At 41.4% G+C, this 72,089-nt stretch overlaps 1 protein-coding gene across 5 annotated transcripts; it reads left to right on the top strand.

Annotated features, from left to right (window-relative positions):
* The first annotated feature begins 25,433 nt into the window (after window positions 1-25,433).
* Window positions 25,434-62,492, top strand: LOC118800548 (NACHT, LRR and PYD domains-containing protein 3-like). 5 transcript variants are annotated; one of them, XM_036560809.1, is made up of 9 exons: window positions 25,434-25,540; window positions 27,529-27,612; window positions 30,269-30,382; window positions 36,299-38,419; window positions 39,709-39,882; window positions 43,417-43,590; window positions 46,354-46,527; window positions 59,489-59,535; window positions 59,639-62,492. In XM_036560809.1, the coding sequence occupies exons 2-9, from the start codon at window positions 27,563-27,565 to the stop codon at window positions 60,163-60,165; spliced, it is 3,381 nt and encodes a 1,126-aa protein (XP_036416702.1). In that variant the 5' UTR covers window positions 25,434-25,540; window positions 27,529-27,562; the 3' UTR covers window positions 60,166-62,492. The 5 variants fall into 5 exon arrangements, with proteins under 5 accessions (XP_036416702.1, XP_036416703.1, XP_036416704.1 ...); XM_036560810.1 differs by lacking the exon at window positions 30,269-30,382; XM_036560811.1 differs by lacking the exon at window positions 39,709-39,882.
* Window positions 62,493-72,089: the final 9,597 nt, after the last annotated feature.

The following is a 72,089-nucleotide window of genomic DNA, read 5'->3' as shown; positions in this document are numbered from 1 at the left end:
TGTCTGAGATAGAACAGTTTGCTCTCTCTCCTCCCTCTCTCTCTCTCTCGCTCTCTCTCTCTCTCCCTCTCTCTCTCTCTCTCTCTCTCTCTCTCTCTCTCTCTGTCTCTCAGTCTCGTGACCTGTGTGACATATGGAGAAATTTACATGGTAACCAAAGACAGTACACATGGACACACTGTAGGGATAATGCCCTCTCATTGGCCAGACTTGATCGGTTTTACAGTTTTAGACATCATTTGTCTGTTTTTACGCAGTGTTTTATTTCTCCTGTTGGTTTCTCTGATCATTGTTTGGTTCAGTGTACTGTTAAAAAACGTAACGTTAAGCCTCAGAGTGCATACTGGCATTTTAATACTGCACTTTTAGATGATGTTAATTTTAAGGAGTCTTTTACTTTTTTTGGGATGTTTTTAAGTCACAGAAAACATCTTTTAATTCATTACAACAGTGGTGGGACGTAGCAAAGGTACAAATTAAAGTGTTTTGCCAACAGTACACTTTCCATGTCAGTAGGGGCATAATCAGATCTCTAAAAGCGCTGGAGATTGAAATAGTGGCACTCCAGTGTTTGGGGGAGGCCACAGGAGATCAAGAGCATATTAGAGCTCTTAAAAGAAAAAAAGCTGCGTTAGCTGACCTGCTGGGCATTACAGCACAGGGGGCGCTGGTCCGTTAACGTTTCCAGAATGTGACGGAAATGGATGCTCCTTCAAAGTTCTTCTTCGGTCTAGAGCGCAAAAACTGTCCTCTGAGGAACGTGCACTGATGAAGGACTATGGTGCAGGAGTGCTCAGCTTAGATGAGGATGACCCCTTCCCCAAGGTTACCATCACGTTTGACCTGCAGGACTGTCAGGGCCCCATCCTGGACCGTAAAGAGGAGCTGAGCATGGACCTGAGTTCAGTCTCTGGCAAGCTGCTTTACGCAGCTTGTGTGAAGGTTTTTAACAGAAAGAGACTGGAGAACAGAGCTGATACGCCGTGGCGAAATGCTCTGGGTCTTGCTGACGAGGTAAAGCCACAATGGAGAGCACTGTATAAACCACCGTTAACCAAAAAAGTGGCAGATCTACAGCGGAGGATTTTACATGGCATTGTTTCTGTTAACTCTTTTATTTCTGTTTTAAATCCAGAGGTCACTCCGGAGTGTCCTTTTTGTTTTAAGAGGGAAACAGTGTTTCACGCTTATATGCACTGTTTTAGGCTACGTCCCCTTTTTGACATTTTAAAGACTGTGTTTATGTCTTTAAATGTGATTTTTACAGCTCATACTTTTATCCTTGGTTTATATATGTCCAGAGAGAGAGGTTCAAGTGCCAGTTGATTAATTTTATTCTTGGTCAGGCCAAACTGGCAGTGTACATGAGTCGGAAAAACCGTGTGTGACCGACGTAGTGAGAACCTTCTCTAGACTGGTCAAATCAAGGGTTCTAATTGATTTTAACTATTATAAGTGCATGTCTGACCTGGAGACTTTGAAAGTGGTGTGGTGCTGTGGGGAGGCGGTGTGCTCGGTTTTAGACAACGAACTTTGCTTTGCACCTGATTTTAATTACTGACAACTTAAGTTTGCTTTTATGTATTTATTTCTTTATTTATTTATTAAGCAAGCTGTTTGTTTTTATGTGCTGGTTTGAGGTTGATCTCTCTCTCTGTCTCTCTGTCTCTCTCTGTCTCTTTCTCTCTCTGCGCATGCGTGGTTGTGAGCGGTAGAGTGAGCGGAGCGCGGTGAGCGTGGTTGGCGTTTTGCCAAACTTCTTTTCTCTGTTGTTGCGTCGTTGTCCGTCTGTATCTGTAGTTTGTTTGAGTGAGTTTGTGTGTGAGTGAGGTGTGGTAGGGTGTGTGCGGGGCGTCTGTTACCGGCGTTTTGCTGGGAGCATGGCGTCCCAAAGCCCCAGGCTGTATGAAAGCCTGTCTCGCCGGCATGGTGTTAAGGTGGAGTGCCGCGCGAGTGTGGAGGAGTGCTGTTTGGCGGCGGGGAGCGTCGTCGGGTACAATAATGTTGTGTCTGCTTCGCGTATGAACAGTGCTGTGGTGATGTTCATGTCCACTGTGGACAAAGCCAACGAGTTGGTGCAGAGTGGACTCGTGATTAGTGATCAGTTCGTGTCTATTCTGCCCCTCAGTACTCCCTCCAAAAAGATCATTCTGTCCAACGTCCCCCCGTTTATCTCTGACGAGCTGATCGCTCAGGAGCTGTCCCGGTTTGGGAAACTTGTCTCCCCCATTAAAAAGATCCCCCTCGGCTGTAAATCGCCCCTGGTGAAGCACCTGGTGTCGTTCAGGAGGTTGGTTTTCATGGTGCTGAGAGATGGTGAGGACGAGCTGGACCTGGTGCTGAAGTTCAGAGTGGAGGGGTTCGAGTACACGGTGTTTGTGTCGTCTGACACCAACATGAAGTGTTTCAGGTGCGGCCAGACCGGACATCTCGTCCGAGCCTGCCCTGAAAAACACGGTGCTAACGCGAATGATGCCGGGAGCGCGGAGCGGCCGGGGCCTGCCGCGGCTGAGCCCGCGGTGGCCGTCCCCCCTGCGGCTGCTGCTCGGCCGGCTGCGCGGGACCCGGCGGCTGCGGCGCCTGCGGGGGAAGAGCCGGCTGCGGCCGTGCCAGCGTCGGAAATGTCTGCTGGGGTTGCGCCGACCGCGGACGAGCCTTTCCCGGCGGCGCTAACCGCGGAGGAGCCCGCTGTGGTGAGGAGCAGGAGCGGGGGATTCCTGACCCGGGGGAGCAAGATAACCAGGTAAGGGACAGCGGTACTGAGATCAGTCTAGCTGGTACAGCAGTGGAGGCTACAGTGGAGGTGGAAATGGAAGTGGAGACTGTTTTTAAAGTCCTAATAAAAGAAAGAAGCGGAACCGAGGGAAGGGCACTAAACAGGCCAAAACAGACAGCAGTGTGGTGAATGAGGTGGAGTCTGAGAGCGAAGGCTCTCTGTCTGACTCGGGCTGGTCGGTGTGCTCGCAGGAAGAGAACATGGCTGTGCTCTATAAAGTTGACGATATAAGAAAGTTCTTGCGGGTCACTAAAGGCCAAAAGGGAGTCCGTGTTGAGGAGCATTTCCCAAACAGTTCACAGTTCATTCATGATGTCAGGCATTTTAGGAGGGAAGGGTCCTTCACCGCTTTAGAAGTCTACAGGCTGAAGAAGATCCTGACCAGACTTAATAAAGTGAGCACTGAGGATGAGATCTGACACTTCCTGCCCTCCCTGGTTCAGAATGGCCTCTGTTTTTAGTGTTTTTTATCTATTTTATTTTTTAATGGGTGATGTCAGAGTGGCGAGTCTGAACATTAATGGGGCGAGAGACTGTGGTAAAAGGGCAAAGCTATATGAGTTGGTGAAACAGAAGAGACTTGATGTTATATTTGTACAGGAAACGCATAGTGACGTCAGTAACACTGCAGACTGGGCTAAAGAGTGGGAGGGGCTTGCCTTTTTAAGTCATAACTCTTCTTCCAGTGGTGGGGTGGCTGTTCTTTTATCACAGAGTTTTACTCCTTATTCTTATTCAGTGGATGAAGTTTTAAATGGCAGACTTTTAAAAGTGACAGCGTGTTTTGAGAACACTGTTTTTGTTTTTATTTGTGTTTATGCCCCAACTGGGGGGTTGGACAGGATGTCCTTTTTGGATACTCTGGACACTGTAATTGCAGGTTGTGGTCCTGATGAGTTTTTAATACTGGGAGGGGATTTTAACTGTACAGCAGACAGCATGGACAGGAACCACATGGAACCGCATGCTGCGTCCCGTAAGAGATTGTGTGGGATGCTGGAGGCCCATGACTTGTGTGATGTCTGGAGGAACTTCCATGGAGGGCAGAGACAGTATACCTGGGCACATTCAAGAGATAACACACTCTCATTGGCAAGGCTGGATCGATTTTATGGTTTTAGGTATCAACTTTCTGCTTTTACACGCTGTCTTATCTCCCCAGTTGGTTTTTCAGACCATTGTATGGTCCAGTGCACAGTAAGGAAACGTAACGTTAAGCCACAGAGTGCATACTGGCATTTTAACACTGCGCTTTTAGAGGATGCCAATTTTAGAGAGTCTTTTACTTTTTTTTGGGATGTTTTTAGCTCAATGAAAACATCTTTTAGCTCCCTGCAGCAGTGGTGGGACATAGCTAAAATACAAATTAAAGTATTCTGTCAGCAGTACACTCTCAATGTCACAAGGGACATAGCCAGATCTCTCAAAGCTCTGGAGACTGAAATAGTGGCGCTCCAGGGTTTAGCAGAGGCCACAGGAAATCGGGGGCATATTGAAGCTCTGAAAACTAAAAAGACTGCATTGGCTGACCTTTTAGGCATAACAGCACAGGGGGCGCTGGTCCGCTCACGTTTCCAGTGCGTGTCGGAAATGGATGCTCCTTCAAAGTTCTTCTTCGGTCTCGAGCGCAGGAATGGACAGAAAAGGTTTATGCATGCTGTGCGTACAGAATCAGGGGATCTCTTATCTGAGCCTTCTGAAATTCGCCAGCAGACAATCAGCTTTTTCTCAAAGCTGTACGAGAGCGAGTGGGCAGAGGCACGAGAGGTGGAAGAGGGATTCTTCCGTGACCTCAGCCAGCTCACGCGAGAGTCTGCTGCAGTGCTGGATGCTGATATCTCTCTGGGAGAGCTGTATGAGGCTCTCCAGGGCATGGAGAATGGTCGGGCGCCAGGTATTGATGGTCTCCCTGTTGAATTTTATAAAGCGTTTTGGTCAGTGTTGGGGCAGGATGTGCTGGATGTCCTCCAGAACAGCATAAGGGAAGGGAAGCTTCCGCTGAGCTGTCGGAGGGCTGTGTTAACCCTGCTACCCAAGAAGGGGGACCTAGCTGAACTAAAGAACTGGCGCCCCGTCTCTCTGTTGTGCACTGACTGCAAGCTGCTCTCAAAAACGTTAGCCTCGAGATTGGGGAAGGTGATGGAGCAGGTGGTTCACCTTGACCAGACGTACTGTGTGCCTGGAAGGTCAATTTTTGACAATGTATATCTAATTCGTGATGTTTTGGAAGTCTCCAGACTATTGGGCTTAAAGACTGGTCTCATTTTTTTGGATCAGGAAAAGGCATTTGACCGGGTTGAACATGGCTATCTGTGGAAAGTTCTGGAGAACTTTGGTTTCAACCCAGGTTTTATAGCCATGATCAAGGTTTTGTACAGTGACATTGAGAGTGTACTCAAAGTTAATGGTGGTTTATGTGCTCCTTTTAAAGTGCACAGAGGTATTAGGCAGGGCTGTGCTCTGTCTGGCATGCTGTACTCTCTAGCTATTGAACCTCTGTTGTGCAAACTGAGAGACTGCATCTCCGGTTTGTTTATACCTGGCTGTTCTACTCCACTGTGTGTCTCAGCATATGCAGACGACCTTGTTGTGATAGCAAGTACCCAGACTGATGTGGATGTTTTAGCTGGAATTTTAAATTATTTTAGGGTTTTATCATCTGCAAAAGTAAACTGGGCCAAAAGTGAAGCAGTTTTAGTTGGTGATTGGGATGGTGGGGAACCCGCGCTTCCAGATGGGTTGATGTGGAGAAGGGGTGGTTTTAAATATCTGGGGGTGTATCTGGGGGACAGTATCTGTAGTGCACAGAACTGGGATGGCATGGTTGAAAAGATTAAAGGACGCCTCAGTAAGTGGAAATGGTTAGTCCCCCAGATGTCCTATCGGGGAAGGGTGCTTGTTATCAACAACCTCGCTGCATCATTGCTCTGGCATAAACTGGCCTGCGTGGACCCCCCACCGAATCTGCTGGCAAACCTGCAAGCCGTGCTACTGGACTTCTTCTGGGATCGACTGCACTGGATTCCGCAGGGACTTCTACATCTGCCAAAAGAGGAAGGGGGGCAAGGACTCGTTCACTTGGCTAGCAGGGCCGCTGCCTTCCGAATCCAGTTCATCCAGAGACTTCTTGCTAGTCCCAGTGAGCTGGTTTGGAGGGCGGTATCATGCACGATATTACGCACAGTAGGTGGTCTGGGGTTGGACAGAGCATTGTTTTTAATGAGCACAAAAACACTGGACATTGCTGGGTTGCCTGTTTTTTATCGAGGACTTTTTAAAATCTGGGACTTTTTTAATGTAAACAAACAGGCTGGCTCCGCTTTGCACTGGCTGTTGGAGGAGCCTCTTTTCAACGGCACATGACTGGACTTGGCGGGCACGATCACCCCTGCACTGACTAGAGTCTTGTTGTCATCGGGAGTCACAACCCTCCGCCAGCTGGTGGACGTCGCCGGACCAGAGCTCACTCGGGTGGAGGACGTGGCTGCGAGGCTGGGGATGAGATCTCTGTGAGTTGTGGCTCAGCTGCTCGAGGGATGGAGGACAGCTCTCTCTCCTGAGGAACGCGAGCAAGTGAGGGACTACAGTGCAGGGGTGGTCAGTCCCACGGAGCATGACCCAATCCCGGACATCACTATCATGCCAGACCTACAGGACTGTGAAGGCCCCCTTCTGGAGTGTGATGGGGAGTCCAGAATGAACTTGGGGACAGTGTCTGGTAAGCTGCTGTACAGAGCCTGTGTGAAGGTACTGAATAAGAAAAGACTGCACAGTAGAACCGACATACCATGGCGTGATGTTTTTAATCTGAGTGATGATGTGAAGCCGGAGTGGAGAGCACTGTATAAACCACCATTGACTAAAAAAGTAGCTGACCTGCAGCGGAGGATTTTACATGGTATTGTCTCAGTCAACGCTTTTATTTCTGTTTTAAATCCTGAGATTTTACCACAGTGTCCTTTTTGTCCCCAGAGAGAAACTGTGTTTCATGCTTTTATGCACTGTTTTAGGCTTTGCTCTTTGTTTGAAGTTTTAAAGAATGTTTTTAGGTCTCTTAATGTGACTTTTACACTCCAGACTTTTATCCTTGGTTTTAAGTACGTCAGAAGAGAGAAATCCAAATGCCAACTGATCAACTTCATTCTTGGGACGGCGAAAATGGCGATATATATCAGTCGTAAAAACAAGGTGGCGCATGGTACTGACTGCGAGGCCACAAGGATTCTCTCTAGGCTGGTCAGATCAAGGATTTTAATTGATTTTAATTATTATAAGAGCATGTGTGATGTGGAGGCCTTTGAGGCGATGTGGTGCTGTGGTGGGGCCGTGTGCTCGGTGTGCGAGGGTGAGCTCTGCTTCGCTCCTGAGCTCAGATGAGCCGGACTGGGTTTTATTTGTTTTCTTGTTTTTATCTATTTATACAGTGTTTGTCTTATTTTTATTTAATCAATTAATTTATTTCAATATAGCCTAAGATGACACATTGTGACGGATGACTGTTTTAAAAAAATGCTGGTTCAATAAAGGACCATCAAAAAAGTCTCTCTCTCTGTCTGTCTGTCTCTCTCTCTCTCTCTCTGTCTCTCTCTCAAGTTCAAGTTCAAATTTGCTTTATTGACATGACAAATGTACATTCATATTGTCAAAGCACAACAAAAATGATCTATATGTTAAAAGTTAAGAAAAAATAAATAAATATGATAATGATAATAAAACAAAATATAAACCAAGATTAATATATGATAATGTAATAATTAAGAACAGAAAGTGTTAATCATAAATTAATAGTATAAAAGTACATGTAATAATAAAACAAAACCTATTGAATATGTATGTAGTTTATATTAGAGAAGAGAAAAGAAAATGTTAATAATCAAATGTAGATATATATATATATATATATATATATATATATATATATATATATATATATATATATATATATATATATATATAAGGACATCTACATTACATATGTACATATATAACTGTGAGTAAAGGCTGTGGTGTGGTGGTCACTCACTGTCCTGAAGTTCTTTATCTGTTTTTCACATTGGTTAAAGTATTTATTTCTAATAGAATCATATTTTGGGCAGTTCAGTAGGAAGTGCACCTCTGTTTCTACCTCACCTGTCCTGCAGTGACCACACACTCTCTCCTCTCTCGCTACCCAGGACTTTTAAACCTGCTTCTCTCGATGGCCAGGCTGTGGTCACTGGGTCTGTATTTGGTGAGGATCCGTCTCTGCTTCATATCTTGGACAGTAACAAGATATTCAGCCAGTTTATATTCCTGTTTTAGGGCCAGAAAGCAGTTCAGTCTGTTTTGTGAGTGAATTTGGTGTTTCCAATGTTCCAGGTAGGTACTTTTGCATTGTTTAATAATTTGGTTTACTCTGATTGGTGTTTGGGAAGCAGTGCTGGTCAGAGAGTTTGGGTTGTTGGGGGGTCAGTGAAGTGGTCAATCTCTGTACCAGCTGACACAAGGGACTCTTTTCAGGGTTCAGCTGAAACTGAGTGTCTGAAACTGTAGTGTTGTTTTGGGACTCGATTTAAGGTGCAACCAAAATTTAAGTGTTCTTTTTTCAATGTTCATGATTAGAGGGAATCGGCCTCATTCAGCCCTGCATGCATTCGTTGGTATTTTTCTTTGGACGTTTAAAATCATTCTGCAAAATTCTGCATGCAGGACTTCAGTGGGATGCTTGTCCCATCTAGTGTAGTCACGATGACTGAGTGGACCCCAGACTTCACTACCATACAGCGCAATGGGCAGGACTTCACTGTCAAAGATCTTTGTCCAGATTCTGATTGGGATGTTAATCTTGTGGAATTGTTTCTTGATTGAGTAGAGGGCCCTGCAGGCCTTTTCTTTCAGTGCATTCACTGCCAGACCGAAGCCTCCCGAGGCACTAATCTTTAGTCCCAGGTAGTCGTAGGAAAGCGTTTGATCCAGGACGGCGTCTCCTAGATTGAACACATATCTGCTTTGCTGAGATCTGGCTTTCTTTTGGAAGATCATGACTTTTGTTTGGGTTGACTGTCAGGGCCCAGTTCTGACAGTACTGCTCTAGCAGATCCAAGTGCTGCTGTAGCCCCTTTTCAGTGGGCGACAGCAGCACAAGGTCATCTGCGTATTTAACTTCCGAGAACTGCGAGAAATTTAACTTCCGTTTGGTTGAGTGTCAGGCCAGGTGTTGCAGATTGCTCCAGTTACACCGCTAAATCATTAATGTACATGTTAAATAGAGTAGGGGACAAGTTGCAACCCTGTCTGACACCACACCCTTGAGTGAAGAGATCTGTCATTTTATTGCCAATTTTTATTCCACATTTATTATTGACATACATTGATTTAATGATGTCATAGACTTTACCCCCTACACCGTTTTGGAGAATTTTGTAATATAAACCTTTTTGCCAAATAGAATCAAATGCTTTTTTAAAATCTATAAAACGTGCAAAGACTTTTCTCTTATTTTGTTGGTGAATATGTTGGTTGATTAGGGTGTGTAGGGTATAAATATGGTCGGTAGTGCGATGATTTGGTAGAAAGCCAATTTGTCCTTTTTTCAAGACGCTGTGTTCGGTAAGGAATAATACAGCAGAAAACTTTCCCCAGGTTGCTGCTCACACAGACGCCTCGGTAGTTATTAGGGTCCAGTTTGTCTCCACTCTTGTAGATTGGGGAAATAAGCCCCCAGCACCAGATCTCAGGAAAGCAGCCAGACTGGAGAACGATGTTGAACAACCTGAGCAGAGCAGTTTGGGGCTGCTGCTCTTCAGCATCTCTGTCCTGATGCTGTCAGGGCCGCATGCTTTTCTAGGTTTAAGCTTTTTGATTTGATGATTTAATTCTTCTAAAGAGATTTGGTATTCAAGTGGGTCTTGATAGTTTTTGATACTTAATTCTAGTGTTTTTAATTTGTCTTTAATGTTCTGTTGTTCTAAGTTGAGGCTATCCTGTGGTAATTGGTCATATAATTTCTTAAAGTGATTTTTCCAGATATTTGGATTTTCTATGGCCAGGTTTTGTGGAGTTTTGTTGCTCAGGCTGTTCCCAGAATTGATATCGCTCAGTAGAATTTTCTATTTTCATTAGATATTGAATGAAAATAGATACATAATGGCTGTGTTTTTTTGAGTCTTAAGATCTTGTTATATTCTCTTAGCGTTTCGGCATAGTTTGAGCGGATTTGAATATTGATTTCTGGGGAGATCATAGCGGTTTTAAATTTCAGTTCACTGTCATGATTCCATCTGAATGTGTTGTTTAATTGGATTGTATTACAGGACTCATAATTCACTGTTTTTTGCTGACTGATTCTTTTTAGATAAACATTGATCTGACAGTGATCTGAGAGTGGCAGCTGTGGTCTGACAGTGAATGCACTAATAGTGGAAGGGTCCATGTCAGTGAGTGCGTAGTCGACTACACTAGATCCAAGAGCTGAACAGTATGTGAATCTCCCTAAAGAGTCCCCTCTGATCCTACCATTAAGAATATACAGACCTGAGGATCGACAGAGGTGCACTAGCTCTCTGCCGTTTCTGTTCAGGACATGATCAGGACCATTTCTTTGAGTAGTGACGGTGTTTGTGTGAATGGGGGTTTGTTTGAATATGTATTTGTTGCCAGTAGAATCGATAACGTCTCACTCTGTTCCTGTTCTGGCGTTTAGATCTCCGATCAGCATGACATTGCCCTGGGCCTGGAAATGTCTGATCTCATGATGAAGATCCTCAAAGAAATTGTCCTCATAGGATGGAGATTCTATAGGGGGGTATACGCTGCACATATGTATAACTTGTTTTCACAGTCAATAATGTGTTTATTTAATTTTAGCCAAATGTGTGTGGATGCTCTTTTGATTTCTGTTAGATAGGCAGACAAATCATCCTTATACCATATAATAACCCCCCCAGAGTCTCTACCATGTTTAATATTTTTCTGTTTTAGAGAGGGCAGTAAAATTTCTCTATAGTGTGTGGGACAGTGAGTGTCAGTGTCATTTTTACACCATGTGTCTAACAGTATAATGATGTCTACATCAGACATATTCGTTAAGAAGTCTATGTTTGTGCCTTTAAAACCAAATGTTGAGGAGTATAGTCCTTGGATGTTCCAAGAGCTAATAATAAGGGATCTCATTTTAATTAAACTGGTATTCATTGACTATTAGTAGATATGTACATCAGAAAGCAAGTTACAGTATGAATAGTATAAAAAGATCATAACAATAATAATTACAAAAGTAGTAACTTTTAGAGTTCCATTTAGTTTATCCAACGATTCTGCAGATAAGGTGGAGTAGTTGTCTCATCTCTTCACAGGCTGGATGGTCTGTTTGTTTCCCATTGGATACCACCTGAGCATAGGAGGGCTGTTGGCAGGGTTGTAGAGATGCCTGTGTTGTGCAGTGTGTAGCGTCACTTGGCGGGTGTCTGCTGTAAGGGTTGATCAGGTTTCTGCTGGGTGCAGTGATGTTGGCCGTGGTTCTGTTGGGTGCAGTGATGTTGACCGTGGTTCTGTTGGGTGCATTGTTGCTGGCCGTGGTTCTGCTAGTTGTAGTGGTGCTGTGCCGGGCTCTTCTGTTTGTAAAGTCGTGCTGTGAGGTTCTGCTGGGTGTTGCAGTGTTTGGTGGGGCTCTCCTCCATCTGTCTCTCTTAAGTTGCACTTTGTTCTTTAGATGGTAGCCTGTGTGATTGATTATTTGCGAGTGCTGCTGGTATTCTGGTTATTAAGGTGCTAGGAACCAGGGGTTAGGCATACCTGCTCTTAGGTCATATGCTAACATCCAAGCATTGTTTTTATCTACATGAACATGGTCATATAGGTGTTCAGCTGTTAGCGTTGGATGATGGGCAATTGTAATTCCAGTCATCTTAGCACATTCTGTACTGATAGTGTCATTAATTTCTTTGATCATTTCGTAGGGAACGTCTCTTCGTGGCAGTAAGGTGGAGATGGTGATGTTAGTGTTTGGAAACTCCTGTTGAGCTTTCAGAGCTGTCTGTATTACTGCGGTTGCGAGACTTTTCCCACGTGAACGCAGCTCATTTGTTCCTGTGTGTATGATAATGTTATCTGGCATACCCATGTAACAGGTTTTGCAATTTTTAATGTTACTATTGCTAGAACCTTATGTGAGGGTGTGAGGTAACCCGGATTTATTTGAAGTCTACAGACCAGGGCAAGAGAGAGAAACGCTCGCACCAAGGATGCTTCAGAAAAGGGAATTTATTGGCTAAATATCAAACTACTTTTGGACTACATTCAATGATAAACAATAGAAAATAAAACCAGAAAACAAAACAAAACAAAGTGATAGTAATGAAAGACAAAATAGCTCGAGTAAGTTAGCGTTAGAGTGATTCACGGCTAAACGGTATGAGGCAGTGTGGTTTGGGGAGTCGCTTGGGAGAGCCTCTAGAGAATTAACCTAAACGTGGACGGGAGTAACTATATGGCTGGATGTACCTATATAAGTTCTCTTATTAAATAAATTGGCGTCAGGGCCCTGACTGCAAATTGATGGTTCCAGCTTACGTGGGAGTCGGGGGCTGACTTCAGGTGGGGTCGTCTCAGGACAGACTCGATCGAAGGCTGGAGCTCACGCAGTGGTTCCTCTCCTCGCTGGCCGTGGATGCTGCATCTCCGTGCGGGCACGCGCCTCCCCGTCAGTGACTGGGCGGAGGCGTCTCGTAGCCGTCTGGCGGTGGTGCTTGGGCGGCCTTTCGATGGTCGATCTGTTCACAGATCAGTGCATGGCTCTGGGTGCGATGCTGGGTCTCCGTGGCGTCAGAACTGCTCCCACTCCGCTGGCGAGGTTCAGGTTGCAATCAGGGTTCTGAGGCTGGTGATACTAATTTAACTAACTACCTCTCTTTAGCAGAATCGAAAGTTATGGATATATCCTCCCGGGCCAGACAAGAAATATCCACCTTCCTTCTCTGAGGGTGGTTCAAACTTAAGGTGTGTAGGCGAACAGGCAAACAAACAAAGGTTTCAGATTTGATAATTTAGCGTTCTAATACTTCTGACCTGTCTTTCTGACCAAGGCCGGCACAAACTTAGAAACTTGTTGCGAATGCAGGAACTCTCGAACTTCCTTAAATTTTGCGGTGCACTCTGGTTTTGTTCAGCTGGAGGCCCTTCCCTTCAGGGGTGGAACCCAGGCGTTGATAGGTTCTCTCACCTAACGGGTAACTAGCTATTCCTAATTCTTGGTCCTGATTGGTGGGGGTTTCTCTGTGCGCCCTACCAGGGAACTCCCTCCTTTGTTCCTTCTAGGTTTAAAAGTTTAATTCGATTAAACAAAACAGTTTTCAGATCAATTAGGTTACTGAAATCCATAACCTACAAACCTAACATTTAGGTATCTACATGCAGTTTCTACCCACATTATCTGAGAACAACTATGGCAAAGGCATAAACAATTTTACATATAATCCTTGAGTGTCTTTTCATTGCAGGAACTTCCAACAAGGTAAAATCACTACTTCGAATGACTACATCAAGTCGACGAGAAGAGTAAATACAGAAGACTACATAAAATAAGTGAAATGAAACCATAGGTGCATACTTTAGTGTCCTAAAATCACTACTTTAAATGGTTACTTCGGTAACTTCAGACATTTATCCCACACATTCCTAACATCTGGTAAAAGAAAGGATGAATACACTTTAAGTAACTGAGTATAAAATATACAAGCATCACTTGTAAATTAGATAAAGTTGATAGTCAAACATGCATATCAATAAGTTTTCCTGGAGTCCTTTGTGAGTAACAGTCCTTAGGTGGTGGCGTGGTAATTCTCGCTTTCACCCCTTGGGGAAGCTGTGGGTCCATGCTTGAGATCCTCAGGGAATTTAGGAAACTTAAAACTTCAGTCCAGGTTGTCGCATCAGTTTCGTTCTTGGTATGTCTAGGTTAGTTGAAAAGAGTTCTAGTGAATAGTTACAGTTTGGGTTGGGTATATACATTAGAAATGTACTTTCTGTTACTTTGAGATGTTCACAGGAATTGGAGAGCCTTGCAACTACATTGCAATGAGGGGTCCTGTTGCCCCTGGGTCAAGGGAGAGAGCGGTGTGGTGTTCTTGATTCAGCCATAAATCGACTGATTTTGGCAGTTGGGGGTGTTAGGTGACAGATTTACACCTCCAGCTCCAGACTCGCTGGGGCCAAAAGGCTTTTAGGCGTCAGGGCCCTGACTGCAAATTGATTGTTGATGAGTTTAAGTAAACATTCAACTTGAGGTCATGTTTCGGCCAGTGTTCGTTTCAGCCAGTGTTCGCTACACCCAGCTGTGCAGGGTGTAGCAGTTCATGTGCTGCTTGGGTTGTGGGGCACCAGAATTTTCTTATTCTGTGTGTTGGAAACATCTCTCTGTGTTTTAAAAATTTCCTGTTGGAGTCGATGAGTAGAGCTGTTTTGGAGGGCTGTACAGGTCAGCCTGGCATGTGACGTTGTGAACGGTGCACAACAGGAGAACATAGAGGGGCTGGAGGGGAATGATCCTGTTGGCTGTTGTATGTAGAGGGCTCATTATGTGGAGCACTGGAGGGGTGGTGCTCTGGCTCACTCCGTAGAGTGCTGGAGGGGCTGAGCTCTGGCTCACTCCGTAGAGTGCTGGAGGGGTTGAGCTCTGGCTCACTCCGTAGGGTGCTGGAGGGGCGGAGCTCTGGCTCACTCCGTAGGGTGCTGGAGGGGCGGAGCTCTGGCTCTCTCCGTAGGGTGCTGGAGGGGCGGAGCTCTGGCTCACTCCATAGGGTGCTGGAGGGGTTGAGCTCTGGCTCTCTCCGTAGAGTGCTGGAGGGGTTGAGCTCTGGCTCACTCCATAGAGTGCTGGAGGGGCGGAGCTCTGGCTCACTCCGTAGAGTGCTGGAGGGGCGGAGCTCTGGCTCACTCCGTAGAGTGCTGGAGGGGTTGAGCTCTGGCTCACTCCGTAGAGTGCTGGAGGGGCGGAGCTCTGGCTCACTCCGTAGGGTGCTGGAGGGGCGGAGCTCTGGCTCACTCCATAGGGTGCTGGAGGGGTTGAGCTCTGGCTCTCTCCGTAGAGTGCTGGAGGGGCGGAGCTCTGGCTCACTCCGTAGAGTGCTGGAGGGGTTGAGCTCTGGCTCACTCCGTAGAGTGCTGGAGGGGCTGAGCTCTGGCTCACTCCGTAGAGTGCTGGAGGGGTTGAGCTCTGGCTCACTCCGTAGGGTGCTGGAGGGGCGGAGCTCTGGCTCACTCCATAGGGTGCTGGAGGGGCGGAGCTCTGGCTCACTCCATAGGGTGCTGGAGGGGCGGAGCTCTGGCTCTCTCCGTAGAGTGCTGGAGGGGCGGAGCTCTGGCTCACTCCGTAGAGCGCTGGAGGGGTTGAGCTCCGGCTCACTCCGTAGAGCGCTGGAGGGGCGGAGCTCTGGGTTGGGTATATACATTAGAAATGTACTTTCTGTTACTTTGAGATGTTCACAGGAATTGGAGAGCCTTGCAACTACATTGCAATGAGGGGTCCTGTTGCCCCTGGGTCAAGGGAGAGAGCGGTGTGGTGTTCTTGATTCAGCCATAAATCGACTGATTTTGGCAGTTGGGGGTGTTAGGTGACAGATTTACACCTCCAGCTCCAGACTCGCTGGGGCCAAAAGGCTTTTAGGCGTCAGGGCCCTGACTGCAAATTGATTGTTGATGAGTTTAAGTAAACATTCAACTTGAGGTCATGTTTCGGCCAGTGTTCGTTTCAGCCAGTGTTCGCTACACCCAGCTGTGCAGGGTGTAGCAGTTCATGTGCTGCTTGGGTTGTGGGGCACCAGAATTTTCTTATTCTGTGTGTTGGAAACATCTCTCTGTGTTTTAAAAATTTCCTGTTGGAGTCGATGAGTAGAGCTGTTTTGGAGGGCTGTACAGGTCAGCCTGGCATGTGACGTTGTGAACGGTGCACAACAGGAGAACATAGAGGGGCTGGAGGGGAATGATCCTGTTGGCTGTTGTATGTAGAGGGCTCATTATGTGGAGCACTGGAGGGGTGGTGCTCTGGCTCACTCCGTAGAGTGCTGGAGGGGCTGAGCTCTGGCTCACTCCGTAGAGTGCTGGAGGGGTTGAGCTCTGGCTCACTCCGTAGGGTGCTGGAGGGGCGGAGCTCTGGCTCACTCCCGTAGGTGCTGGAGGGGCGGAGCTCTGGCTCTCTCCGTAGGGTGCTGGAGGGGCGGAGCTCTGGCTCACTCCATAGGGTGCTGGAGGGGTTGAGCTCTGGCTCTCTCCGTAGAGTGCTGGAGGGGTTGAGCTCTGGCTCACTCCGTAGAGTGCTGGAGGGGTTGAGCTCTGGCTCACTCCGTAGAGTGCTGGAGGGGTTGAGCTCTGGCTCACTCCGTAGAGTGCTGGAGGGGTTGAGCTCTGGCTCACTCCGTAGAGTGCTGGAGGGGCGGAGCTCTGGCTCACTCCGTAGGGTGCTGGAGGGGTGGAGCTCTGGCTCACTCCGTAGAGTGCTGGAGGGGCGGAGCTCTGGCTCACTCCGTAGAGTGCTGGAGGGGTTCAGCTCTGGCTTACTCCGTAGAGTGCTGGAGGGGCGGAGCTCTGGCTCACTCCGTAGAGTGCTGGAGAGGTTGAGCTCTGGCTCACTCTGTAGAGTGCTGGAGGGGCGGAGCTCTGGCTCACTCCGTAGAGTGCTGGAGGGGTTCAGCTCTGGCTTACTCCGTAGAGTGCTGGAGGGGCGGAGCTCTGGCTCACTCCGTAGAGTGCTGGAGAGGTTGAGCTCTGGCTCACTCTGTAGAGTGCTGGAGGGGCGGAGCTCTGGCTCACTCCGTAGAGTGCTGGAGGGGTTGAGCTCTGGCTCTCTCCGTAGAGTCCTGGAGGGGTGGAGCTCAGGCTTACTTGGTAGAATGCTGGAGGGGCAGAGCTCTGGCTCACTCCGTAGAGTGCTGGAGGGGTTGAGTTCTGGCTCACTCCATAGAGTGCTGGAGGGGTTGAGCTCTGGCTTACTCCGTAGAGTGCTGAAGGGGCGGAGCTCTGGCTCACTCCGTAGAGTGCTGGAGGGGTTGAGCTCTGGCTCACTCCGTAGAGTGCTGGAGGGGCGGAGCTCTGGCTCACTCCGTAGAGTGCTGGAGGGGCGGAGCTCTGGCTCACTCCGTAGAGTGCTGGAGGGGTTGAGCTCTGGCTCACTCCGTAGAGTGCTGGAGGGGCGGAGCTCTGGCTCACTCCGTAGAGTCCTGGAGGGGTGGAGCTCAGGCTTACTTGGTAGAATGCTGGAGGGGCGGAGCTCTGGCTCACTCCGTAGAGTGCTGGAGGGGTGGAGCTCTGGCTCTTTTCCACTGTTCTCAGGGTGTAGTGTACAGACTTTTGTATAGAGGGGGTCTATGCAGCGTCTTGTTGTCTCCTTTAGGAGCTGCTCTGTGAGGGTGATGATCTGTGTGCCTTTCTGTACCAGCTCTTCTTTTAATCTCATCAAATCATCTTTTAGAGTCTTGTTTTCTCTTTGAAATGAATTCATATCTCTTTCAGTTTGAATTTATCCTGAGTCTCCTTCTTGCGCTGAGTTAGTTCAGTTTTCAGTTGTTGAATAATGTCGTTTTCAGCAAGTTTGTTTTCTTTCATTTCCATTGTCTTCACCTCTAGTAGGGAGAGGCAGTCCTGAATGCGCTTGACTGTTGCAGGTGTTCTGGGTGAGACTGTGTTGGTACCGGTTGGGTCTGTTAGAATGGACCTGGAGCCTGTGTGTGGGGGTGAGGCAGACATCACATCACTACGTTCTGCTGTAGGGAGTGGAGTGGGTTTATTCTTTCCCACAAGTGACTTCAGTCTTTGAAAGTCCTGTTCAAATTTTTCAAGATTTGTTTTCGACGCTTGAATCATGATTGTTCCAGTTTTGTTATGTTGAATTTAGGTGAGCCGTCAATGTAGAGCTGCCTCATCGTTTTATTACCACACATTTTAAGGGAGTTTTGGGAGTTGGGGGTGTTAGGTGACAGATTTACACCTCCAGCTCCAGACTCGCTGGGGCCAAAAGGCTTTTAGCTTTTGGTTGTTGATGAGTTTAAGTAAACATTCAACTTGAGGTCATGTTTCGGCGCACTGGAAGGGTGGCTCACTCCATAGAGTGCTGGAGGGGTTGAGCTCTGGCTTACTCCGTAGAGTGCTGAAGGGGCGGAGCTCTGGCTCACTCCGTAGAGTGCTGGAGGGGTTGAGCTCTGGCTCACTCCGTAGAGTGCTGGAGGGGCGGAGCTCTGGCTCACTCCGTAGAGTGCTGGAGGGGCGGAGCTCTGGCTCACTCCGTAGAGTGCTGGAGGGGCGGAGCTCTGGCTCACTCCGTAGAGTGCTGGAGGGGTTGAGCTCTGGCTCACTCCGTAGAGTTCTGGAGGGGCGGAGCTCTGGCTCACTCCATAGAGTGCTGGAGGGGTGGAGCTCTGGCTCACTCCGTAGAGTGCTGGAGGGGCGGAGCTCTGGCTCACTCCGTAGAGTGCTGGAGGGGTTCAGCTCTGGCTTACTCCGTAGAGTGCTGGAGGGGCGGAGCTCTGGCTCACTCCGTAGAGTGCTGGAGAGGTTGAGCTCTGGCTCACTCTGTAGAGTGCTGGAGGGGCGGAGCTCTGGCTCACTCCGTAGAGTGCTGGAGGGGTTGAGCTCTGGCTCTCTCCGTAGAGTCCTGGAGGGGTGGAGCTCAGGCTTACTTGGTAGAATGCTGGAGGGGCAGAGCTCTGGCTCACTCCGTAGAGTGCTGGAGGGGTTGAGCTCTGGCTCACTCCATAGAGTGCTGGAGGGGTTGAGCTCTGGCTTACTCCGTAGAGTGCTGAAGGGGCGGAGCTCTGGCTCACTCCGTAGAGTGCTGGAGGGGTTGAGCTCTGGCTCACTCCGTAGAGTGCTGGAGGGGCGGAGCTCTGGCTCACTCCGTAGAGTGCTGGAGGGGTTGAGCTCTGGCTCACTCCGTAGAGTGCTGGAGGGGTTGAGCTCTGGCTCTCTCCGTAGAGTCCTGGAGGGGTGGAGCTCAGGCTTACTTGGTAGAATGCTGGAGGGGCGGAGCTCTGGCTCACTCCGTAGAGTGCTGGAGGGGTGGAGCTCTGGCTCTTTTCCACTGTTCTCAGGGTGTAGTGTACAGACTTTTGTATAGAGGGGGTCTATGCAGCGTCTTGTCGTCTCCTTTAGGAGCTGCTCTGTGAGGGTGATGATCTGTGTGCCTTTCTGTACCAGCTCTTCTTTTAATCTCATCAAATCATCTTTTAGAGTCTTGTTTTCTCTTTGAAATGAATTCATATCTCTTTCAGTTTGAATTTATCCTGAGTCTCTTTCTTGTGCTGAGTTAGTTCAGTTTTCAGTTGTTGAATAATGTCGTTTTCAGCAAGTTTGTTTTCTTTCATTTCCATTGTCTTCACCTCTAGTAGGGAGAGGCAGTCCTGAATGCGCTTGACTGTTGCAGGTGTTCTGGGTGAGACTGTGTTGGTACCGGTTGGGTCTGTTAGAATGGACCTGGAGCCTGTGTGTGGGGGTGAGGCAGACATCACATCACTACGTTCTGCTGTAGGGAGTGGAGTGGGTTTATTCTTTCCCACAAGTGACTTCAGTCTTTGAAAGTCCTGTTCAAATTTTTCAAGATTTGTTTTCGACGCTTGAATCATGATTGTTCCAGTTTTGTTATGTTGAATTTAGGTGAGCCGTCAATGTAGAGCTGCCTCATCGTTTTATTACCACACATTTTAAGGGAGTTTTGGGAGTTGGGGGTGTTAGGTGACAGATTTACACCTCCAGCTCCAGACTCGCTGGGGCCAAAAGGCTTTTAGCTTTTGGTTGTTGATGAGTTTAAGTAAACATTCAACTTGAGGTCATGTTTCGGCCAGTGTTCGTTTCAGCCAGTGTTCGCTACACCCAGCTGTGCAGGGTGTAGCAGTTCATGTGCTGCTTGGGTTGTGGGGCACCAGAATTTTCTTACTCTGTGTGTTGGAAACATCTGTCTGTGTTTTAAAAATTTCCTGTTGGAGTCGATGAGTAGAGCTGTTTTGGGGGGCTGTACAGGTCGGCCTGGCATGTGACGTTGTGAACGGTGCACAACAGGAGAACATAGAGGGGCTGGAGGGGAATGATCCTGTTGGCTGTTGTATGTAGAGGGCTCATTATGTGGAGCACTGGAGGGGTGGTGCTCTGGCTCACTCCGTAGAGTGCTGGAGGGGTTGAGCTCTGGCTCACTCCGTAGAGTGCTGGAGGGGCGGAGCTCTGGCTCACTCCGTAGGTGCTGGCGGGGCGGAGCTCTGGCTTCTCTCCGTAGAGTGCTGGAGGGGCGGAGCTCTGGCTCACTCCGTAGAGTGCTGGAGGGGTTGAGCTCTGGCTTCACTCCGTAGAGTCGTGGAGGGGCGGAGCTCTGGCTCACTCCGTATAGTGCTGGAGGGCGGAGCCTTCTGGTACTCCGTAGAGTGCTGGAGGGGCGGAGCTCTGGCTCACTCCGTAGAGTGCTGGAGGGGTTGAGCTCTGGCTCACTCCGTAGAGTTTTCTGGAGGGGCGGAGCGCTGGCTCACTCCATAGAGTGCTGGAGGGGTTGGAGCTCTGGCTCACTCCGTAAGAGTGCTGGAGGGGCGGAGCTCTGGCTCACTCCGTATAGTGCTGGAGGGGGTGAGCTCTGGCTCCCTCCGTAGAGTGCTGGGTGGTTGAGCTCTGGCTCACTCCGTAGAGTGCTGGAGGGGTTGATCTCTGGCTCTCTCTCGTAGAGTCCTGGAGGGGTGGAGCTCAGGCTTACTTGGTAGAATGCTGGAGGGGCGGAGCTCTGGCTCACCTCCGTAGAGTGCTGGAGGGGTGGAGCTCTGGCTCTTCTTCCACTGTTCTCAGGGTGTAGTGTACAAGACTTTTGTATAGAGGGGGGTCTATGCAGCGTCTTGTCGTCTCCTTTAGGAGCTGCTCTGTGAGGGTGATGATCTGTGTGCCTTTCTGTACCAGCTCTTCTTTTAATCTCATCAAATCATCTTTTAGAGTCTTGTTTTCTCTTTGAAATGAATTCATATCTCTTTCAGTTTGAATTTATCCTGAGTCTCTTTCTTGTGCTGAGTTAGTTCAGTTTTCAGTTGTTGAATAATGTCGTTTTCAGCAAGTTTGTTTTCTTTCATTTCCATTGTCTTCACCTCTAGTAGGGAGAGGCAGTCCTGAATGCGCTTGACTGTTGCAGGTGTTCTGGGTGAGACTGTGTTGGTACCGGTTGGGTCTGTTAGAATGGACCTGGAGCCTGTGTGTGGGGGTGAGGCAGACATCACATCACTACGTTCTGCTGTAGGGAGTGGAGTGGGTTTATTCTTTCCCACAAGTGACTTCAGTCTTTGAAAGTCCTGTTCAAATTTTTCAAGATTTGTTTTCGACGCTTGAATCATGATTGTTCCAGTTTTGTTATGTTGAATTTAGGTGAGCCGTCAATGTAGAGCTGCCTCATCGTTTTATTACCACACATTTTAAAGTGCTTATTGTCAGTAAGGAGAGTTGAATGCCAAACATCTGGGTGTTCTGTGTAAAAGAGTAGGTCAGCTTGAGTTTCTCTTCTATTTATCATGGTGAAATCTGCTTTCAGTGTCTCTGGGTGTTCTCTTAATATTTCTGCCTTGTATTTCTTCTTTTTGCTCTCACTGTTGGCGTCTTCCGGGTATCTGATAGCTAAGGAGCTGAGGCTCTGTCCACTGAGCTGCCCCAGCAGTGTGTCCAGTGTATCCAGTGCATCCATTTCTAACTGACAAAGATTCTATCCGACTCACAAAGGTTCTATCTGAGCTAAATGAGGACTAGCAGTGCTGAAAATGTTTAAAACTGTTTAAAAAGCTTCTCTAAAAGAGTTACAAAGGAAGCTTACCCCTTTATCAGTCAGTCTGCTCTGGTGTTTTCCTGTGTTTGTGTTGTGTCTCCTAGATTTGGTCCAGGTCTTTTCCTATTCTGCCCCTGTTGGTCAGTTTTCTGTTGTTTTTGTTTAAACGTGTCTGAGATGCAGCCCAGGTTGATAGATGGATCTTATTAGATCAGTTTCTTCCTTTTCTGCTGGTCTGTAGATCCTCAAAGTTAGTCTAAATATTCCTGGTATGTTTAGGTAGAGTTTAAACTATTGTTTGCTGCTGTACATCCAAAAAATCAACAAAAACCTTTAAAGTTTTAGGAGCTCATATTCTTTGCTGCTGTTACTGCTGCTGGAAACTTAGAACTTTCTCTCTCTGTCTGTCTGTATTTCTCTCTCTCTTTCTCTCTCTCCCCGTTATTTCACAGCGCTTTTAAGCTATGACCTCAGGAGCGCGCGGTTAGTGGGTGGGGCTGCGCGGTTAGTGGGCGGGGCTGTGCGCATTGCGGCGCATCGAGACACATTCTGCGCTCGCGCGAACATCTGGCGCTCAGTTTGGAGCTGAAAGGGTTTTAATGTCCTGAACAGCTTCAGAAACCCGTCTAAAGGGCTGTTTGAGTCAGAGTCTCAGTTCTCCTCACTTTGGCCTTATTACTGTTTAGATCAGCTCCCAAACTGTGGGACCCCCAGAGAGGGGGGCGACAAATGACGTAGGGGGACGTAAAAAGTCTGACGTTCGGCGTTTCCACTTCATTTAGTCTTCATTTCATTCCATCACGCAGTTACACAGAAACTCCTCATTCAGACAAACTCAAACAGCTCTGCAGCTCAGCTCTCCGCCCACCAGCTGACCCAGAGACCCTCACTGACTCTGAGCGGGTCTCAGCGCTGAGTCTGATCTAAAGCCAGTGTCCAGTTTCTGGACAGCAGCTCCGGCGTGTGGACTCGAGTGATGAGTGCTGGGATGTTGATCATCAGAAGATGACAGAGCTGCTCTAACAGGGATTCCGCTCTCTCTGCGCTCCTCTCTGTGGAAAAGGCTGCTGTGCTGGAGAAGAAGGCGTTTCTCTGCGGCTCCTCTGGAGAAACGAACTCACAGCTCCTTCATCAGTGGATCCTCTGCTGCTGGAGTGAATGGAGTGAGGTGGTGAACTAAGGTGCTGTTCAGGTCTGTGTGACCCTTGTTGGTCGTGTTAGTGGGTCAGTCTCACTCTAACAGACGCGGTTCGGTCCGCAGTTGTAGTGAGAGGTCAGTGTGCCTCTGCTGTGATGAGCGCTTAGCCGTCAGCACTGTGGTTGTGTGTTGGAGCTGCTGGAGCAGCAGGGCTGTTAGAACTGAACGAGAGCTGTAAAGTTGGGTTTATGGTGGACTTTCACTGGATATTCGACTCTCTTCGGTTTCTCATTAAATAAACGTGTAAAATGATCAGATCTACATTTTATCGCTCAAACTACAAACAGAAATGTTTCAAAAGTTCCTTCAGTGAAATTTACTGGACATAAAAGCTCCTAAGAGAAAAACACTGAGGCGCTACTGTTTAAGGGAGCGTCTAAAAAGTGCTCCGCCTGAACAGCTGTGAAGGTTTACACTGTGACTCGGTAATTTTATAAGGCTGAATGTCTCACATAGGCATCATGGCACTGTGTGCATGTGTGTGTATAAGGAGCGAGGGGGTCGCAGCAGGTGGTCTGATGTCTGAAGGGGTCGGGACTGTAAAAAGTTTGGGAACCATTATTTTAGATATTCTTATTTTGGAGCCGCAGCCAGATTTCATTAAACAAAGACAGCAACAGTTTACAGGATAAATAACATTAACTACTGAACTGTGTTTATTTATTTATTTATTTATTTATTTTCGTTTTCTGTCACTTACTTGTTTCTTAATTTATTAATTTTCGGTTTTATTTATTTATTTATTTACTTATTTATTTATTTTGTCCCACGTTTATTTATTTATTTTTACTTTTCAGCTGCTTATTTTTTTATTTATATATTTATTTTCATTTATTCACTGTTTTTTTGTCTCATGATTATTTATTTATAATTTTTTCTGCTATTTATTTATTTCTTAGTTTATTTTATTGTAGTTTATTTATTTATTTACTTATTGTCCCATGTCCCAAATGTATATGTTTATTTTTTACTTTTCTGCTATTTATTATTTATTTATTTATTTATGTATTCATTCATTCATTCATTCATTCATTTATTTACTATTTTATGTGTCATGATTATTTATTTATTTCTTAGTTTATTCATTTTCGGTTTGATTTATTTATTTTCTTATTTATTGTTTTTTATTTATTTTATTTTCATGTATTTCTTTTCATTTATTCATGATTATTTATTTAATTATTTTTCTTTTTCTGCTACTTATTTATGTTTTTATTTATTTATGTACTTATTTATCTATTTTTTTATTAGTTTGTTTACTTATTCGTTTATTTATTTTATTTTCGAATATGAGTTCATTCATTTATGTCCTAATTTCCTGCCCTGTATCCTAATTGTATTTAATTTTACTTTTCTGGAATTTATTTATTTATTTAAATTTATATGTTTCTACTCATTTATTTATTTACATTTTTATTTATTTTATTGATTTATTTTTTGTTTTACTTTTCTGATGCTCAATTTTTATGTATTCATTCCTTCATTTATTTGTTTTCCTTTTGCTTTTTTGTTTGTTTGTTTACATATTTATTTATTTATTTATTCATTCATTCATTCATTCATTCATTCTGAAGTCTTGCAGGAAGTGAACTCCACCATTCATTCTCCACTCTTACAGTCTTCAACAAAACTCAGGACAAACATCTACTATACTAGAAGGAGCTGTAGAGGGTTTATAACACTGTTATAAGCTGTTGTAGAGCTTATTCCATTTCCACTCTGTAAAGGTGATGACAGTGTGAAGTTTCTCTGTTCAGGGTTGTTTTATTTTAATCACATGTTCAGTGATGTGAAAAGGTTATCGAGCTGTTTCTGTGATGGGAAACAACAAATTCATCCATTCAGTGATTCAGAAAGTCAACAGTGCAAATAATAAAACAGCAGAAACTCACAGTGTTATAAACACATCTCCACACAGTCCATCATGTGTTCACTGTAATCAGATGAGTAATAACAGCTCAGTCCTCCGGCTGAAAAGCTGATATTAGAGCTCTTATTCTCTTCAGTCGTCATCAATCAGTTTATCAGCTGATTTTACATTTACAGTCATTTGACAGATGATTTGATCTGAAGCAGCTCAAGTGAAGCAGTTACAGTCCAAACTTACAGCTGTGACGAGAAGCAGCTGTGATACAGGAGCTGCATGAGTTTGTCTGAGGAGCAGAGCAGACGGCTGTAGAGGGGAAAGAGGAACTTTCAGTGTGAGACTAAAAGCTCCATGATCCACTAAGAGCAGATCAACAAGAGCACATTTCAGCAGAACCCAGTGAGAAGAGACTCAGTCCAAACCATGATGGTGCAGAATGAGACGGTGAGCAGGGAGACAGATCATGAGTGGAACAGTTCAAATGACTCAGTGTCTCAGAAGAGCTCAGTTTAAACAGCTTCTCTAAAGGTGGAGATCCTGCAGGACGAGTTCAGGTCGGTAACTTGTTCCACCAATTAGGACTTTGAGCTGCTGTGATGATGAGCTCCAGATGCCCTTCCTGGTCAGACTGTAGTGGACGGCGCCCTGTTTACATCTTCAGCTACAGTAAATGTGTCCTGCTGAGCTGATCAGCTGGATTATCTGGATTAGGGTGGTGAAGGTCTCTGTGGGAGTGACGTTTCTGGGAGTTCACACTTCTGACACTAGAGGGCGACATGCACTGTGTGATGAGTCAGGAGACACAGGTCAGGTGGTTTATATCCACCAATCAGAGACACAGGAAGAGCTGAAGTGAAGAAGACAAACCGAAAGTAAGTTGACAAACCGAAAGTATGTAACCGAAACATGAAGATCCGTTAGAGAAACAGAGAAGATCACAGATGCGGAGGAGTTCAGACGGTAGGCTTTAAGATTAGTACTAAACTGGTCGTGTTGGAGATTATCTGGTAGTTTAGAGTAGAATAGATGTGTGTTTTTATTCATGTGTGCTTTAGTGAACTTAGTGGCGCAGTAAATGTGTAAGGCGGTCAACAAGATGGCGGACACTAAAACATTACGTAGTGTTCTTTGATCTTCTCCGACACAGACCTAACTGTTAAAGTATTTTTTAATGTATACGGATTCGTTTGGTGTTAGTGTATGACGACAGTTCACTTTTCTTTTAAAATAAGCAGTGAATAAGCGTCGTTTTCCTCTGAGGATTTTCTTCAAACTGGTTATCACCGTATGATGGCGCACAGAGCGCTGCGGTTCTAGTTAGAGTGCGTAACAGCGAGGCCGCCGATAAGCCCCCAAAGCTCATTTTACACTTAGTTTCCGATTCAGACTTATATCGTCTGTAACTCCTCAGTGCTGAAAGGTACATCTACAAACCCTGGTGCGTTTTGTTAGTCCTAATTTGTGAATTCAGGTGAAAGTTTTCACAAATCAGGTAATAACCAATATTGCCTGATTATTATTCATGTTTTTCAGCTTTTTTCTGTGCAAAAGCTTTTTGATCAATGACTAACTAAGCATTTTCATCTCCTTACATGTATATTACTGTGCCAGTGTTTGGGTGAATGATAGAAATATCCAATTTTATATGCATGGTAATGGAAATTGATCTGTATAAAACAATAAAATAGCACAGAATCTGTTCATGTAATATGTAAGTTAATTGCCAAGGTTACCGATAATGTTTGTATGTGGAATTAAACTCCAAGGTCAGTTTTATTATTTTATTTCAAAGGAAACAGAGCTCAATCATACCCAGCTCCATTTGTGAATTTGTTCACAAATCGAGCTCTGCATAATCAAACACATTTTCATTGATTTTCATGTCATTTGTATTAAAAATCACCTGCCAAAGTAAAAAAAAACCGCTCTGAACGTTATCACCGGGTTTACTACCTCTTCCCACGTGACAAAGAAATACATGTAAAATGTATTTATCAAATATATTCAATATGTATGAAAATGGATTTTTTGCTAAATGTTCTTTAGTGTTTGGAATACATTTTTGAAGGAAACAATATCTTTGAAACATTTGTCACATATTAGGAAATACATGATCATCTATTTCTTTATTGCATGGAAGTATGCGGAGGCCTTGAAACGATTACCCAATAACCAGTGACACTGCTTTTGAAGATAAACATGTTCCAAGCTCTTTATAAAGGTGTCTGTAGCTGCTTCGCTCTGTAGCACAAACAATATAAGTGTGAATGGTCAGTGCCTGTGAGCTGTAGCAGTGAGAATATGCCATGGATCATGTCACTCAGAGGTAGTATGTGTGAAACAGGTGTAATAGTCTGCCACATGGTATTAAAAATAGTAGATTTTCTGGTGAATGAATTCAAGAAACCTGGATCTGTCTATAGTTGCTGAAAATCTTATTTTAATAATATTTTTAATAATATATTAAATATTTTAACTTTTTACTTACTTCTGAAGCCCATATCTCTCAGCCAACTGCATTTTTCACCTCCATGTTCTTAAATAGAAGTAAAGTTGTTTTCATTTAAAAATGATCAGGAGAGTTCAGCTCCATCAAAATGTTACTGTAGTACATGGAACTCGTAAATGTAACTAGTAAGTCCTCAGCTCTGCTTATCATTGTATTTTTAAATGTACTCTCTCCCCAACACCACATTTCTCCTGATGACCTCTAATCAGTAGACAGTGGCACCTGATGAGTGCCATTCTAATGAATTATGCTAATGATTAAGAGTGAAACATGTGTGATGTCTAACAGTAGAGGATGTGATGGTGCTGCAGTTTTAACTTCTGCAGTATTATGAATTTATTTCTTTATCAGGTTTTCACTGACACTGTAGTGACATCAAGTTCATTATAACCTGTAATTCTGTATCCTGTTTAAACTTTACATTTGAAACGCTTCACAGAGATCAGAGAGCTCTTGTGAAGAGTAAAAACCTCATGATGGAGCCTCATCACTCCACCGGTGGAGAAGAAACCTCTGACTCAAAGTAAGTTACATTCTATTAGTATTCATTTTTGTTTTTCGAGTTTTAGTAATGTTTAATCACAACAGTTCAAACCGTATAGCTTGACAGTTATGATGTATTTGAGTAGTCAAATTGAAATGTTAAATGATGTAGTAGTTAAGAAAAAGGATAAATGCTAAACTTCAGTGGTGCCTAGTGAGCTGTGCAACACTGTATGTTATAGAGTTTTAGAGTTATAGAGTATATTGTAGTAAATTGTCAGTCTGATGCAATTGTCTTACATTAATTTTTATATTTGTATGATCATCTGATGACACCTAATGTGTCTGGTTCTACTGAGACAGTGACATGATTGTAAGTTGTGAAGTGATTGATGTGAGAAAAAAAGAAGGAAAAAAAAAGGAATTTTTCACTCTCAGCAATATGAAGAAAATGTATGTGTGTGTGTGTGTCTATCTATCGATCTATCTATTTATCTATCTATCTATATATATATATATATATATATATATATATATATATATATATATATATATATATATATATATATATATATGCTGGGACATTGGTTTACTTGCATTACCATCTGATGTACCTTGTGTGTCTGGTTCTACTGATTTGATGACGTGGAGGGGTGGTATGAAGCAACCTGTGATGAAAAGGAGATTTGGAATGGAATTTACCTACCTGGTTATCAATGAGCTGGGAGAATTGGAAAACAGTCAACAAGACCATAAAGAGTGTAGTACAGCAACATCTCTGTTGAATAACATAAAAGGGTCCATTTAAAAGGGAAACAGAGGGGAGATGAAGCATCTGCAGAGGGAAATTAAGCAGAAGAAGCAGAGTGAGCAGGGACCCCTATAGAAAGGTGGAGGATAAGAAGAAGCATAACAGCGTATGGAGTGGTATGAAAGAGATCATCACCCGCTTTGAAAACTCAAGTTGACTCAGAGTAAAGATTTTTGTAAGGATATTTGTGACAGAGGAAAAGGACGTAGTAGTAATGAATTGTAAGTTCTAGAATGAAACGGTTCCATGTCATTAGGATTATACCGTAAAATGGTGAACATATTTATTTAGAGAGCTGGACAATTGATCAGGACTATTTGACAGCATGTCTGGTCTACTTTATGCTCAAATAAGTGTTGACACTATATCTGTAATTTATCATTACTTCTGTTGACAAGATGACTATTTATTTAATCACACTGTTCTTCATAGCACTTTTAATCCAGGTTGTCTATTTAATTTATTAAAATATATTATATGTGCTCCAAGAAGTGTTCTTTATTGAACTTACCGGCAGAAAAGTGCACATACAGCACACCCAACTCGAGGGGAGCGCTCACCTCTAGTTACCGGCTTCACCATGATGGTGACACCACCCCCCTCACCCCCACACACAAAAAAAACCCACACATTAGCCAACACTCTGACACATAATAACACTTAAAACACTTACACATAACTATATCTAATAGACAACGACATTAAACAACTCCACAAGTCTCTTTATTGGAGGGCACGCATTACAATGAGCCTTTGAGTGTGCCTAGCCACACCTCCACAGTTTTGGTGCCAGTGCCAGCCAGTAGCAGAAGGCTACACAGCTCTCCCTTCAAATGTCAGCTGGTCTCCAGCTACCTACCAGCTTTAGCCAAGTCATTGGGCACACGCAGTGCCTCGGCAAGAACAAACGCTGCAGGGCACTCACTATTGGCAGCAAACACCCCCTGGCCCTCTCCCGGGGCCACGCCCCCACTACCATGGCTCCTCTGGCATATTACAGAGCTCCCCACAGCGCGCCTGTCCCAGCCCTTCAATTCTCAGTGCCACCCACCATGCCAAACGCTTCTCATGTGCTCTGGGGCTCCGTTTCTGCCACTTATGATCATCCTGAGCTGGATGATGGCCTCCTTCCAGCTGTGGGATGGGCCCCTCTTGGTGCATGCGCACACTATAGTCCACGCTACACTTGGCCCACTGCCCACAGCCGCCACTGGACCGCCTCAGCTGGCATCTGTCTTCCTACCGTCTCAGGCTAGCCGTGACGTCCTCTCTCTCACAGCGCTGACTCATGAACTGCTCCGCTGCTCACCGTGGCACCCTCCACACTGAAGCTTTCGATGGTTTTACTTTTGCCAACCTCTCTTTCACCAACCCCACCACTGTGCTTCACTGAGTTGACTCCACTGCCGAGCCTCCTTGCGCCGGCTCCATTGTAGGGCCTTCCCATGCCTACTCTGGCCTCGAGTCTTGGGGGGGGGGTTGTGTAGCCCCACACCCTGATACATAATAACAAACAAAACACACATAACTATAACTACACTAGCTATAATAAAATTAAACAACATATTGATATTGAATTTTAGTGATTCAGTGTAACTAATGATCTCCAAAGATAAGTTTTTTCCACCCATCTATATTAAGTGTTATTTGGTGTATTGTCTTCTAATATCTGTATTAAAGTCTTTTTCCTGACTCCACATCACGTATATATAAAAGTGAGTTTATGTGTGGCCTGGTTTGGACCTACATTACCATCCTAAAAATGGTCCCACTCCAGCCCTGGTAACCAGTGATTTCCAAAGATGTGTATTAGCAGTTGTCTGATGAGGCTGTCTTCTAATACCCATATTAAACTCTTTCTTTTATCATCACATCACATTTCCAGACTGCAGACATTCAGAGCAGAACCTCCAGAGCCCAGCTGTGTGTCTATGAAAAGCAACAATTCAATGCTTGCGCCTCTTGTTTTCAGTGATGAAAGAACTGCTACTGACCTGAGGTGAGACACTAACACAACTTTGAGTTTCAGCAGCACGTTTCTCATGAAGCATCGTTTTGGATTTACTTGCGCTTGGACCGCATCTTTACTTCCCACTGCCACTGAAAGTCATTGTTTACTAGCACCTGATGTAACAAGTGTGTGGTAGCACTGTTTTGATGACTTGGCTGTAGATCTGGCATGAAGCAAATTGTGATAAAAAGGAGTGCTCCCTGGCTAGTATGATGAGCTAGGAGAACTGGTGAAGATTCACAGAGAGCATAGTAACTTTAATACAGTGGCTCCCCAGCGACCCAAAACCATTTGGAATAAACTGAAGAGGTGAGTCACTAACCAACATGGTAATGTGTTTCAGCAGAACATTTTTCAGAGAAGCACCCTTTTGCTTCATCTTGCATTTGGACCACATCTCCCCTTCTCACTGTCACTGAGAAGGTCTTTATTCCTCTGTATGATCACCTGATGTACCTTGTGTGTGTGGCTCTACTGAGGAGACTGCATGACTCTAAGTCTTGTGTTAAATGTGAGAAAAAGGAGATTTAAATTCTGCCTACCTTCAGTCATAATGAGATACGTGGGTCCCTGACTATTACGCTCCTCAAGCTGGAAGTACTGATGAAGCAATTATCAGAGAGTATAGACAGTGTTATTGTTTATAGTGATCTGAAAGCTCTTTTGAATAAGCAAAGAGAATTATGCTGAAAATTAAGGGTATTTAGCAGAGGGAGAGCAGGAAATTTTACAGAAGAAAGGAATAGGAGAAGAGGAACAACATGAGGGACATATGGAGTGGTATGAAAAAGATCATCACCAGGTTCAGAGAGATGAGTGGGTATGTACAATGAATATAATACTAATAAAAATAATGTGAAAATGTCTTATAACAGGAAATGGATGCAAGAGATGGGAAAATATAGGACTTTAGATTGGAGGGAGCAGCAGCCTCAGACATAGCCCCTCCACACAATTTCAATTATTCCATAACTCAATTTATTGTTTCTATCATGAAATTGTAAGTAAGTAAGTAAGTAAAGTTTATTTATATAGCGCTTTTTACAACAGGTGTTGTCACAAAGCAGCTTTACAAGGAAATGAGCATTACAAAAAGAAGTCCGGGTCCGAGCCCCCATGAGCAAGCCAGTGGCGACAGTGGCAAGGAAAAACTCCCTAAGAGAAACAGGAAGAAACCTTGAGAGGAACCAGGACTCAGAAGGGGAACCCATCCTCCTCTGGTCGACACCGGATAGTAAACATTGTTAGTATAAAGTATTATAGTACAAAAAACAGGGTAAAACGTAAAGGAAACAATTAATTTGAATAGTTCAGTTCATGCAGCAGAAGCAGCAGCATCAGTGGGGTCAGGTTGTGGGGGTGAGGTTGGCACGGTGAGCAGTGGCACCCGATCAAGGCAGCAGAGGCAGCAGCATCAGCAGCAGGATGGGCAGCTGTTCAACTCGGCAAAAGAAAGAGAGGAAAAACACAGTCAATGGGTGATTGATTAATTTGAATTAGTTTGAATGATTGATTGGTTCAAGTGAATAATTTTGAATAGTTCATGCAGCAACAGCAGTAGTATCAGTGGGGTCAGGTTGTGAGGGTGAGGTTTGCACGGCGTTGAACAGCAGGAGGCTCAATGTTGGTAACCCGGTCCAGAGGGCTGGCGAGCAGTGGCACCCGATCGAGGCAGAAAAGGCAGCAGCATCAGAACGCACAGGATGGGCGGCTGTTCAACTCGGCGAAGAAAAGAAAGGAAAACACACAGAGAGGAAAACACACAGAGTTAGTTCTGTAATGGGTGACCGATCACAAATTACAGTGTTAGCAGAGACTCTGGCAGGTATAGAACTAACAGGGAAAACTAATTACCAAAGGCTTGAATATACAAGTAGGTTTTTAGCCTAGACTTAAAGACTGAGGCTGTGTCTGAGTCCCGAACATTAACAGGAAGACTATTCCAAAGCTGGGGGGCTTTGTATGAGAAAGCTCTCCCCCCTGACGTAACTTTATTAATTCTGGGTACTAATAGTAAGCCAGCACCTTGTGATCTAAGTAGGCGGGATGGTTCATAGTGAGAGAGAAGTTCACTCAGGTACAGCGGGGCGAGTCCGTTTAGTGCTTTATAGGTCAGCAAGAGAATTTTATAATCAATCCGAAATTTTACTGGCAACCAGTGTAAGGCTGATAAAACTGGGCTGATATGGTCAAACTTTCTGGTTCTAGTAAGAACTCTGGCTGCAGCGTTCTGGACTAGCTGAAGCTTGTTAATGCTTTTGCTGGGACATCCAGCCAGCAGGGCATTACAGTAATCTAGCCTTGAAGTAATAAATGCATGAACTAACTTTTCTGCATCCTGTAGAGATAATGCATTTCTCAATTTAGCAATATTGCGAAGATGCAGGAAGGCTGTTCTAGTAATATTAGTTATATGTGTGTCGAAGGACAGATCAGGGTCTATAATGACACCAAGGTTTTTTACATATGAGCTTGACGCAACTGAGAAATTGATAAGTTTAAGTGTTAAATTAGACAGTTTGTTTCTAGCTGCTTTTGGACCAAGAAGCAGAACCTCTGTTTTATCTGAGTTTAGAAGGAGAAAGTTACTCGACATCCAGTCCTTTATGTCTTGTATACAAATTGTAAATTGTGGTGTTTTTATCTAGAAACAATGATACCTAATGATCTGCAAAGGTCTATACTTTTTCTTTCCATCCATTTTAGCAGTTGTATAATGAGGCTGTCTTCTAATAACCATTTTCTGATTTTTCTGGATCTGCACATCATATTTCCAGACTCCAGACATTCAGAGCAGATCTTTCAGTAGAGCAACTCAGTATGTTACTCAGTACATACAGTTAAACCCAATACTATTCATAGTCATGCCAGATTTTAATTTGACCTATAGGTTTCTTCGGCTGAAAATTACATAAACAAGTGACAAAGAACAGTAAGACATTGTGCTAGAAATGTTAATGATGAGTTTGATGAGTTTGAACTTTTTTTTTGACATTTTTACTAAAAATGACATTAACAATTCAAATGTTCCTCGTAATTTGTACCATGTTCTAGAGAATGTTAATCAACAATAAATTGAGAACAGCTGATGCAGTAATATTCTAGTCAGTTACTAGTCAATTGCAAGTCATGGCTAAAACCAAAGAGCTTAGTGAGGATCTCTGGTTGCGCATTGTGGCTGCTCACAAGACAAGGAAAGGGTATAAAGCCATTTTCAAGTGTTTTAAAGTACCAGTGGCCATAGTGCAAGGCATAATCAAGTACAAGGAGTTCACACTGAAAAATCTCAAAGGGCGTGGTGGGAAGCCAGAAGTGACCATTCCACTAGCAAGAATGGTAGTCGGAGAGGCCAAAAAGAATCCAAGAATCACCACACGGATTAATCCGAGCAATTTTGGTACCAACATCTCAAGGCAGATACTCCACAAAACTGGTCTCCATTGAAGCTGACTAAGGAGGACTCCACTTCTCCAAGACAGGCACAAGAAAGCTCACCTAAGCTTTACAAAAGCTCAAAAGAAATGGTTAATAGCAAACAATATAGACGTTTTGGAATGGCCCAGCCAGAGTCCAGACTGGAAATCCCATTGAGAATCTGATGAGGGAGCTGAAGACCAGAGTGATGGCAGGGAAGCCTTCCAACGTCAAAGACCTGGAGACTGTCACAAAAAATTAGTGGTCCAGAATCCCAGTGGAGATATGCAAAATGCTTGATAGCATTTATAAGAACCATTTGATTGTTGTAGTGGCAAATAAAGGCATTGCCATTGATTGTTGGAAAAGGGTATGAAAAATTTTGAACATGGCATTTTTCACACAAATATAGAAATAAACATAGAAATAGTATTTTTTTATTTTTATCTCTAGCACAATGTCTTACAGTCTTTTGTCACTTTGTCACTCTCAGAAGAAACCTATTCGTCAAATAAAACTTCACTATGAATCAAATTTTTGTATAGGTATGAATAATTTTGGACTTAATTTTAAGTAGTCTGATACCTTTGTACTTTTGCTCCAGTTGATTTTTGTAAAGTTACTTCTGTTTGAGAAGTCATTATTTCAAAGAGATAACAGTAATTTTACTTTAATATGTGATTAGATTACACATGTCTGTTGCTAGTAGCAAACAGAGCCTTACTCTCTCAGAAGAAGCTGTACTTTTCAGAGTACAAATGCTGTCACCAGGGTGAAAACGTCAAGGATACCGCTTCAGTTCCTTTAGTTATAGAACACAATTGTTTCCTACTCCACTGCAGTTTTTAATAACATTCCAATAGAATCTATGAATTGCTATTTTAACATGGTGAAAGAAGAAATGGATTCATTGAGTAGCAACAGCAACAGTGTTATCCCGTTTGTTTTATCCAGTTCGACATAAAGACACAGAGAGTAGATAACTATTCATTTTACTAAAATTGTTGTCAACAATACAAGAGGTCTCCCACAGCTCTTCAATAGTACTGTTTATTTGAGTGTGGTGGTCTCAGGGCTCTGTTATGCTGATAACTGTGGCATCATCTGGCACTGCAGCTGTGTTTTACTGCATATCTTCTGCATAACTGTGAAAACTGCTTCTTAATAATTTGACCCAGTGGCAAAAGAAAGCATGTATGAAAAAATAAAAAATGGGTCAAGTACAGAGCCTTGTGGTACTCCACGGAGAATACCATAATTATCTGAGACATGTTCACCTATGCAAACAAGTAAAATCTTCCAGTCAAATTTGTATAAAACAGTTCTCAAATGAAGCAGTTAAACCTAGAGGCCAGGTACACAAAAATTGTGCATTTATTTTTTGAATAATTTACCAGTTTCAATTCTGTTACACTGGTATGATTTGGTGATGGCAAATTTAACATATACATCCTGGTAAATTCCTTTTAAGGTCTGAATCTACTAATAATTTAAAGGATACGCATAATTGGCATTGGTATGCCTGGTTTTGAGTGTGAAAAATATATTATTGACTTGAGCACGAGTGTGATGGCACAGTGAAAATCATACATTTAAAGTCAGTTTGTGTTAGTCTTTGATCAATTGATGATAGTATTTTGAATTGATGATAGATTGCAAGTTGTATCGTGTATATGTCAGAAAATGTGTTGTCCATGGCTTTAAGATAAATAAATCATATTTTTCTCACAATCTGTGTTTTAATATATATTCTAAATCAGACCTAATATGCTGTTAGAACATTGTGTAGCACTGCGAGTCAGCATTTTTATGTAGGTTACAATAAAAAATCTGCTGTATTTCCTGACTTAACATCACCAAGAACTTCTTATTTTTTCTGGAAAGGGCTGTTTCACTGGCATGAAAAATGACCAACAACATACTGTTATTTTGGCATGATGAGGGACAGGTGGTTGGAAAAACATGTTTAAAAGCTCCACAAACCAACACACAACCAATTGGTATGTGTGTCTGCAGACATGCAAATGAGTCTCATTTTAAAGCTACTAAAATGCTTCAAAGAATGCTCTTAAACTACTTTTAAAGATGTGATGCTGTGAACATCACAAACTTTGTTTCAGTCCACTGACACAGTCCTGCTATGAAAGTCCCAATCATGCAGAGCCAACTGTAAGTCTGGCTGATGGCTGATACAACCTCCTGTGCAGAAGGGCCTTCACACGGATGTGAGGATAGCAATCCCAGTGGAACTGACAGAATTTTGATAGTTGTGGCCAGTTTAATATGCAAAAGGTATCTGATGCTCTATTTTAATGTAGGTGGAGCAACTGAGGCTTAGACAGGCTTAGACTTTCAGTCCGTATTTGTGGGTCCTTTCTCCTATGTGCAAGGAAAATACCTTTGGTGCCTGTAGAGCAGTGTAATTGGATGATATACTGTCCATGTTCTTACACTCATTCTCACTCTTCCATTCTCTTTCACATTTTCTAGCTGTGTGAGGGACGCATCACTTCAGGATCAGTCCAGGTGTGGAGTGTGTGAGCAGATTCAGACAGATCCAGTCTCTATCAACTGTGGACACACTTTCTGTAGACAGTGCATCAACAGCTATTGGAACCAGTCTGCTCAGTCAGGAGGCTTTGCCTGTCCCCACTGCAGAAAGAGGTCTAAGACACGTCCTGTTCTATATCAACACATTAAAGAGTCCAAAAAGCAGGAACCAGTGAGTGATGTTCTGCGCAGAGTCTTAGAGAGACACAAAACCAGCATGAAGAACAGGTATGAGAGCTTATTTGAGGGATTCAAAGCACAAGAGAATAAAACCCTCCTGAACAGGATTTATACACCGCTCTACATCATAGAGGGAGAGAGTGAAGGAGTGAATGAAGAACATGAAGTTTTACAGATTGAAAAAACACTCTGGGACCAACACTGGCAAGATACACCAATTAACTGCTTAGATATTTTTAAACCTATAGAGTGCACTGTAGGAGAAATGGAAGAAGACAGCATCAGAACTGTGATGGCTGAAGATGTCAGACATAAAGAAAGAGAAGAAGATAAAATTCCACAAGTGCAGAAACTCAGGGCTGTGCTGACTAAAGGCATTGCTGGCATTGGAAAAACAGTCTCTGTGCAGAAGTTCATTCTGGACTGGGCTGAAGGAAAAGCCAATCAGGATGTAGATTTGATGTTTGTGCTTCCATTCCGAGAGCTGAACTTGATTAAAGATCACCAGTACAGTCTTCTTAGACTTCTGTGTGACTTCCATCCTGAGCTCAGAGATCTGGAGAAAAAGGTATACAATGAGTGCAAGATAGTGTTTATATTTGATGGCCTGGATGAAAACAGAATTCCACTGAACTTCTTACAATGTGAGAACATGTCAGACATAACCAAGGTGTCATCAGTGCATGTGTTGTTGACAAACCTCATCAAAGGAGAGCTGCTTCCCTCTGCTCACATCTGGATAACCTCTCGACCAGCAGCAGCCAATCAGATCCCCTCTCAGTACATCAATCGTGTGACAGAAATTCAGGGATTTGATGCCCCACAGAAAGAGGAGTATTTCAGAAAGAGAATCAGTGACCAAGACCAAGCCGACTTTATCATCTCACACATTAAGAAAACAAGGAGCCTTCACATCATGTGCCACATTCCAGTCTTTTGTTGGATCTCAGCCACTGTTCTTCAGTACATAATGAAACAGGGTAATACAGAAATCCCTAAAACTCTGACTGCAATGTATTCACGCTTCCTGAACACTCAGACACTCATGAGGAATGAGAAGTATGAGGAAAATAGTGAGATAAATCCAAATAATCTCTTGGAATCCAGCAGAAATTTGCTTCTGAAACTGGCAGAACTGGCTTTCAAACAGCTGATGAAGGGTAATGTGATATTCTATGAAGAAGACCTGAGAGAATGTGGTATTGATGTATGTGAGGCCTCAGTGTACTCTGGCATTTGCACTGAGATTTTTAGAGAAGAATCAGTGATTTACCAAAGGAAGGTCTACTGCTTTGTTCATCTGAGCTTTCAGGAGTTCCTGGCTGCTCTCTATGTGTTTCACTGCTATGTGAGGAAAAACATGGAGGAACTGCAGTTTTTAAAGCCACGGAACACAAAGTGGTCTGACAGTGTTTCTTTGGAAGAGCTGCTAAAGGAAGCTGTGCATAAAGCCTTAAAGAGTGAGAATGGACACCTGGATCTATTTCTCCGTTTTCTGCTGGGCATCTCACTGGAGTCTAATCAACAGCTCTTAAAAGACTTTTTGACTCAAACAGTGAGCAGCTCAGAGAGCATCAAGAAAACAGTTCAGTACATCAAACGCATAATACAAACAGAAGATCTTTCTTCTGACCGATCTATTAACCTGTTCCTCTGTCTCACTGAAATGAATGACCAGTCTTTATCCAGAAAAATTCATGAGTATCTAAAATCAGAGGATTGCTCCAAAAAAAAAATCTCCTCTGGAGAGTGTTTGGCTCTAGCTTACATGCTTGTGACTTCAGAGGAGGTGCTGGATGAGCTGAACCTCAAGAATTACAGCACATCTGAGAGGGGATATTTGAGATTGATCCCAGCTGTGAGCAACTGCAGAAAGGCTGTGTAAGTGTTAAGTTTAATTTAATGTCTTTTAATATTAGAATATTTGTGGCTGAGAGGCAGAATTACCAAATATCTCTTAAGTTTATGGGGCTAGGGGATGGCTAAAAATTGTCTATGCAAGTTAAAAGATTGTAAACTGGCAACACACTGTATATATTAGTGATGTTCAGTAGGTGTGATTTGACGCACATATTTTCAGCTTCTTTGTGATTTTCAGTTATAAGATTAGGAATCAGAGTTTTGATATTTTAAGCATGGTTATGTGCTTATCATAACCCAGCCTCTTTCCCCTCCCACTTTACTTTGCTCGCAGAGGTCTGGTTTGATCAACAGCAGTGGCCACAAAAGATGGCAAATGACATACAATCATTTTGAGACAACCTTTTTATGTTCTTTTTTTTGCTACTGTTTTGATATCATTACACCCCTGTTTGATGGACATAATTATTTGTATTTGTATAGAAGCTAGAAGTGCACAGGACAAACTGAAAATGGATGAGATGTTGGACTAATTGGAAGCCATATAAATGACCATTTTATATGTCCTTAATAATTACATTATTATAGCATTATTATAATATTAATAATAACAACAATATCATACTTACTCCTACAACCACAGGATTTTACTCGTACATACAGATTTAAACTGTTTATTCATCCTGCAAATCACAAATGCCTAAATGTAAGGAATTATGGAAACATTAAATAGTTAAATAATATGCGCCACTATAAAACAGCAGCTTATGAAGCAGGTGAAGCAGACATGATGAATGCATGAGTTTTGTTTATTAAGTCCAATTTAAGAAGGAGTTAATGTGCAGCAGAAAAAAAGCACAAGGATGTGTTGACAATTAAAGGAATAGTTAACATGCAAAACATGAATGGAAAACAAAAATACTGTCTAATCTATCTCTGGGCTCTTCTTTCTACTCTGCGTCCAGAGTCACTTACTCCTCTGCACTTTGTGTGTTTTTTCTGCTCTGGCTGGCTGTAATGTCCCCCTTGCCCCATGCCTGCATGTGAGAGTAAGACCAAAGAAAGTGTTGGGGATGAAGGTCCATCTGAAAAAAAAAGTGTGCAGATAGTATTGAAAATATTCATACATAACAAATATTCAGATTGAGTCCATTATTTATGCACTTCTGAATAATGTATACAATGGAAACACCCCTAATATCTGAAAGTGCTATTTTCTACATAAATGTTAGAATTCCTGATTCATGTGAGCTTGAATTCCTCATTCTCTATTTTAACTATAACATGTACTGTATGTATTTGCCTTGTAGACTAGCTGGCTGCAAACTCACCCTGAACTCCTATGAAACTCTCTGTTCTGCTCTGAAATCAACAAACTCACCCTTGAAACAGCTGGACCTCAGTCACACTGACCTGCAGGACTCAGGGTTGGCACTGCTGTCTGTTGGATTGAAGAGTTCAAATTGTAAACTGGAGATATTCAAGTGAGCTTTCTGTAAATTAATTCCTGAATGGGCTTCTGGAGCTGTAGCCCTGAATATTTTTTTTAACCAGCTCTGAAAATGTAAGGTTTCATTCAAGAGCACATTCACCCATTTCTCAAACTTTGGAGCTATTTCAGATGTAGCTATAGACAATCACCTTAGAAGAGAGAGAGAGAGAGAGAGAGAGAGAGAGAGAGAGAGAGAGAAAGAAAGCGAGTGAGTGCAAGAGAGAAAATGCGTGTGTGCATGAACTGTCTGTAGAAAAAAGCAAATATGCTACATTCGAAAAAAAGCCCAACTCAAGCCTGATTTTGTGGGTAAAAAAATCTGAGATCGCTGCCCCGAAACTTGATACATACTTGGGCTCCAAAGGGCTCGGGTTAGGTAGACATCTAAAATGTTAACCAAGACACTAATAAAATCAACCAGATAAAATGGTTTTAGCAGGCTTTTTATATTTAAATTATTGTAGTGTGGTTTTATGAAGAATTTTACTGATTGACCATTTAGTATTGTAAAGTATCTTTAAAATATGTAAAATCCCTAGATAAAAAGGTTTCTCTGTGTAAAAGATACGGTCCACAACAATTTATAATATCCATGTGCATTCACTAATTGTCCTTCATCAATGCAAAACAGTTTGTCTGCAAGAGTCTCTGTAAAAGATATAATGGGTGGTTCTCACCGCTTTGGTGCTCCGAGTCCAGTATTTTGGCTCCACCAGAGAAGTCGAGATGTGCCCTCAACAAGTCCTAAGAAAGTCCTTTTAGAGTGAACTTGGGTCTTTAAGTGCTTGATGTAGTTGATCGGTGTAGCTCCAGACCTGTAGCTTCATGTTTAGATTTCCTTTCAGTTGGATCTTTTGAGCCCTGAGCGTTAAGTTGGTGTCTCCCAGCTTCTCAGTCCATCCATAAGACACGAAAATAAAGATGAAATAAAGCAAAAGAAAAAGTAGTAATAGAAGTCCTTTTACAAATAGCATCAAAAGCTGTGTAACATTCTTTTACACATAAACATCATTAAAGCATAACAAAGTACTTCAGACTCGATGGGAGTAAACAGTGCACTTCGAAACTCTTTGGAGCAAACGCCTAAATATAAGTCATAATTACACCTATATTTTTTTTCCTTAATCAGTAAATCAGTCAAAGCTGCCATTTAAAATCTATATTTTAATGAGAGGCTACAGTGGCAGTGTCATAGCAACAGCCCACAAGCAGCTGGGCTTTAGGCTGGAGCTATGGAAGGATCAAAGCATCACACTAGGAAAATGTGTTAATGGAATGAAAACAATAATGGCGTCAGTAATTTATCATGTTAATGCAGTAAGATGTTAACTTGGACAGTACTATGTGAGGTGTCTGGAAGGATCAAACACGAGCAGAATAGGCTGTTGGTTTAATTGTTTAAAAAAGGGGCAAACTAGTAACAAAATAACAAAAAGGTCAGAACAAGAACAAGGCAAAATAGAGTCAAAAGGCATAAGTCAGAAGTTGTAAACAAGAAAGCCCAGCAAAATCACAAACCAGGAAAACAAACGGCTCAGTAATGTACAGCAGGCTGACACAATACTTCACAATGGGAGTGTGAACACAGACAGGTTATATGGTGTGAGATACAGGTGGTGGAAATCAGTAATCAGGGGAGGCAGTGAGTGGATAGGTGAATGGTACTGAGACTGGAGTCAGGTGACCTCCAGGAGAACGCTGGGAGTTGGAATTCGCAACAGATTGAGGAGCAGTGGTTTCAGTGGAGTCGGAGAGAAGCGTGACATACTAATTTGTTTATTAGTTTAGCTTTGTTTTATTTGCAATCTGACATTGTATTTTATTTTACTGCTTTAAAGGATTAATGTTGAGGAACTTAGTAGTGTGGAGAAGAACATAAAAAAGATACAGGCCTGAAATACAGGCTTAATCTTGTTAAGAATTAAACTTCTGATGAACTCTGGAAGGTCACAGGCATGGGGAGAGATGTTGATGACTAAACTTTTGTGTGAGTGTGTGTGCATATAGAAGTGATCTTAGAGTCTGTTAGAGTCTCATTGTGTTGATAACTTTCCTAAAATCTGCTACTGTGTTGCTGTGTGAATTTAATTCTCAGTACAGAGCTAACTAAATCTGTCATCATGGATTCAGTCAAAGCAGTAGATACAGCATGTAAACAAACAGAATTATCAAACAATTACACAAGAAAGCCGATTTTACCAAACTATTTACCAAACATGCTGCTTATTTACATTATTCGTCTTTTTTTCATTATTAGTATAAATATCAGTATATATTATGATAGAACATTTCTGGGTGGTAAACTTTGGGCAACCACCAGACACTGAGGGCAGGTTAAGCACTTTGCACATAACTGAATTCAGAACCATTAGCCAACTGTGTTTTGCATACAGAGGAATTAGACCTCCGCATTTAACCCATCTGTGAATGTGTGAAACACCCACATACATGCACACTAGTGAACACACACACAAGGGGGCAGTGAGCACACTTGCCCAGAGCCGTGGGCAGCCCTATCCACAGTGCCTGGGGAGCAGTTGGGGGTTAGGTGCCTTGCTCAAGGGCACTTCTGTCATGTACTGTCAGCTGAGGGGATCGAACCGGCGAAAAGGCTGGTTCCCTAACCTCCAGCCCACAACTGCCTCTATGCTCAAATTACGATTGTTTTTTGGCCACAGCACTACACAGCATTTTATACGTTTTTATACAGTTTCCTGCTTTAACATCATCAGCAGTCATTAATGCAGTCATTAATTAATGCCATGCATAATGGTGATCCAGCAAAATTAGGCTTGCCAGTCTGATTTTTTTTTCACTTGTTTACCAAGCATCACCACGGAGAGTGAGATGAGAGAGACATAGCAAACAAAAATTAAAGCATTCATGCTACTGTAAACCACACCCTCAATGCTGTAATTCTGGATCCTGAAACTAGAGTAGCTCTGCCCCTGGGTACTTCAGGATCAGGAATGGGAACAACTGTGATCATATTTTGGCCACAGCACTGCACAGTATTTTATGTGTTTTTATACAGTTTTCTGCCTAAACGTCATCAGCAGTCATTAATGAGTTCACTTTAGAACAGGTAAACAGTCTAGCTGTCCAGTATTGTAGCTCTTCAAGATTTGAGGATTTGGCGTCAGTTGCTGAAAGCATGATAAGAAAACATTAACCAAACTGAGAAGACACTAGAATTAGGGGAGATGAAAAAGTAAATTAACTAACAAAGTAACAAATTATATAGGATTAGTGACCTGTTCTACCTTCTTATGTGAAAACATAGAAAATGAAGAGGAAAGCATGAGTTAAACAACTATAGTTTGTAGTGCTGCTTTATAAGCAAATTTGAACCACTTTGTGAGAAAAGGAAACACGCTGCTGAATTTATTTATTTATTTATTGACTTTATTTATCCTCCTGCTACTTGGAACCATCTTAGTAAGCTACACATACGCAAGACAATTTGTGTCTGTGTTGTCTACCATCATAATATTGCTTTTATAAGTTATGTATTCACTCTTTGCAGACTATGTTTGTGTAATCTTGGGGAAAAATCTTGTGAAATTCTGGGATCAGTACTACAACTGGTAAACTCCTCCCTGAAAGAGCTGGACCTCACTAACAATGACCTTCAGGATTCAGGAACAGGGCTGCTCTCAGCTGGACTGAAGAGTCCACACTGTAAACTGGAGATACTCATGTGAGATTTCTGTAAATTTATTCTTTATATGCAAGTTCTCCATCAAAATAACCATAAAATACAAGATATTCATTTTTTCCCGGGCACGCATTTGGCAAAGCAGCTGTGCCCATGGTTTAACACCAGACCTGCACACATATGACCACACACATCAACTAAATCGTGTATTAATGCACCAATTCATAAAAGTTTTGTGCTGTTCGTGGATCCTTTGTAACCATGTTTCCAACATGTTTTGATGTTTGCTGACAATTATAACCAATCTTAACAAAACAAAGTGCATGGCAAACAATATTTCCTTTTTTTACTGTTTACCTGATTTTTTATACTTACGTAAAATTTCCTTTTCATTGCATTTATTTTTTTCAGTTTTATTTGGTTTAGTGACATTCAACTACTAGTGTTTTTTCTATTGAATTTGCATCAGTTATTTTCATCATGATATTTTTAGGGCTGTACAGCCTTTTGAGCTGTTTCAGTTGTAATGACATTTAAATATATATATATATATATATATATATATATATATATATATAATGTGTATGTATATGTGTGTGTGTGTCTGTGTGTCTGTCACATCCACATGCAGAAGGACTGTGATTTTACAACTTATTTTCACACTTGTGCTATGACCAAATATATAAAATAGAGCACACAGAGTCATAGGGATTCCCAACAACTGTGCAAAACCAGGCAGAATCACATAAACTTACTTAAAGTACTTAAAGCTTTTATCTTTGAGAAGCTTCTGTGTAATTTTCTGTTAAATAGATGTGTTGTTTTTTTTTTTCCAGACACTAAAAATGAATAACTTGTACTTAATGACCATTTTGACTGGATATTAAAATTAGGGTGGTCTCTGAATTTTGAACGGAGCTGCATCTGTATCTCTTTTAGACCTCAAAGGGTGAGTCTTATATCTTTGTGTGTCTTTAGTTTCTTTCTTTGCATCTTGTCCTCACGTACTCAGAGGGTGAGCAAGAGATGCAAGGAAAGTAAATGAAGACACACAAAGATGAAATGTGTGAACAGAGTAATGAACACCAGACACAGATATATGTCATGTCTTACTCAATCATCATCTTCAGGCGATTCCATTTTTTAAAGTTATTTATGTTCTATTCAACTTAAACAGTCATGGTCGTATCATAGAAGATGTATAGACTGATGACTTGCATAGCTGTGACAAGCTTTCATAGATGTACCAATACAGGACAAAACATTATTAGCCAATTAGAAGCTAAGCCTAACAGTGACTGGCTGGACATATTTTATCTTTTTGACTGTAATTTAGTGATACATTGTACTATCCTAAAGTACTATTCTGATTCAACACAAACACAACTCTTCAGCAGTGCCACTTACTGAACACAAATATTGAATAGTAAAGATGGAAGAATTATGCAAACCATAGTAGCACAATGGAAATTATTTTTTCTTATACTTTTACTGAATAATCAGCTAAGTCATTGGTCTTAATATCAACAGTGGACAATGTTTACACTTTAGCTTTATTACAGCTTTCATTTTATTAGGGAGACTTGTTTTCAGTTTTTCAAAGAAAATTGCAGTATTTTTTTTACAGCTCTAAAGTTCAGTTGCATATTCTGCTTCTTATAATCCATGCAATCCCAAACACATTCACTAATGTTGAGATCTGAGCTCAGTCAATTGTTCTGAAAACATTAGGAGCTTCTATATTTGATAAATACATCTTGATGGTGTGCTTGGTGTTATCTTGCAGTAGAATGAATTTCTTCCTAATCAGAAGGTTTTTTTTTTTACATTTACATTTTTCAGAGGGTATTGCATGATAGAATAAAATTTAAATGTACTTCAGCATTTATGATGCCTTCATTCAAAATCAAATCACCAACTCCACATTTTACATTCCCAAACTTGCACTGATCCTCCACCATGCTTGACTGATGGTTGTGGACATGGTTTGAAGAGCTTGCATTCAGCAGTGTATTACTGCCTTCTGATATTTCAGATGTCCAGTTTTAAGGATTCTAATTCTGTCTGTATTTTTTAATAATGCTTTGAACTCCCATTTTGGAAACTCTAAATCTCCCCAGATATATCTCCTTTAGTCATTTTAGATGACCATGAGAGAGAAATTTGCAAGGCAGCTTTGATATGTTTGGGTGGTTACTTGTATAAATATTTCTTTGATGGGTAACAATAAAAACATTGGATTTTTTTTGTAAACATATTTATATGTTTGTATGTGTGTGTATGTATTACATCACTGTTGTTTCGTTCCTATCATCATCTGTCCCAGTGGCTCCAACCCTCTTGAAATTCTTAAAAACCACTAACAACATACAACAACAACAAATTAGTTTTATGAAGACTTCCAAATATAAATTAATAAAAAAAGGCTATCTTTTGTCATCAGCTATACATTCTAACCTACCACAATAACAGTTTTTTTTTTATTATTATTATTTTTGGGAAAGTGTGTTGTGAATTTTGTTATTTTGTCTGTTCGATATCAACATGTTTATGTGCAATACACAGAATTTAGTGTTTTTTGGTTTTGTAAAATATAAAATGTGCCACTACTTTTGCATTTCAGCAAATACGCAGTAGTTGTGCATTAAAATATGCAGAAGTGTGTTTGCTTTAGAGGATGTTTGCTTACTTTCACTTAGAAAATCAGCAAAGTGTGTAATTTGACCAGGGACACGCAAACTTTTGCACACAACTTTAAATGCCACATCTCTCACTTTGTCTCCATTTTTTCTCTCTTCTCTGCAGATTATCTGGTTGTATGATTACAGAGGAAGGCTGTTCTTCTCTGGCTTCAGCTCTGAGTTCAAACCCCTCACAGCTGAAAGAACTGGATCTGACCTACAACCACCCAGGAGATACAGGAGTGAAGCTACTCTCTGCTAGACTGGAGGATCCATACTGCAGACTGGACACACTCAGGTACAGACAAATTTTTGTGTGTTTTTATGTGTGTGTTTGTGAATGTGTGTTGTTATTGTTATTATTATTATTATTAATAATAATAATAATAATAATAATAATATTATTTGGAACAACATTGTAAGATAGGAAGGATATGCAGTGGGTTGTGATAATAATGACAATAATAAAAGCCCCAACCACCCAAGTCAGCTCTTTTTCCTGAATACTTACCACCAGACACATGGACAGTTTCTCTCCTCGAGCATTATGCATGTTGAATGGAGCTTCATCTAGCTCCAGCAGTACTTGCATATTCTAAGAAACGATTTGCATTGTTTCATTCTTTGACACAAGACTTATTTGCTCTGCACTGTGTAACATAGCCAGTATATATAGGATGTTGTCTTATTTGTGCACATTTAATTGTTAGAGGTGTAATAATACAATGTGATTTACCTGATAAAATGGCCACAATTGTGGATATTAGGTAGCTGGTCCTAAGAAATTGGCAAATAACTTTATATCCTGCTTCCTGCTTTTTGTTTTCTGACTGAAGTACCAGAATCCTTCCTGTCAATGTGCATAAATGTGTGTACAAGTAAGTGTGAGTATTTCAATGTAACTGTTTTGATTGTGCGGGTTTAAACATGGACGTCTTAAAATATTTTCTATACTGTAATATCAGAACTGTAGCGTTTTAGTAAGAGTAAATGGGAGTAACTGTCCTGTGTTTAATGCAAATATTGTAAACTGGATGCAGTATTAGAAGGTATATACTGGATAATTTACTGCAGTTTTTAATACTAAAGAAATTCCATCCATTTTACTTCATTTACTACACAAATAAAATAAATGCACTACTGCAGTACTAAAATTTACAGTAGTATTGTACTGCGTTCTGAACTGCTGTTTTTAATATTCCAGTAACACTACTTTTGTACTGTGTCAATTTTACTTTGTTTGAATTGCATTATTTAAACTGGAATAATACTACATAATGTACTGCAGATTTTAGCACTCCAGTATTACTGCAGTTGTGCTCTGTCCATTTTAATTAATTGATATTGCAGTACTAAATTGAATAAAGCAAAAATGCCGTTTGAAGAAATGCAGTACAAGTATACACATACACACACACACATCATCTAAACCGCTTATCCTACTGGGTCGCAGTGGGGTGCTGGAGCCTATCCCAGCTGTCATCGGGCGGAAGGCAGGATACACCCTCTACAGGTCGCCAGTCAGTACAAGTATAGTAATACCATATTTCTTCTACCCTTCTGTATAAAATGTTGTATTATTATGTATTACTGCATTACTTCAAACTGCATTTTCGAAAATTGCTTTATTATTGCACCACACTTGTACTAGCCAATCCCCATGACCCTCTCACTGCTGTTGTACATGTTTTATTGCAGCAGACAGCAAAAAACTAAGTGAAACTAAAGTTTGTGCATGCTGCGACTTTTGCTATGCATGCATGCACAATGTGAAAGACTCCATTGATTATCATAGTAGTGTTTGAATGCATCACTCTGTACCAGCTTCATTATAAGAATACTCTGTATGTTGAGGGAAGCAGATAGCAGATAGCAGATTTCCTAAACACATAGATGTTTGGTGATGTGCTATAGTTGTGGCACTTGTGTTCATTCTCTCCTGAACAATATGTGACACTTTAGCTTTTTTCTTGTGGTGTTTAAATACTACGGAAGCCCTGAAGGGTAAAATGAAAAAAAAAGTGCCTTCCTGACTTCCACTTGTCCTTCACAAAAAAAAAAAGCCTAACACTGCGTTCACACTGGCCGCGACGCAATGCAACAAAGCAGCCAGATGTCGTTAATTTTCAGGGAGAGCTGGCGATTTACAGCGACAGAGGGCAGCGTGAACGTTGGTGACGCGAAGTGGGCAGAGTGGGCGATGGAACAAAGTTGAACAAAGTAGAAAAGCGACATGGCAATTACCGATAGGAATTGAGCATTGAACACTGTGGTACGCACTCCACCAATGTGAAACTACGCTCCTTTTTTGGTTCCTCGATAATTGTTCCTACTAGAGACTGAATAATGGTGGTGGTGCTTTCACTGCAAATAGACAGTAATCGCAAAGACCAAATACTGTTTTCCTCATATATTGACTGCACAGACACTATGTAAAAATAAATAAATAAAAATAATTACACAAGCGATTTATCACCAGGATGTTTATTTTTAGCAGGAATGCATTTGATTTGTGCTTGGAGTCAGTGAAATCACTGCGACCAGTGGTCTACTTGAGTTCAGAAATGCCCACAGGTGATGAGCGATCAGCGACTGGGGCGACAAGTGGTGAAAAGTCACTGCCGGTGTGAATGCAGGGTAACAGTTAGTATGTTACACCAGATATTGCCAGTATGGAGCAGCTGTTTTATTTTTCCTTAACCTTCGGGGATCAGGTGAAAAAATAAGTTCTGGGGAGCTAAATTGCTAACAGTTAACATGCTAATGCATGTATGTTTTTTTCACCTGGTCCCCAAAGGCAAGTGAAAAAAAACTGCCATCCCCTGCTGGTCAAAGCTGGTGTAAACTCCCAGGTGTTTTTCATATAGTAGTGGCAAAAAATAAGAGGAATATGAAAATTGCACAAATGATGCTAGAAATAGTTTTGGCTGTTTTTGATATGTTATACAGGAGGAATGAATAAATATAATATAATAATATAAATAAATAATGTAAAACTTTATTAATTAATAAAGTGTCTCAGGAATACACTTTCCTTTTACTTTACTTTGGGGCTTCCATAGAATATGCTACAGAGTGAACATATGCCACTCTGTTCCATCTAATCAAAATGAATTGTAGAAGGGTGCCATTAGCTAATACGACTAAAAGCAATTGCTAACACCTGCTTTATTCCCAAACAGTCAGGTTTTTTCTTGCACTGTTGTTACCAGCTGGCTATGACAGATCACTGTATCATAAATGCCAGAGATTTCTGTGACTTTTATTATAGTGGGAATTGATTAATGAGTTTGTTTACATTTATCTCCGTACTAGCTAGGTAGGTTTGCTACAACTAAATTAACAAATTTATTTCTGCACATCAGCTTAGTATGAATAGCTGATGTTAGCTGGCTCTTCATGTCATCAATATATGATTCTCCCACACCTCAAACAACTGTGACAGAAAACTGAAACCAAAATGTGAAGCACACCACAGAGCTCAAACCCAGAGCTTCGTTCTGATACATTAATGACAACAGAGAAAGATGGATTCATGTTGATTGATGCAAGTTCTAATGACACTAAAAGGAGAATGCTGTATATGTGGTTTAGGAGTATCACATCATTGACATGATAAGCCAGCTAACGCTCACTCTTCATACTATGTTCACATTACTGAGAAACTAAACTGCTAATAGTTTAGCACCTGCAGCCACCTAGCCTAATATTAGCTACCAGATAGTTAAAAATCGTCTGCTTTCTGTTAAAAATGTGAAATATTACAAAAATCACTGACATACTGTATGTGCAACAGACAACGACTTTATGTTAATTAGACAACTATAAACAGCTAAATATACAGGGTCCTCCAATTAGATTTGTTTAAATCAGTACTTTGAGTAGCAGGAACCCACTTCTTCTTTTCACATTTGTTGCTTGGGAGTACACAAAAACTTAGATATGGCTCTTTTAACGTTGTAACATGCAACAATAACAGACTAATTTTGCTGCTGTTGTTTGGAGTAGAAGTGATTTAACTCTACTAAAGTGATTTAATGCTTAACCAAACTGAAGTGTGACTCTCTGTGAGAAACGTCTATAGATGGAGAAAAAGTGAGTCAACGGTGTGATTAAAAAAGGATTAAGGGAGTTTGGAGAAGATATTAAGACACATGAAGAACAAAAAATAAATAAATAAATAATTGAACAAGCAAACAAAATCAGGCTCAGTAGAAGAATAAGTAGATCTGATGTATTTATTTGCAGGTTAGTATAATTAGTTTAGATTATTTAACCTGATTTCATGTCAAGCTGTATGCAATGTAGCATTAAGTAGTGACCATGAACATGTTGGGTGATTGGGTTACTTTAAGGCTTAGTAAATAGTGTTTTACATATACAAAGCTTTAATAGTCAGGGCCTTAGAGTCAAAAATATGTGGAATTCCACCAGTTTTTAAAAAGATTTATATGTAAACAAAGTCATTCATGGTGGTTTGGTGTGAACTGCTCCATTCTAGAGAATTGTTCACAGCAGAAATGATAGGAACCAGACGTCGAGAGCATTTAATGTCTGTCAGAGCAAAAGTATTGAGAAGGTTTTGGCCTAAAAATTATTTTTAAAAATACATTTTTAATGTAGAGATAGGCTGCTGGGATAGGCTGCAGCTCCCCCCGCAACTCAGAAGGATAAGTGGCTTAGAAAATGTGTGTATTTGTGTGTGTGTGTGTGTGTGTGTGTGTGTGTGTGTGTGTGTGGAGAGAGATATATGGGACGTTGTAAGGTAAAATTGTCCCAAAAGAAAACAGATTTACAACTATTTTACCATCATCAACATCACATATAAACATTCTGAAGACTTGTAGATGCACTGGTCCTTTTACATTGTAAATAAACTGGCTATATTTGTGTTGCTGACATTGTGAACCCCTGGTTCCTGTCACCACTTCTGTAAAGATATCAGTAAATTTCACTACAGTGAACTGTTTCACATCAAACCACTCTGACTGAATTATGCAGAAATTTTGAAAAAGCAGAAAAACAGAGAGGTCATGTTGATGAAGGTGTGTGGAATGCCATTAAAAACTGTATGTGTACAGCTGGAGCTCAACATGCTTGGAGGAGAACACTAACTCCTAATTCTGTGACGTCAGCTAACAGGTGCCCAAATTGTCTCGCATCACACTGAGTGATGGAAGGAGAGGGAGGACCGTCCTGCCTACCAAGAGAGCGAGAGTGAGGACTATTATGCTCTCTTGGACTCCCAGCCAAGAATCGATGTGGGATTTAATACTTTTTTTTTGGTACAACTTAAATAAGAAACAACTAAAATAATGTTAGACAGAAACATTAGCTGCCTGTCATCAACCAGTCATATGTATGATATATGATATATTGTTCATGTACATATATACGATATAATATAATAACATTAGGAAATGTTAGAAGACAGCAGTATTACTACTCATGGTTCACAGTAAAGTTTTAGTTAACATAATAAAAAGACAATATATCATGGTGTATAAATAAAAATCATTTAGTTGTTTACGCGCTAGCTGTGAAAAAATCTGGTAGCTACGATTTAACCTGCTTGGCAAGCCCACAGTCCTTTATAATGGCTCTAACCCCCTAGCCACAAGTTAACATACTGGCCATAAGTTAACACGCAAGATACAACATAACCTGCTAGCCATGTCCTAACCCTCTGACATGAGCTAATGTGGTAGCCATGACCCAACATTTTGGCCATGGCCAAAATCCCTAATAATGTCTCTGTCATGTCATAGTCTGTTAGATGTGAGGTAACATGCAAGCCATCATCTAACTCTCAAGCCATGGCCAAAATCTGTGAGCTAACATACTTGCCACAAGCTAACAGGCTAAATGTAACCTATCTTACTAGCTATGACCTAACGCACTAGTCACAGCCTCAACTGCTAGTGTAGGTTAATGCACTAGCATCGTACCTTACCCACTAGCCACGATCAAAATCCTTATTAATGTCTCTGCATGACATAATCTGCTTGCAGCAGGATAACATGGTAACCACGACCTAATGCACCAGCCATGAACTAACTGTTGACCATGGCCAAAATCCCTTATAATGTACCTGCCATATCATAACCTGCTAGATGCCAGCTAACATGCTAGACATCATCTCACCTGCTAGCCATGGCCAGAATCCACAAACTAACATGCCTGCCACAAGCTAAAATCCTTTGTAAATTCTCTGCCGTGATAGAACGCGCCAGTCGTCATGCTGTAACGTGCTAGCCATGACTTAAACCTTTGGTCATGGCTAAAATCCTTTATGTCTCTGCAATGGCATAATCCACTTGCCACAAGCTAACATACAGCCATAAGCTAACACACAAGATGCAACCTGACCTGCTAGCCATGACCTAATACGCTAGCCATGGCCTCCACTACTAGCACAAGCCAATGCGCTAGCTATGACCTCACCCATTAGCCACAACCTAACTTCGTAGCCATGACCAAAATCTTTTAAAAACTCTCTGCTGTGACAACACCCACTAGCAGCAGGCTAACACAGTAGCCACAATCTAATGCACTAGCCATGACCTAAACCATTGGCAATGACCAAAATCTCTTATAATGTCTCTGCCATGTCATAATCTGCTGTCATAACCTGTTCATAATCTTGCTAGCCATGAGCTAATGTACTGGCCGCAGCCTAGATTGCTAGGGCAAGCTAACCTGTTAGCCATAACCAAAATCCTTTATAATGTTTTTGCCATGTCATAACCTTCTAGATGCAAGTTCACAGCCCTCATCTAACCTGCTGGCCCTGGCAAAAATCCTCGAGCTAACACGCCTGCCACAAATTAAAGTCTCTGCAATGACAACTTGCTAGCAGTGGGCTAACACGGTTGCTGCTACCTAAAGCCCTAGCCAGGACCCAGCCAGGACCTAACATGCTAGCCGAGCCCAACATCCTTTGTAATTTCTCGTCCATGGCCTAACCTGCTAGCTGTGAGCTAATGCGGTAGTTGCAACCTAACATGCTAGCCATGACATAATCCACTAGCCATAACCAAAAAGCCATCGGCTAATATTGTAGCCGAGACCACTAGCAGCGGGCTAGGTTGGCTATCTGTGACCTAAACTGTTGGCCATCACCAAAATCCCTTATAATGTTTCTGGCATGTCATAATCCGCTATATGCAAGCTTACATGCTAACTGTGAGCTACCATGCCTGTCACAAGCTAACATGCTAACTATGGCCAAGTTGCTAGCTGTGTTTTTCCACTTAAATTATAATTTTTTTTATTACAGTCCTCACGACATATACAGTATTAAAATAAGCACTAACTCACCTAACCTTACGACCTAACCTGCTAGCTGTGTGCTAATGTGATAGCCAACACCTAACCTCCTAGCCGTGGTCAAAATCCTTCATAATGTCTCTGCAATGTCAGAACCTGCTATACATGAGCTAACATGACAAAGTTGCTAGCTGCACACAAGCATTTTAGCTACTAGCTAACACACTAGACTACAGACACAAACTACACTTACAAGGAGTGGTTTTTCCTCTTATATTGAATTTCTAGGTAAAGAAAAGGTGTTTTTTCTTGGAGGCTGGTCTGACCTCACTGTGGATCTGTTGATCTCGTGATCTCATGAAGAAGTTCTGCTTTATTAATGCTAAATATATAACAATCATGAAGACCTGTAAGAATATCATTAATAACTGATTAAACTGATGATGTTGGCACCTTAATTACTGCATGAACTAATACATTAAGGTATTAATGAGACATGGTTATTTCACGCGTATTTGTGATGGCTCATGATGTGTTTCATGTATGAATTAATAATTATTCATACATGAAATAAAACAAGAATTAATGCGAGAATTAATGAGTTTCACACAAAGCAAAACGTGACAAATACAAAATGTTCAAGATAAACTCCATCATTCTCTCTTTCTCTGTCTCTCTCTCTGATTATTTCTTTTTAGCTCTTGCTTGTTCTCTCCCTAATTCTATGTCTCTCTCTTTCTCTCTGTGTCTGTAACTCTCTCTAATTCTGTCTGTCTCTCACTCTCTGCCTCTCTGTCTGTATGTCTCTTTCTCTCTTGTCATTCTCCTCTCTAATTCTCTCATCTCTCTCTCTCTGTCTCTCTAGGTCTCTCTCTGTCTGTTTATTGGCATAATTTTAAGGTCCAGTATTGCCAAAGCATTATAATAGTGTCAACAATGACAACATGAACATAAAATAACAGTTTATAAAACGGATAGTTCCAGTCCTAAAATCTGATTGGCTGAGCCGCACTCAAAGCTTTTGTAAAATTCCTGATATACCACTCCTATGACCACCTCAAGAACTGAACTGTGTATTACTACGCCACAAAAAAAATACACTTGTGCTGTTAATGGAATAATCTTTGACTAATGCTGCTCGCACAGACCACCGAGTATATTGATGAAGTAAGAACTCGTTTTTTGTTTAAACTGAGGGGCTGGCGACTTTCGTTCTTAACTAGAACTGGTCAGCTAGCTAAAAGGCTAAACAGCTCTGCCATTAACATCACAGACTTGAATTTAAGTAATTATGGTATGATTAATTGTAAAACGGCAGTATAGAAGTCTTAAAAATGTCACTTGAATGGATCACATGCTTCAAATTTTAGTGTTTCAGTCAGTTGTACCTTCAAACCCAGGCTGAATCCCAAACGGTTCTGTACTCTCTAAATAGTGTTCTAGCTATGAAAGTTTAGAAATTCTAGCCTCTACAGCCAAATAGCGCACCATTTATCAAGTATGGATGAGTCCCAAATGACTATGTCTTAGCTATATTTTGCACTGTTGGGGTTCAGAATCCAGTATTTAAATTCCTACGTAGTGCACTGTGTAGAGAGCAGGGAGTGTTTGAGATTCAGCCCCAGGGTGAGAAGAGGGGTGCTGCTGGATTGGTGCTAAATAAGACTCGGGGTGGTAATCTGGTGACCAAAAAGTGCAATCAAAAGTTTTGCCTTAAAAATTGCTGTGTTATCATATGTTCAATGTTATATGAAAAAATCATGGAATCACTACAATATACAGTGATGGGCGACCAAACATTCTCCTCATTCAACTGTCCATGGCTGCGAGGGGAGAACGCCCTTCCTGTGATAAAATCGCTGTAACTCACATCCTCTCGTGGCTTATTGCTTTAACAATAATAACATTGTTGAATACCAGAAAGAAACCTAATTGTATAATGTGTTGTATAGTTATTAATTATACAATTTTGGAATCTGTTTTTTTAAACTTATGTGTAGTGTTGGGGGTCAGAAGGGTGGGAGTGTGTGGGGACATAAGGGTGGGAAGTATGTGGGGTGTGGGTCAGAAGGGTGGGGGTCATTAGGGTGGGGAAATGGAGGGTGGGAGTATGGGGGGGTGTTACCCACTGTCTCTCCGGCAGTGACATGTTGTAACATATTTAGCAGCAAGTGTACACCCTCTCCAAGGATTATTTGTAATTTTTCAATTTGTGTATATTTTTCAAAAATTGAGATCAGCTTTCTAATTTTTTTGTCAGTGTTAGTTTGAATTTGTCACAGTGAAGAAGAAAGTGCATCTCTGTCTCAACCTCACCTGTCACACAGTGGGCACACAGCCTCTCCCCTCTGGGCAGCCAGGAACTTTTATGCCCTGTTCTATGGTCAGGCTGTGGTCACTGAGTCTGTACTTGGTCAGGATCTGTCTCTGCCTCTTCCAATTTATGCCCTGTTTTAAGGGCCTGATAGCATTTTAATTGATTCTGAGTGTTAATTTCTTTTCCCCAATGTTCCAGATAATCATTCTTACTGTTTTGGATGATATGATTAATGTTTAATTTGGGCTGTAAAGCAGTGCTGGAGCGAGGCTGCTGTGTGTTAGGAGCTGTTAGAAGGTTTAAAAAGCCTCAGAACCAGATGACTGAGGAAGCTCTGCTCAGGGTTCAGTTCTTGGCTCTGTAGTGCAGTGTTTCTCTGGGACTCATCTTAAAGTGCATCCAGAAATTTAGAGATCTTTTTTTTTAATGTTTATTAATAGAGGGAATCAGCCTAATTCTGCCCTGCGTGCATTGGTTGGCGTTTCCCTTTGGACTTTCAGGATCATTCTGCAGAATTCTGCGTGCAGGGCTTCTGATGGATGCTTGTCCCATCTAGTGTAGCTGTGCTCACTCAGTGGACCCCACACCTCACTCCCATACAGCGCAATGGGCTGGATCGCACTATCAAACACTTTACAACAGACCGAGATGGGAATGTCAATATTGTAGAATCTCCTCCTGATTGCGTACAGCGCTCTGCAGGCTTTTTCTTTCAGTGCATTCACTGCCGCACTGAAACTCCCGGATGCATTAACGATGAGGCCGAGGTAAGTGTACTGCATGGTGTGCTCCAGAGCAGTGCTGTCCAGAGTGAACTGGTATCTGTGTTCCTGACACCTGGGCCTTTTGTGGAAGATCATAACTTTTGTCTTAGGCAGGTTTACTAACAGGGCCCGGTTCAGTAGGTCCAGGTGCTGCTATAGCCCCAGTGTGCTGAAAGACAGAAGCACTGAACTTCACCTTCTCATCTTGTGGAGTGAGTCCAGGAGCTGCAGACTGTTTCAGATGCACCGCTAACTCGTTAATGTAGATGTTGAACAGTGCTGAACTCAGGCTGCAGCCCTGCGTCACTCCTCTTTTCTGAGGGAAGAATTCTGTACGTTTGTTTTCAATTCTTATCACACATTTGTTTCCCGAATACGTTGATTTGAAGATATCATAAACTTTACCCCCTACACTGCTCTGTAGAAGTTTATAGTAAAGCCTTTAATGCCAAATAGAATCAAATGCCTTCTTGAAATCTACAAACCAGGCAAAATTCCATGTTTTCCTTTTTTATGTTTGGTGTACATGTTGGTTTATTGGGATGTGTAGGGTATAAACGTGGTCAGTAGTTCTGTGAAGCTAATCTGACTCTTGCTCAGGACAATGTGTTTGTTAAGGAAAGACAGAATTCTGTTATTTAAAATGCTGTTAAACACTTTCCCCAGATTACTGCTCAAACAGATGCCTCTAAAATTGTTAGGGTCCAATTTATCTCCACTCTAATGGATTGGGGTTAGAAGTCGTTGGTTCCAGATGTCAGGAAAACAGCCTGAACTCAGGACAAAGTTTAATAATTTGAGCACTGCCATCTGCAGCTCAGGAGTGCTGTTTTTAAGCATTTCATTTCTGATGCTGTCAGGGCCACAGGCTTTTTTAGATTTTAATTATTTGTGTTTTTGGGCAAATTCTTCTTGTTATTGGATAATCAAGCAGGTTTTTTATTGTCTTTGGTTGCATATTCAAGTGATTGTAATTTTTGCATGATCACACTGTGATTGGAATTTAGATCCATTTGAGAGATTTCTGTGTAAAAATTTTTAAAGTGTTTTTTTTTCCAAATGTCACTTTTGTATAGGTATGTCTTGTGGTTTTATTGTGCTCAAGTAATTCCACATCTCCCAGAACTAATTTTGTTTAATAGAATCATCTATTTCTTGGAGAGTTTTGTTTGTATAATTTAAAGGTGAGCCATAGAAGATGCTATTTGAAAAATGCTGTTTATCTCTATTACAGCAAGGTTAACACTGCTCTTATTTTTAAAATGGGTGTTAATAAAGTTAGTGATTTTGCTAGATACATGAATTGATGTAGGTGCATGAATGAATTTTTTGGAGCTATCCAGAGCTCATCTGTAACTCCTGTGGACTGTGAACCGTTTACTGGACTCTTCTGCCATTTGTTTGGGTTTATTTGACCATTTCAGGTACACATTAATTAGGTTATGGTCTGACAAAGGAGTTTGCTGTCTGACAGTGTATGCATTGATGGAGGAGGGATCCACATCAGTTATAGCATAATCAACTACAGCAGCTCCAAGGACTGAACAATACATGAACCTCTCTAAAGAGTCTCCTCTGATTCTACCGTTAAGCATGTACAGACCTAAAGCTTAACAGAGATGCACTAACTCTTTGCCACTCTTATTTACCGCAGTCAAGGTTTTTTCTGTGTTTGAGGGTTGGTGTGATGTACAGAGGGCTTTGGCCAAACACATTTGTTGCCCTCTGGGTCTGCATAGTCCTGTTATGTTCCTGTTAATGCACTGAAATCTCCACACAGCAGCACGTTTCCCTGGGCATGGAAGTGGCTGATCTCTGTGTAGAGATTGTTTAGATACTCCTCCTTATAATAAGGGGATTCTGTTAGAGGAGTGTGGATTCTTGACAGCAGTGGACTGTACTTAATTTGAGTTAGGGCACAATAATCTCCCAGTAGCCTGAGGGACAGTGGGTAGGTATGTCTTTCACGACACCATGTTTCAGTGAGAATGAGGATGTCTACACCTTCAATATTCTGTAGAAAGTCAGCATTTCTTCTTATCAGTCTAAAAACTGAGGAGTAAAGACCCTGAATGTTCCAGCAGCTAACACAGAATGAGCGCATGTAAAAGAATGGAAAAACTCTCTCAGGACTGTAACTCTCTCAGGATCTCTCTGAGCTTGGCTATGCTGGCCTGGCTCTCCCTCTTTAGCTGCTGGACCTCCTCCCAGAGCTGCTAGATGGGGCTGTTGGTGTCGCTGTACGAGAGTCTGGCCTGTTCTTGAACTCTCTCTCAGCTGCTTGTCGGAGGGGAGGGGAGAGGGGCTGTGGTGGGCAGTGTGGGCGGATCTTCCACACTGTCTTTCTCAGAGCCTATACTGTCCACAGCAGCCGCCTCTCTCTCCACTTCAGCCTTCAGCAGGGGAAAGATCTCCTCAAAGGGGTCCAGGCTGATCTCGTTGCCCTGCACTAACACTGTGCCTTTAGTGTAGTAAGTGATGGTCAGTACAGGGTTGTCAGTGTCCAAGTTTTCAGACAGTAATTCTCTCTGCCGATGCCCTCCTTAAAAGTAAACTTGTAGTGGCTGAGGATTGTAGACTTCCCTGCAGAAGAGGCAGCAGTGTGGAAGATCAGGTTGTTTCCATAAAGATGGATAAAGTCTGCATACAGACTCTCTTTTTGTCCAGCCGTTGTGTACTGAATTCAGCTTGCAGCTATTCTCTCTGTCAATAAGAAACCAAATAAGAAAAATAAACATTCAAAAATGGTTGCTAGGAATGTAATAATGATTTCTGAAGTTGTTTCATGTTTGTCTCATTTTAAGATGTGCATTTTGATTATATTGCAGGAGCTCATTTTAACAGTGGCAGCTCTCTCTATCTCTCTCTCTCTCTCTCTCTCTCTCTCTCTCTCTCTCTCTCTGTTTTAGGGTGGATTATGGGGGGGAGACATGGATGAAACCAGGACCAAAGAAATGTAAGTTCTCTCACACACACACTCTCTCTCTCACACTCTCTCTCTCTCTCTCCCGCTTTCTCTCTCTCTCTCTCTCTGTGTTAATGTCTCCTCTTGTGTTCAGATTCCTGTGATCTCACTCTGGACCCAAACACAGCAAACACACATCTCTCTCTAGATGAGGAGAACAGAAAGGTGGTGTGTGCGAGAGAGGAGCAGTCGTATCCTGATCATCCAGAGAGATTTGATGAGTATAAGCAGGTTCTGTGTAGAGAGAGTCTGACTGGACGCTGTTACTGGGAGGCTGAGTGGAGCGGAGATGTTGATATAGCAGTGACTTATAAAGGAATCAGCAGGAAAGGACGCAGTGATGGTCGGTTTGGACTGAGTGAAAAGTCCTGGAGTCTGAGCTGCTCTAATAACAGATACATTGTTCGTCACAATTATAACAGCACTGCTACCTCTGGTCCCTCCTGTCAGTCTAACAGAGTAGGAGTGTATCTGGACTGTCCGGCCGGCTCTCTGTCCTTCTTCAGCGTCTCCACTGACTCACACAGACTGACACACTTACACACTTTCAGATCCACATTCACTGAACCGCTTTACGCTGGATTTACACTTTATACTGACTCCTCAGTGTGTGTGAGATAGAAAAGTTTCACCCCTCTCTCTATCTCTCTTTGTATCTGTTTCTTTCACTCTCTCTCTTTATTTCTTTTTGTCTTTCTGTCTCTCCTTTTCTGTCTCTCTCTTTCTGTCTATTTCTCTGTCTTAGTAAGTAAGTAAGTAATTGTAATGGGTTGGAAATCTTAATCAAGACTTATTAACACCCCTATACATTTTTTTTTATAATAATTGGGTTTTAAAAAAAATGAGGTCTTTTTATGTGTGCTTCTTTTTGTTTGTCTTTGGTTTGGGATTTCTTAATAAATCTCATGTCCTTTAAAAGCAGATCAGCTTAAGTAAAAGGGTAGACGGCACTAGACCAGAAGGGGGCACTCCTTACTAAGAGGACAGCTATGTCTGTGTCCGTTCTCTCTTTTATTAAGGTGTGGAAACGTTGTTTTATTTCCTAATGACTTTAATTGGCTGGGCTTAGAATGTATTTTTATGTGCCTTGTGTTGTATGCAATTTTGCTGCAATAATGCCACGCCACTAGCATTAAATATCGCATCAGTCCAACGAAGCTGCTACAGTATTTTATTTGGCTTATGTGTGAATGAAGGCTATGCTATTGTGCATGTATTTGTGTTGTGCTGCTGCTATAAGTGAATACGCTCTTGTGATTGAACTCACCTTTCAATTTCAGCTGAGACTTTGGCACACTCGGTAGCAACTGATCTAATGACCTCAAGGACCTGGAGAAAGGATAGGGTTTGAGCAGATCTCCTATATAAGATGGTGCAGATCAATTTAGTGTCTTGAAAACAAATATAAGAACTTTGAATTGAATCCTGTACTATACAGAGAGGTATACCAAGACAGGGATGATGTGGTCCTTCTTTTTTTTGCCTGTGAGAAGACAAGCTGCTGCATTATGGGCTAACTATAAACAAACTATTGAGGACTTACTAACACCCGTGTACAAGCTGTTGCAGTAGTCTAAGCGAAATGAAATGAGAGCGTGTATAACCTTCTACAGGTCTTGGTGTAACAGAAGTGATTTAATTTTTAATTTAAGTTGGTAGAAGGAACTCCTGACAAGAGAGTTAATTTGTTTATCAAACCTGAGGTCAGGGTCAGATATTACCCCAAGGTTATTTACCTGAGGTTTCACATCCTCCAACAGTCCACCAAGATTGTTCATTAAAACATTGGTATGCTTGGGAGAGCCAAAGAGGATCACTTCAATTTCATCTTCGTTTAGTTGGAGACAAACTGCCTTCCAACCAACACTTAATTTCCTATAGACATTCTTTCATTCAAAAATGTGAACTTCTTGCAGTTCGTAATTGTGTTCAGAAAGAAATTGCAAATATTCCTGTGAAGACAGGTTAAATATCTAGGTGTTTTGAACTAAAAATGTTCAAAACACCTAGATAGATGTTCAAAACTAATTTGGAAGAGTTGAATATCTTTCCTATGTTAGTTAAAGTGAAGAGTTTGCTGAATCTGTGGTTATCTAGAGACTTGTGTATTTTAGATCATGTTCTTTTGTCTAAAACAGAGGGTGTGTTGAGGCTTGTTTGTCCATGTCACTCATTATATATTTCTCTGAAAACAATTCAGTCAGCCAATTTTATCTTATTTGATTTTTTGTGGAGGAGTAAATCATATTATTTACAGAAATCTCAAGTAATTAAAGATTACGAGCAAGGGGGTTTAAAAGCTTTAGGTTTTGAATCTCTTCTTGGGACGTTCAGGGTTAAATGGCTGAGAGACTGAATTACTAAACCCCAGTCTCTGTGGTATCATATTCCTCACAAAATTTGAAAGAGTTGGTGGCCTCAAATTCCTTGTTAAGTGTGACTATCAACGTTCAAGAATCCCTTTAAAATTATCCTTTATCCATAAGCTGGAAAATGATATTTTGCCACAATTTCTCTTCTCCTAAGTCTATAATTTGTAATAACAGGTCTATTACATTAAATAGAAAATGTTTTTAAAGCCGATTCGTTTGAAAGAGGAATTTTCTTTGTTCAGGATTTACTAGATAGTGATAGGTATTTCTTGTCTTTTTACTGTTTTGTTGGAAAATATGTCTTCTTTTTGGCGATTTTTGGTGATTTTCACTCTCCTACTTCTTATAATGTTGAGGCAGCAACAAGAGATAAAGCTTTTTATTTTTATCAATAATACATGCCATTATTCTTTTGGGTAAATATCATATTCACATTTGTAAATGAAAAAAATGTACACCCTTTTTTAATTTGTTTATCTGTGTCTTCACTCAGTTCCTTCAAAGTTTATCTTTTTTGAAAAAAAATAACATAGCAAATGAACAAAAAACTGTGTATGTCCATGACCAAATATCTTCTTACCTAATTTATTTATTTATTATTATTATTTTTCTTTCTTGCTCCTTTTTCATTCTTTTTTATTGTTTTTATTGTTTTTTTCTTTTGTGTATTTTCTATTGACAAATTTCTCCTTTTTGCACTATTTTTTGTTGACTCAATTAAAGCAAAAAATAAATAAATGAATAAATAAATAAAAAGAACGTCCAGCTCGTGGGTTAAGAAGAAGTCCTTCAAAATAAAAGTTTTGTTCATGAACGATCTCACATTGGCCAAACCCATTTTCATTTTCATTGAGGTGTACTCTGTAGTCCGTACAAAGTCCAAACTCTGTATGTTCGTGAGAACTGCTCCCCCTCTCTTACAGAGACTGTTTGTTTGTCTCTCTGTTTGCAAAGGCTGGTGTTTGTAGGACAGACACTCATGTGCTGAGATATTTCACAATCACTGATGGATCGTTTTGTTGTTCTACATGTTTTATTATTTGTAGCTACATCGACTTTCTGTCGATTTTCTGCACAAAATACAGAGTTTAAATGAAAAAGCATAAAAATATTCACTTTTAATGGAGACTAAAATGCTTTATGTATTGATGGAATAATCTGCAAAATGCTGTTACGTAAGTTTTGGTTTATCAATAAAAAGTTGTGTTTGATTGTTTCTCTGATTAAATGAATGTTGTTACCTTTAGCTTCACTCACTTCCCCATAAACTGAGATCATTTATTTTATTTTATTCTATATTTTATTGTTGTTTTCTTCTGTGGAACTGTTCCGTTTGTCTGCCATATGGAGCTGTTTGAACTCTTTCCATGTAGAAAGGCTGTAGTCTTTTCTGGACGTCTCTCTCTGTAAGAGCTGAAAGGGTCAGTCTTCCTTTTAAAAACGCTCTGGTCTCCTCAGTTCAGCTCCGTCTTTCCTCCACGCCGTCTGAGTTTGTTGTAAGAGGCGTGTGAAGTTCAGACAAACATTACAGGTGTTGATAAACATTTATCCACTAAAGTTGAATGAAAAAAGTTTTACTAACATTCATAAAATACAACCAACAGTTTTTGTTTCCATCACCAACAGCGAACAACTTTCTGAAAACTTAAAACATTTTCTGTAAGAAAATCCTTTGGATGTAAGCACAGTTACTGTTGGATTATTTACACTGATCATATGAAGTGAACTGAAGCTGAGAGAGAAAACCAGATCCAAAGTGTGTGTGTATCTCTTTTATCTATTTATCATCCTGTTTACACACAAACCGAATGGGGACACAAAAACGTTGTGAAGACAAAAAAATCTGGTCCCCACAAAGGGGAACCCTTAAACAGCGTAGGGGAGGCTGTGACTCAGCACCTCCCGCCCGATTTAGCTTAGGCCAAGCAGGAAGGTTTGGACCTAAAAAGTGTGTGTGATACTGTGCTCCACAGCAGCCTCCTTAGTCTGAAGCTGGTATTGCAGGGTGCCACATCCACCCACTTAACACACTCTACAAGTCTAATAAAGTCCATCCTGAGGGAAACCTGTGTCTGAGCACTACTAAGGTCAACAGACCTCGCTCTAAAAGAGAACATGCTCAGCTGTAAAGGTGATATGAATTCCCACAAAATGTCCAGTTTTTGATCTAATAAACATTCATAGTACATTTCTAATGTATTTTACATCAGAAAGTCTATATAGAGTAATTATTAAGTTTAACAAAATTGCTAACTCACACTGGGTTATACTAGGTTATTTCAACAACCCAATGGCTACATTACTGAAATTGGGTCACATATATGGGTTAGTTCATAATTTGCTGGGTAGTTTCCTGGGTTGGTAGTGCGGACCTGAAAGGGAACATACACATAATGTAATGTCCTGTCATCGGTTTCCCACGTCCATGGTTTCCCTCTGGTTTGAAAAGGCTGCAGCAGAAGAATGAGCTGAAGAAAGTAAGTGACTTTAATTATTTGTTGTTTTTTGGCACTGTAGTATGTTACGTTTGGTGGAATATATTAATATGTGATAGACATAAGTTCTTCTTAATTTATTTTGGCTCATGAATTAAGGTAGAAAAGCATAAAATGTGCAAATTAAAAAAAGCCCAAATGGTGAATTAGCTAAGTAAGCTAGTTGGCGAGCTAGCAAGCAGATTGTAGTGTTAAACTGGTCAGCTAGCTAATGTAACGCATTAGTTCAATGAAAATCAAATGTAAATGATTCTCCACTTGCCTCAAATGTAGTTGAGCAGCGAGAAGGTTAATTTTTAACTTTTTACTGACAGGTACAAGGACAATTTAGCTGCTTCTTAACAAGTATTAGAACATCAGTTAGCATTGTGCTAACTGTACACTAACGTTACTTATTCAAATGATTCTTATTCCAACGTTGGCTAAGTATTCCAGACATAGCTGCCCATAGCTACCTGGGGTTTTGACACAGTTATCTATAAAAACCGATATGTAGCCATGTCGCTAGATAACTGATGGCTTTATGCATTTTTGAGTTTAGGAACTACTAGTTAGTTATATTAGCTAGCTACCATCATATCAGCTCCAGAGCAAAACTTAAAAAAGCTACATTCATGCACCTCACATGACTTTGGTGTTCTTTAATATGTGACAGTTCTCGTTTAAATGATGGATAACAAAACTTGACATGAAAATATAAAGTTATATGCATATTTACAAATGTTTCAAATTGGCAGTGTCAGTGTGCTACCAACACTAGGGCAGGAGTTTCAAGTAGGGTTCCTTCCTGGTCCATGTACTGCAAAGGCTGGTGTTTTAGTTTTCTTAGCACTCTGAATTCACCTTATGAAGACATTTTAAACTAGCTGATGAGTTGAATCAGGTGTCTTTGATGAGGAGGAGGAATGTAACATTAAACTCCGCAGGGCTGTGACCCTGAAGAACCCTGTGTTTGAGTGTATGCTCTGTGCGTTCATACACAAATGCTGAGAACATTAAAAAACTTAAAATTAAATAATGTTTAATTAAAGAGGCTCCAGATTTTTTGTTTCAGACAGGCACTTTTCACTGTCACTCCCTTTTTTGGGCATTTCAGTCTTTTGTTCTTAAAGGGGAATTACACCAATTTTTCTACATTTCTTATTAATTCTGTTTTCAAGATGTGAACAAAGTCATTCAGTGTGGTATGACATGGAATGGGCCGCTGTAGAGAAACTTAGATATCTTTACAGTGGTGGTGATAGGAACCAGGGGTCACAATGTCTACCACACAAATATAGCCATTTCTTTGCTATCCAGCACCACATGTGAAGTACACATGTTTTTACATGGAAAATGATGGTTCAATTGTCATAAATCTGAAGTTTTCTTTGGGGGCTACTTTGTCGTACAACACTCTGAATGCATCCCTCCACTATGAATTAAAATTAATAGATTAGAATACAAAACTATCATAAAATGATGTCAGACATCAGCATTTTGCACCAAACCACTCTGAATGACTTTTTTACATCTCAACCATTTAATTATTTTGAATTTTTGAAAAATCAGTGGAGTTACCCTTTAAGTGAACAGGGTGTCTGTGGGTCCCTTAAAAGGGTTAATTTACTTTTTACAAATCAAGAGCCTTCACTTAACACACACATACAGAAACAATATGAGTGAGTTATTTTAATAAATTTGGTCTTCAGTTACATTTGAAGTGTTTAAAAAGTGGATTCAAAAGTCCTTAGTAGATGAAGATTCTTGCAGACACTCTGATGTCCTCATTGAATTCATTTTAAAAATTAAAATACTATTTTTTATGCATGTTAGTTGAAATTCTCTATTCTCGGGAAACTGAGTCAGAATTGTTCACAGTGTTGGTGACAGGAACCAGGTATCCTATTTTTATTTTCAATTTTACCACTATTTAATTATATAATCAACATTAGATAGAAAAACTCAGAAGACACATGTAGGTTCGCTAACGTTTTTGGATAGTAAACAAAATGGATATATTTGTGTTGTAAACATGGCAACCCCTGGGGGATTTTTGACAAGGCAAGATTATTCAGTTAGCCAGATGTCTTAAACCCAAAGTTGCGCATTGTCCAATAGGAATATTCTTCAGCTTTCTTCCCCTTAGACAGGCTTCACTTATCTGGCTAAACTGATAAATCCCACTTTGTGATATACCCCACTGGTTCCTATCACCACCACTGTAAAGAAATCTAAATCTCTACAATGAACCATTTCACATTAAACCACTCTGAATAACTTTGTTTACATCCCAACCACTGAATTATGCAGAAACTTTGAAAAATCAATTCCTCTTTACGAGCAGTGGTTCCTATTTCATATTATTTGTGTATAAATGAAAAATAATTTTGAGTTTTAACAATTCTTTATTAAGCTGCCATTCATGCCCACAGTCAGTGACATAACTTCCAGAAGTCATATTTTTTGCATTGGTGTTTCAACAATGCAATCTTTTTATTTCCTGCCAAAACTGAATAAAAAAAGAGTAGTACTACAATACTTGTTCAAATACAAGACACTTTAAATATAAGAAGCATGATGACATTATATTAAAAAAATGAATGAAAAAATTGTACACACAATGTCTTTCACTGAAATCATTAGGCCTTGTAAGGTCCCAAGGGTTCCCCACTAAACAATGCACATAGTTTACATAGTTTATGAACTTGAAACATATTTCTGTTTCTTATCTATAGATTTGTGGAGTAAATGTTAAGTGTTCGAAACAACCAGCTAAATTTGTGGTTAAACTGTATGTGTGAGACAGAGAAGAGAGAACAAGAGAGCAAAGAGGACAAAAAATAATGTGGAATAAATACAGTTCTCTTCTCAAAGTGCTGGAATGGCAAAGTCAGTTCTGTTGTTTTTTTCGATGCACTGAAGACATTTGGGTTTGAGATCAAAAGATGAATATGAGTTATTTACATCAGGATATGTTAATATATAATTTAGAACATGGCACCTTTTGTTTGAACCCACCCCTTTTTCAAGTGAGCCGAAATATTGGAACATGTGACTGACAGGTGTTTGCTGTTGCGTAGGTGTGTTCTGCTAGATTGATTGTTTCAACTTTTCAAAACCATTTGCACAAGCATTGGACATAGCCAATACAACAGTTTGGATTGTCCCGAAAAAGAAAGCAACCACTGGTGTACTAACAAAAAAATATCAAACTGGCCAAGGAAAACAACAGCAGTTGATGGCAGAAATATTGTGTGAGCTGTGAAGAAAAACCCAAAAACAATAGTCAGTGACATAACCAACAGCGTCCACAGGGCTTGGGTGAAGGTACCACAATCCACCTTTTGAGAGCAGAAAAATACAGGGGTGTAAAGAGTACTGAAAATCCCTACTCAAGTACAAGTACTGTTACTGTAGCGATAATTTACTCAAGTACAACTAAAAGTATTAATAAATAAAATAACTCAAGTAAGAGTAAATGAGTAGTTTGTTAAAAAACTACTTAAGTACTGAGTTACTACAGGTTTACATTAAACTGCATGCATTTCATGGTTAGATGATTATGATATAAGACGTCCTAGTTTATCTGTTTCTAATGAAGTATTTCAGAATCCCTAAAAGACTGTGCAGAGGGTGTTACTGTTTAATTAGGGTCCTGCTGCCCATCAGCTCCCTGGACTCTATCTTACTTTAATAGGTGTGAACCTACAGAGTAAACACATTCACAGCATTCAAACTGTATATTTTCACTGATATCTGTTCAGAACATTTACACCATTAAAATCAGCAGCAACGTCAGCAACTTACCCAGTTTTGATTTTTACCGAAATATATTTTACTAATCATGCTGATCACTTCATACAGAATCAGACATTATTATCAGACATTATTACTGTATGTCACAGTTAAACAGCTAAACAACCTCTCACAGTTAATTAAAATTTAAACCATTACTAATTTTTAACATGAGACTAGTTGATTTAATAATGATTTAATTCTGTTAAATGAATGATTTTTACTTATTTTTGTTTGTTTTTTGGAGTTAATGATAAAGTTATATTAATTATAATTAGAGAGCGAGAGAGAGAGAGAGATAAAGTGAGAAATAGAGAGAGAGACAAAGAGCGAGAGACGGAGAGATAGAGAGAGAGAGACAGAAAGAGAGATAAAGTGAGAAATAGAGAGAGACAAAGAGCGAGAGACGGAGAGATAGAGAGAGAGAGTGTGTCTCTACATTGCATTTCCAGACTTCCTCCAGTGCCCAGCTGTGTGTCTTTGAAGAGCAACCACTCGATATTTGAGCCTCAGCATTTGAGTAATGACAGAACCTGTGCTGACCTGAGGGGAGACAAACACAATATGGTAGTGGGTTTCAGCAGGAAGCATCTTTTTCTTGCACTTGGACTTGGTCTTGGACTACATCTCCACTTCTTACTATGGATCATGTAGCTGCCAGTAATAACAGCATTGTTTACATACATGATTACCTGATCTACCTAGTATACATGACACTGAGGTGACTACATGGCTGTAGAGTTGGTGTGAAATTATGAGAGAAAAGGCAGAATAGCTATCAGAACCTGATGGAGGACCAGTAATACTACAGTAAAGAGATCTCAGGAGACACTATTAATAAAAAGATCTTACAGGGGCGAGAAGAGCTTCACGAACACGCGGCGTGTTCAGTGTTTCGGCTGATGTCGCTCATTAATCTCACCCAAGATTCCTCTCACCTCAACCACTTTCCCCACATTAAACCTGCTGTCATCACATCAGGACAGTCACTCCACACTGTTGATTTTACCCTCAATATTTAACACGAGTTGGCGCCCATAATTACTGTTCTACACTCTTAAAAAGAGGGTTCTTCAAAGGTTCTTTAGTAAAGAAAATGGTTCTATATAGAACCATGAACACTTAAAGAACCCTTTGCATGATTAAAGGGTTCTTTGCATCATGAAAATGTTCTTCTCCGGGAAGCGGTGCGGGGTCTGCGGGGGTCTTTACAGTCAGCATGAATGTGCATGAACGTGACAGCAGCTCTGAAAGAGGCAGCGGGATCTGATTAAAGCCAGTAGGATCAGCTCGCCAGCCCGTTAACATCATACTGTGTTTTAGTGTGATTAACATTGACAGAATACAATATGACACAGACAGAAAATCAAGCTGCCTTGTGGGACATTTCAAGCGCTCTTGTGGGGCCTCTGGGGGCCACAGGGGTCCTAAGCAGCCGCTGAGTTCGCTTATGCGTGGAGCGGCTCTGACTACAAGAGTTTTTCTGCTTTGAATTGAACTTAAATTTAGCAGCTAATTTAACATTTTAAATGAAGCGATGATGAGACACAAAATCTACTACTACATATTTTAAATGTGGCTCTGAATGTACAGTTACCTGAATTTGATCACCAGTTAGTTTTAGTTATATTTGACTAAAACGCACTAAAGCTCACTTTAAAGGTTACTGCTTTAAAATATACTCTAAAAATACACTTAAGTAGATGATAATTACATATACTATTGTTTAAGTTTGATATTTAATATGAAATATATTTAATGTTAATTAGAATGTATTTAAAGTTAAATTTCTCTTGAGGTAATAAACAAACTCAAGTATATAAACAGTGAACATCAAGTATATAAAGAATAATAAAAGTAAATTTTTATTTGATGTATTTTATGAAAATCTACCTAAAATATACTTTTCTTTTCTTGTGGTAAAGTATATTTTCTTTTCTTGTGGTAAAGTATATTTTTGAGTATTTTAAATTCCACATAAAATATATTTCTGTAAGTAGTTTTTCTGAGTTATTTTCTCTTTTATTACAGTGAATCTCTGTGAACTCTTTCCTCATCATTACATCCCCCTCAAAACACTCACTCCTGCTCTGTGCTTTGATCTGGTTCAGCTCCTCTTGTGATGTTTGGAGACTGAAATGTTCATCAGTTCTTTCTCTTTCTAAAGTGATGGAAGTTGAAGCCGCATTAAAGATCAGTCTGAACTCTAGATGTGTTTGTAGGTGTGTGTCGGTGTTTCAGGACAGATCGTGTGTGTGTTTAGTCTGGTTGTGTATCTGTTCATGCTGTTGGTTGTGCTGGTGTCTCCTTTCTTCCTATAGGTTCCCTGAAGGCCACACAGTCCTCCAATAGGAGCTCAGGAGAGAGAGAGAATAAGAACAGTTTACAGACACAAAGAAGGAGAGAAAGAAACCCCCTGGACTCTGACTCGTGAACTCAGAGCCTAAATCTCCTATTAAAGCTCTAATTAATCTACTAATTAGTCCACATTTTTAATGACGTGACGGGCCAGCAGTGAGCGCGCGCGCAGTCCGCGTCTTCCAAACTCCGCCTTCTGAAGTTTCTTTATCAGACTCTCTCTCTCTCTCTCTCTCTCTCTCTCTCCCTCTCTCTCTCTCTCTCTCTGTTTAGGGCTCCGTTGTTTCACAGCGCTTTTAAGCTGTGGCCTCAGGAGCGCGCGGTTAGTGGGCGGGGCTGCGCAGCTAGTGGGCGGGGCTGCGCTCATTGCGGCGCATCGAGACACATCCTGTGCTCGCGCGAACATCTGGCGCTCAGTTTGGAGCTGAAAGGGTTTTAATGTCCTGAACAGCTTCAGAAACCCGTCTAAAGGGCTGTTTGAGTCAGAGTCTCAGTTCTCCTCGCTTTGGCCTTATTACTGTTTAGATCAGCTCCCAAACTGCGGGACCCCCAGAGAGGGGGGCAACAAATGACGTAGGGGGGGACGTAAAAAGTCTGACGTTCGGCGTTTCCACTTCATTTAGTCTTCATTTCATTCCATCACGCAGTTACACAGAAACTCCTCATTCAGACAAACTCAAACAGCCCTGCAGCTCAGCTCTGCGCCCACTAGCTGACCCAGAGACCCTCACTGACTCTGAGCGGGTATCAGCGCTGAGTCTTATCTAAAGCCAGTGTCCGGTTTCTGGACAGCAGCTCCGGCGTGTGGACTCGAGTGATGAGTGCTGGGATGTTGATCATCAGAAGATGACAGAGCTGCTCTAACAGGGACTCCGCTCTCTCTGCGCTCCTCTCTGTGGAAAAGGCTGCTGTGTTGGAGAAGAAGGCGTTTCTCTGCGGCTCCTCTGGAGAAACGAACTCACAGCTCCTTCATCAGTGGATCCTCTGCTGCTGGAGTGAATGGAGTGAGGTGGTGAACTAACGTGCTGTTCAGGTCTGTGTGACCCTTGTTGGTCGTGTTTGTGGGTCAGTCTCACTCTAACAGACGCGGTTCGGTCTGCAGTTGTAGTGAGAGGTCAGTGTGCCTCTGCTGTGATGAGCGCTTAGCCGTCAGCACTGTGGTTGTGTGTTGGAGCTGCTGGAGCAGCAGGGCTGTTAGAACTGAACGAGAGCAGTAAAGTTGGGTTTATGGTGGACTTTCACTGGATATTCGACTCTCTTCGGTTTCTCATTAAATAAACGTGTAAAATGATAAGATCTACATTTTATCGCTCAAACTACAAACAGAAATGTTTCAAAAGTTCCTTCAGTGAAATTTACTGGACATAAAAGCTCCTAAGAGAAAACACTGAGGCGCTACTGTTTAAGGGAGCGTCTAAAAAGTGCTCCGCCTGAACAGCTGTGAAGGTTGACACTGTGACTCGGTAAAGGCTGTAGAGGCTGTGGTGGTTATTTAGGGTCACTGTCAGCTCACTGAACAGATGATGTCACTGTGCTGAGTGTG

This window comes from Colossoma macropomum, unplaced genomic scaffold (assembly GCF_904425465.1).
Source record: "Colossoma macropomum unplaced genomic scaffold, Colossoma_macropomum, whole genome shotgun sequence".
NCBI classification, from domain to species: domain Eukaryota; kingdom Metazoa; phylum Chordata; class Actinopteri; order Characiformes; family Serrasalmidae; genus Colossoma; species Colossoma macropomum.
Note: the sequence above shows the minus strand (reverse complement) of the source record. Positions and strands in the feature narration are given on the sequence as shown.

Coding starts and splice junctions, on each gene's coding strand:
- LOC118800548 (XM_036560809.1), top strand. CDS start 27,563: ATGATGGAGCCTCATCACTCCACCGGTGGAGAAGAAACCTCTGACTCA. Junction 39,883..43,416: donor TGTAAACTGGAGATATTCAA/GTGAGCTTTCTG, acceptor CACTCTTTGCAG/ACTATGTTTGTGTAATCTTG. Junction 43,591..46,353: donor TGTAAACTGGAGATACTCAT/GTGAGATTTCTG, acceptor TCTTCTCTGCAG/ATTATCTGGTTGTATGATTA.